Consider the following 71764-nt stretch of genomic DNA (forward strand, 5'->3'; position numbering starts at 1 on the left):
TTATGGACCTTTGGAAATCCCACGTTGTATGGGTTTCAACGTATTTCAATAATACATTTATGGCAAGACATCTATTTTTCAATGCAATGAAAGTATGAATAACTTGTTTAAGAAGTGGGTTGATGCATATACTCCATTACATCTGTTTGTATAAAAGTATGATGTTGCATTGGAAAGAGGTTGCCACAAAGAAAAGAATGGCTTTCGAATAATAGAAGATCTACCCATTCAAACATGTAGTAGAATGGAGTTTCAGTTGTGAACCGCCTTCACTCCAATAATATTTTTGAAAATCAATGATGAATATTTGATATCTATAAATTATTTTGCAAAGCTTGAAAGTGCAGTTGATGTTAAAACATATAAAATGACACAGGACATAAAAGATGAGATAAACTTTCATGTTATTGAAAAAGAGTACGTCGTTACATATAAGAAAAACACACAAGGATTAAGTTTGTCAATGCCGCTTATGGGAATCATCAGGCATTTTATGTTGTCACATGTTTTATATTTTTATTGTGAATGGTATTCGTGAACTACCTTTTAAGTACATCCACAAAAGATGAACAAAGAATGCAAAGCATAGTGTTGTACATTAATTAGGTTGTTCATAAGTATAAAAACATATATTTTTGTTAAAAGCAAACAAATGTGGCAATGATGCAATAAAGTGTGATGATGATTACAACTATTTCTTAGATCTCTTGAACAAGGCATCGAATAACTTGGCTCAACTTAAGATTCAGTTTCATGTTATTTATGAGAATGCTAGTGTTAATGATGAAAACACATGTAGCAAAGGTGAAAGCATGAAGGTGTTGAGCTCCACTCATGATTTCGTTGATAATGACATTATTTTGAGATATCGTGATCCAGTGTGTTCTAAAAGATGTGGTAAAAGAATTCCATCAGTAACCTATCAAAGTATGTATACTAAGAAATGTTTAACTTGTAGTTCACATGATTATAATGCACAAAAGTAAAACCTCAGCAAAAAAATTAGGGTAATTAATTGTTAATTTAAGTATTGTTATTTATTGATTTATATGATGATTTGTTGATATTATATGTGAATGCAAGTTAATTTTGGTTGAATTTTTATATTTTATAATATTCATTGATATAGTTTGTATATTTGTTTTTTTGTTGAAACACTTCTATGGATGTTGTTGGTGGTAAACCATGATTATGTCATATTTGTAAGGATACAGTGCATGGTAAAATGAATCGTTCAACATTTAAAAAACATGTCATAAATTATAATTTTTTAATAGTTCTCAACTTTAATTATGAACTTATGTTTTCTCTTGTTTGAATGACTTTTTTATGCTAAATACATCATATAAGAAAGATAGACATGCATGAAAGTGGGTAACCATAATGTACAATAGAAAAGGCATTGCATGATAGTGAGGTATATGTGATTAACTTTTGATTTTGTTATAAAGAAAATTTGTGTAATTATACAAGGTTTTTTGTATGATGCATTTGTACCTTTTATTTTTGCTTATTTTTATTTTTGACAGATAATGATGATGGTGGTAGTGATAATGATGACAATTTGGTGAGACTGGTGGTTGTAGCTCAGGTGGTCAAGATGTAGTTGTAGCTCAAGTGGCGGCTAATAAATTTGATATTGACTCTTTGAGTATGAAACTTTATCATTCTCTTAATTAGAACATGAAACTTGGTATTGATGCATATCCATGAATTAATATTCTGGCAGGTGAGAGCAATAAGCAAAAATGTTTTCTACATGATTATCATCGTTCTGATTTCACTTTTGTTGCACTAGTTGTCACACTAGTTGTACGTGGAGGTTTGAATTGATGTCTTGCTATGCTCTTTTATTGTCATGAGTTTTTGTTCTTGTTTTCTTTTATCTTTTTCTGTACTTTATCTTTTTCCTGCTTTGGATTGATGTCTTGTTATTTTGCATTGTGTTGAATGGATGTGATACACTCATTATTGTTTTGCCACACTCATTGCTATGCTCTTCCACTTGTATCGATGAGCATGTTCATTTTGAATAAATAAATAATTGATTGTATAAGCATGCTTATTTTTTAATGAATAAATGAATGTATGGATAGACAAGTTTATTTTAAATAAATGAATGAATGATTGCATGGATGGACATATTTATTTTAAATAAATGAATGAATGATTGCATGAATGAGCAAATTCATTTTGAATAAATGAATAAATTATTGTATGGATGAACAAATTTGTCTTGAATAAATGAATGAATGATTGTATGAGCATGTTTAATTTTTAATGAATAGAATGAATATATACATGTGCATGTTCATTTTTTAATGAATAAAAGAATATATGTACGAGCAAACCAATTTCTGAATGAATGAATAATATATGGATAAACAGATTCATTTTGAATAAGTGATTCTATGAACATGAAAAATATTGAATGAATGAATAAATGCATGTATGAGCATGTTCATTCATTTTTTTAATACATGAATGAATGTTTATATTAATAAGTTCATTCATTTTTTAATGAATGAATGAATATATGTATGAACAAGTTCATTTTTGAATGAATGAATGAACATGTAAAAGAATATATATACGAGCAAACTAATTTTGAATGAATGAATAATATATGGATAAGTAGATTCATTTTGAATAAATGAATGAATGATTGTATGAGCATAAAAAATATTGAATGAATGAATAAATGTATGTATGAGCAAGTTCATTCATTTTTTTAATACATGAATGAATGAATGTGTATGAGCAAGTTCAGTTTTTAATGAATGAATATATGTATAAGCAAATTCATTTTTTAATGAATGAATGAATGTATGGATAAACATGAAAAATTTTGAATGAAAAACTGAATGTATATATGAGGATGTTCATTTATTTTTGAATGAATGTATAAGTAGATATATTTTTTAATAAATGAATACATGATTGTATGAGCATGTTAATTTTGAATGAATAGATGTATATATTATTACATTGAAACAAACATTGGACGGAGTATAATTGTTACAAAATATACAAAAGGTGTATTATGTCTATTTTGTTCTATTGTTAGATTCAATCTTGGATGAGACATCAAACACACTTGCATTCAGGTTGTAGAAGGCAAGGCCCCTTTTGAGGTGCTGAGCTTTGCAAGCCTCATTGGTGATGCTCTTTAAATTAGTCAAGAATAAAATTCATCACCATGGTGTTTCTTAAGTTGTGTCATTTGAGAAAATAGGATATCATTCAGCAGTGTATAGATATTCGAATTGTTAAGTACTGAATTTCAAATATTTGTTGAGAGAGAGAAATAGAAGGTCATAAGAATTTTGTTGTCCATTTATCAAGGCTCGTCTTTACGATAGATTGATGAACAATTACTATTAGCAACTTCAGTGGGTGGCTTTATGATATGTTTAGATTCAAACATTCAACTCATGTTCATCATTTTATGATATGTTTGGATTGAAATAGTTGAATCTTCATCATGAGACAAGACAACACGCCTATCTTTGATCACCATCCAGCATGAGGCTTTGGCAGGTGGTCCAAAGTTTCACTCAATGTGAATTGGATTGAGGACATGATTAACTCGTGTTCATCATATATCTTTTTATGTGCTTGAGAAATGGGTATTCACACCCGAATTTTCAATGCCTAATGAGCATGGGGACCCTCTTATTTATAATTACAAAGTATTTCTTCTCATCATGGAGAACACCTCTTCAATGTAAAGGGATGCCTTAACCACCATGAATGGACACTAGCACTTTTGTGTAGAGACACTAGTGCCTCTACACAGTTATGAAAAATCACTAATACCAAAATTAAGGTGCAACCTTTAGATATGGATCTTGGATCCTTCATAAGCTCTATAAATATGGGCCATATATATCCAAGTACAACAGGTGCTACTAAACTAAAAGGTGTTAAAAAGTACTACTAGTGGCTAATATATGCTTCTGCAGATACCGTTGGTTCAGTATTGTCAACAACCTGCATCAACTCTTTCAAGCCATTATACTTGTTTTACCCAAGCTGCAGATGATTTGTTCTTGGCCTTATATTTGATGTTTCTTCTGCTATTGAAGCTCTTCTTACTGGAACATATCAACGCCTTGTTGAGGAACAAAGAAGCTCCACCTGCCCGATGCTAGAGAGAGAGAGGGCGTACCTGGTCTGATCATTGCAGGAAACAGAGAGAGAGAGGGAGATTGAAAATGTGGTCACGGCTCAAAGGAGGCTTGGGCCTCCGACGTGCTCGGCTCCACAGTTTTTTAATTTTTGTTAAAAGAACCTATGAATTTAAGAACACAAATAAGAAATGTTGTGAATATATGATGAATTGCAACCCGGCCCGAATTAGGCTCATGGGTCTAATGGGCGGACTGTGGGTTCTGTATTAGACCTAGATGCCCGACCCGGTTGGTCAATGGGTCGGGTTTGACCATGCCCCCGACGGGGCCGTCGTCCAGCCCTATGAACTTTCATTAATCTAAGAGTAAAATCGACTTTTTTTCCAAGGATAAAAATCAACAATTTGACCACAGGCATGCTTTTCTTTAACGAAAAAATAAATGAAGCGCGCATTTGAATGCCAATTTTTGGGGTATGATTCTAAACTATAAAATTTTCTGGGTCTATTTTTGTAAAAACCCCAAAAAGTTTCTCACTGAATCAATAAGAATTTCGGAGGCAAATTGTAATTTAATTTCACCGGCAAACTCGAATTCAAGAATTTCTAAGGTCTGGTAATCTAAATACGAGCCTCTTCAAGGGGTTACGCTGTAATATTCTGAAAACACCCGGCATAAAATCGACGGGCTGGTGATCCCAGATTCTCTCTCTCTCTCTCTCTCTCTCTCTCTGCCGAGCGGAGAGGAAGCCCGTGATCTGAGACCAATCGCCACCGTCGGTTCCATTCGTCAGCGAAGATGAACGACACGGATGTGTCCAAGCAGATCCAGCAGATGGTCCAATTCATCCGCCAAGAGGCGGAGGAGAAGGCCAGCGAGATCTCGATCTCCGCGGAAGAGGTTCGAAATTCCGATCTTGATCTCCTCTTTCTTCTTAACTAGGGTTTTCTCAATCGTCTTAGTCAATTGATTCCTTTCTTGGATAAATCGGAACCCTAAAATTGTTTTTCTATTCATCGATTGGTTTGTGCGGATCGATCTTCTTTCCTTTCTTATCCTTTTTTGTTTGTAATGATTCATATTTTGTGTTTAATCCAGAAATTTGGCTAAATTAATGGTTATAAAAAGACAGGAATTTATTTCAATTCTAGAAAGAATAAAGAATTCGTTCTGATTCTCACATGTCAAATTGAGCTAAGAACCAATGGAAGAATTTTTGTTTGATTTTTCCGGCAAGGATTATAATAATTTACGAATTTGATTTTGATCAACTATGAAATCAGCGACGATGGAATGTATCAAAGTACATAAATCGATAGCTAATCCAAAAATCTGTAGTTCTTGGTGTTAATCTACGTGTCGGAATGAACTGGCTGATACACTGAACTTCATATGAAGCACGGGGTGAGATAACATGGCCGGTAAGTAGTGCATAGGACGCGATATCTGAGAACGGAAGTCCATCTGCGCGATTGGGCTTGAATAGAACGAAACTGTGTGATGGAATTAGGAACCAATGGCCCTCGCTGCCCTTGTTGAGGCGATGGGGGAACCGACATAATGATCTTAAGAAGTATTTATGGACGATTATGAATTGGCTATCTTGATGGGGATGAATGTGATTGAGAAAGAGAGTTGGCACATTTTAAGCTATGTGGTTCAAATAAGAGTTATGCCACCTTCGTGCCCAAGGAATGCGTTCCCAACCTTAATGTACATCACCCACCTTGTTGTGCGAGAAGTGCGTTGCTTAACCGTATTCTATATCTCAAACCATCGAGCGAACAAATCTTTGGTGGCAGTTCATGGTAGTATTGTCTCGAATGATGCTTGAACTTTAAGCATCCGAGGAGCATATAATTACAGAATTACTTTAAACAAGTGAAAGACTAAAAATAGAAGCACTATAAAATTTTATGAACGATCTGTCCCAGGAGAGATATGGTGTTTGGACAAATGCAGTTGTGTATGGTAAATCTAAGTCCATCTAATGATGATAACTGAACGACATAAATTCTCAAATCAAACAGAACGCATTGTTTGTGCATGTCACATGTGAAAGCGTCTTTTGCTCCTCTCTATATACACATACATGGACGTGCATAGGTACACCTAAATATTGCTAGCTGTATTATAATATTACACACATATAAGATGTCAAAAGCCTAAAAATCTCCATACAAAGAAACCAAGCAAGTTAATATTTTACTTGTTTTCTTCTTATGCAACAAGGGATTCAGAAGTCCTTTCCTAATTGGCATTATGTATGTAATTGATGATGTAAAATTATTGGTCTTCCCCTATCTTCAATTTGTGCACATAATGCTCCTCTACTATTGAGTCTATTACGAGGCAAGTCGACAAGTTCTAAACCATGTTCTTGAAAACACACTTGTATTTTATTCTTCTGTATTTTATAGATATTTTGTCCTAACTATTGAATTTATTCCTGGACATTTATACTGATAGATGTGGGACTTTGGTTTTTATCGTTTTACATTGTTTCAGGAATTTAATATTGAGAAATTGCAATTAGTGGAAGCTGAGAAGCGGAAGATTAAGCAAGAATATGAAAGAAAGGAGAAGCAAGTTGAAATTCGCAAAAAAATGTTAGTGCCAAACATCTGTTTCGATGTTGGTTGATTTGAGTTTGATCGCTTTAATGTTGTTTAAATGTCAACCTTGATGGCTACTTTTGAAGTAGTATTTTTCTATTTTAACTTTTGGAAGGAAAGAGAATGGAGTAAAGGTTCATGGTGCAGACGATTGTATCTAAAGTGTGATGTTTAGGGTTGCACATGGGCCTACCTGATATTGAGCCTGGCATGTTTCAGCTTTGCTTTACAAGCTCGAGATCTGAGCCCTGCTCAGGCTTGTCTCGAGCTTTGTCCAAGCTTGACAATAGCTAGTCAAGCTCCATTTGGTATGTAACATCAAAGCGCGAGGCTTTTGGTAAAACTATGGTATTTGCATTAGCTAGAGTATTTTGTGGAGCATTCACTACTTTTATACTCTAATTGGTGTTAGGGAACTGGAACCTTTTGAATTGATTGGTTGACTTTTCATGTTGCCTATTGGGTGCTGAATAATTGGTTCATCTGCAATCATTTAGCATGTGAAGGTTTGATTGTTTGAGATGGGTTTTCTATGCAGTGAGTATTCCATGCAGCTGAATGCATCTCGTATCAAAGTTCTCCAGGCCCAGGATGATTTAGTTAATTCTATGAAGGATGCAGCAGCAAAGGAGCTCTTGCATGTAAGCCACAACCATGCTGCCTATGGGAAGCTTTTGAAAGAACTGATTGTTCAGGTAGAAATGATCAAAACTGATTCCTGTATACTTTTGGTCCAAGGTGAACAAGTTATTTATGCATAAACCTGTTATCCTTTTCAGAGCTTGCTGCGATTAAAAGAACCATCTGTCTTATTGCGCTGCCGGAAGGCTGATATGGAGCTGGTTGAATCAGTTTTGCCTTCAGCAAAGCAAGAATATGCTGAAAAATCCAAGGTTCATGCTCCTGATATTATAATTGACCATCAAGTCTATCTGCCTCCTGCTCCAAGTCACCATCATGCACATGGTCCTTCCTGGTAATCTCTCATTCATCATTTATCTCATCTTGGAGCATTAATATGATTTTCATGACATGCATTTTAAGGAGAGTTGAAATATTATGCTGTTAATCAAAATGGAAAATAAGGAACAAAGATTCCTGATATTCATTTTTTCTCGTTTTTTATCCCCGAAACTTCTAGAGGGGTATTCTTGGCTCAAAGGCATAGTTGGCAAACTTGTGACTCGTGCTCGGACCGCCAACCCTTGACTCGCGAGTCAGCGGGTTGACTCAGTGACTCAGACGAGTTAGGACTCTATATTTTATAGTGTAAGCACATGAATAAGACATGGAAATAAATAAACTTCAGGCTGTGATATGTCAACAATTAAGCTACAAAAACATATAACTATACATGATCATTAACATTTTTCAATGAACAGTATTAGATTCTTCATAACAAGTGCCTTTGTATAAGAATTGTGCATTAAAATCATAAATTGCATGATAAAAAGTTTATAATAGGCATTAAGCCCAGTAACCTGAATCGGTGATCCATTTGGGGTCCGATTAAGACTACTCTGGTGATTCCCAAGTCGACTCGCCGGGTTTGCCAATTATGCTCAAAGGTTGCAACTATCAAAGTGAGCAAAATGATGAAAAAGGAGAAATGTGAAGATATATCTTCTTGTGACTACTAATGTAATATAATAAAGTACACAATTTATGCAAACTAGCCTCCTTAAGTTCAAGACACTTAGGCACAAAATGTTTGCAACTGGGTTCTGAGCAATAAACAGAAGGTGGCCTCTGGTATGTGGAAATGGAGGATTAAAGTGTCAGGTAAATTTATAGAAAGAATGAGTATCAAATTGAAGGATGGAGAGATAACCAGATTCTAGGCTGATCCATAGACTGGCCTTTGTTCTCCTTTGCCAAGATTTGTTTCCATCTTTGCATGGTGAGTTTCAAGGAGACACCACAACTCAATTTTGGCTGGGCAATGAAGTGTGGGATGCCATTATTCAGTGTGGTCCAACCATAAGAGAATTAAGGAGTCGGGGGAACTAATCTAGAATTTGGGGGGATGGAGGCTTTTGGATAGGGAGGATGAATCTCTTGTATGAGCTCTTCTTCAGATATGTTTTTGGTAGAGTATTATTATTATTGTTTATTATTATTATTATTTGTTGGAAACTCAGAATTCTTTGTTCCTCTAGAAGGCGGTATGGACGACAATCAAAGACCAACATCTTTTTCATTGTTATATGTATGGAGTGACTTGCATCACAATTAAATTGAAGAAAAGGGTGTTCTCAATGGTGAGTTGCTGTTGTTTATGTTATGGGACAGGGGAGTTACTGTTTGATGTTTTTGGACTGGTTCATATTTAGAAAGCTCTAGCAGAAATGGTCTCAGACTGATTTAAATTGGATACGTTCTCCTAGGGTGGGGCAGATTTGAGAGATTGCAGTCTGTACTGTTATCTGCTTGCTCTTTATTTTTCTAATTTAAGGTGGCTTCCTGTTACCTTTAACCTTTTCTCTCTATGAAAGTCTTCCATGTCTTTCCAAAAAAACAGAAAACAAAAAAGAAAGAAGTCATATCCCATGCCCTGCTTCATCCCTGTATCATGTAGTGTCCCTGCCTTTTGCACTCCCACATGTATGATGATTGACCAAGAAAATATGATCTTTAGGTATAGTGTATCCACTACACAAGATCAAGGTTCAATACTGACAGATTTATGAGGCTGCCAACTGTCTGCTGTGTGTCTACTCCTAAAGCTAGTTTATTTAAAAAGATGAGTCTTGGATTTTTAATGTATACGTGTATTTGTGGGATAGGCAAGCTGGGGCTATGTAGGCCAGTACCAATGTTGCCTGGTAAGAGATTAAGGAGCTATCATCAATAGCCATTTTCATATGGAAATAGCCAGCAGAAACTATGTTATTAGCAAGGTTCAGCTATGACTTCTGAGTTTTAAATGATCTGCATGAGAAATGACACCTAACCTGGAAGAAGACTGCCGATTACAACACCTTCTACCTTGAATTGCCCATATGGCCCACCTAGATGAAACCGGCAAGTTATGACTTTGGGGTCTCTTGTATCCTTAATAATATGAACATGGTTACTTGATCTTCCCATCAAATAAGGGCTATGAAGTATGAATTCCTCCAGCAAAGGGTCCTAACTTTGAAGAACAAGCAGTATGCATTCTAAATTTTGGAATATTGGTTTCTGAAGATATTTAATCAGATGTTCATAGCATCCATGGTTGTTAAAAATACATATCGGGAGTGGTGTTTCGCACAAAAAAGATGAACTTTGAAGTAGGAAACAGGTAGTCCCACATTGAGAGATAAGGTGGGGGGGGGGGGGGATGGAGAAATATACGGGCTCATGATTACAAGTTTCAATCAGAATTATGGTTCTCTTTTAGGAGTATTTCAGTTTATTGCACACACACACACACCTTGATCAGCTGGCAAGACTCGATCCACAGGAACTTTTAGTCTAGCTTTAGTCAACTTACTCTTTTCAAATATCCTTTGATGCAAAACTGCACCCCCAGCCTAACCATCTTGAAATCTCATTCTTTTTTTTTTATCAAAAAATTACTAGATTCTTACAGTCAGCCCTCTTACCTTGACAGGAGCCATGTGCCCCTCACGATATCTCATTATGCTCTTTTTTGATTTTGAAAGACCATGAATTTTAGTAAAAGATTCAGACAATAATGTGATTGTAGCTTGCATCAGGTTATTGTTGGTAGAAAAAATGGTTGAAAAAGTGAATTGTTAAGAGTTACTGTTTAGCATTTCTAAATGTTGTTATGAGAAGCTTGAGTACATGACTCACTGCCCATTATCCGCTACTTTTATTTTGTGGTCTTGATCATGATTCATGTCATTGTTCAGTGCTGGTGGGGTGGTATTGGCTTCTCGTGATGGAAAGATTGTGTGTGAGAACACACTTGATGCAAGGCTGGATGTTGTGTTTCGACAAAAGCTACCAGAGGTATCTGTCCCTTTTCACTTGATGATTCTTTAGTCATATTGGTAACATTGTTTGAAATCAGTGCTCCTACTTTCTAATTCATAACATGAATAAGATACTTTTTGAATTTCAAAAAAAAAAAGAAGAATGTTGGTACTTGGTAGTATGTACTTGGGACCTTTTGCGAAATTAGTTTCTACACAGCGATTGATATGAAATTGTAATGCATGTGGAAATGTCCTTGTCATGGGCAAAATGGCATGAAACACCCTACTTTAAAAACATTGGGTGTTCATATGACTGTTGAATTGAGAATCATCTGGTGTTCAAGGAATGACTGTTGAATTGAGAATCATCTGGTGTCCAAGGAGTTGCATGTTCCATTTCCCAGGATTTTGGTTTATTTAGAGTGCCGGTATTTGATTTGTTCAGTGAAGAATCATTGACCTGATATTCTTGTATGCAAATGTAATACTGAATTAGATTGCAATTGGCCATACCCCTCGAGCTCTTATGGAGCTTCACATTGTGCATATATGTGTCTACCTTTGTTTTTCTCCTTTAGCCCATTGCTTATGAATTGTTATGTGTGTTAAATGTTTCAACTGTTTGTTGATTATGCTCATCTTGACTGTAGTTAATGTGAACTGAGCTTCACTCTGATGTATTTGTCATGATATGTTGGTTATGTAGTTTGGGAGATTTGCCTATTTTCATGTTATCTAGGCAGTGTCATTTTGTTTAGCTGAGTATATTCATCTTGAGCTGGTAATTGATTAACACAGATTCTGATGTTAGCAGTTTTAGGTAAAAGGGGAAAAAGGGGGAAAACAGTAGGTGATATAAGGCTTGATTTAGTGATTCACAGTTTATAGTGAAAGTTCCTTTTTTCATGTTCATCAGGGATGCAGCCAGTTTAAGACAGCTGAATTTTATTCTCAAAAATTGGGGTGTGATATTTGTCGGTTCAATTATCCTTATGGTTTTGATTTACTCTAATCAACTACAGTTGAGGACTTCTTGGTTCAACATAAAGGAACTATATTTGTATATATGCATGTATTATGTCTCTACATTTATATGAAATAAGGGATATTTTTGGTCACTCTCACGGAGACTATGTTTTTCCATCAAGCCTTCTGAAGTAATGTTTTTCTTATAATTGATTGCCTACTGTTCGGAATTTGTGAAAGCAGTGACTTGTTTCTTGTTGGATCATGCTATAATAAATAACCATACTAACTGTAGGAGCACATACAGGGATAAATAGAATTCTCAGATTGGAGGGGCACCGAAAGATGCTCCACTAAGTTGCAGTTTTGCTTTGTCATGAGATTACAGAAAACGGTTTAATTGAATGAGCTGAACCTCTGTGATGATTCATGCTTCACCTGTCCAATGTTCAACTGTCCTGCTTTTATCCTTAAATGATATGATGATGTGTGTAACCACAAGTTTGCTGTGCGAGGCTATTACTTATTGGTTCCGTTCTTTCTGATAGTGAGTTGTTATTACTATCATTTATCTGACGGGTGGCTATTGTTTTTTCACTGTTTTTGCAGATCCGCAAGCACCTTTTTGCAAAAATAGCTGCATGAGGACATGTTTCAGTTTAAGCCTTTGTACTGGTCTATTATATGGTAGTGTAAGTTAGCGGCACAAAACTGCTTCAGCTTTGTTGCCTGCTATTTATTTGTAGGTATTCCATTTGCGTTCATCTTTTTTTGTGGGACACAATTGTTCATTTTAAAGGCGAACTTCTACAATGTGAGTTATTTATGGACAAACTAATAAGAAAATAATGGAAGTTAAATGTGGCTCTAAGGCTGTAATTGGTATTTTTCATAGTAACTCAAGTTGATTGAGACCAACCCAAGTTGATTGATCTACTAAATTTGTTGTATTTACTTTGTTGATTCTTTTGAGCTATTCGTCACCCTTTTAGGCTACTTGCTTACGTTGAACCATCATAATTTGGAGTAAACCATGGTTCTTTCCTATGTTTGGGAAGTGGAAATTGCTGGAATAATCAGAACTTAGGCAGCTTCCAATGGGTTCCACTTGTCGAGTGAATTGGCAGTTGCCCTAACCTCTTGTTAGTTTTCAATTCTCTAGCTGGAATAGTTTCCTTCTGTTCTTGTTTCACCTTACTGTGGTTGGGCAATGCCATAAGTGTTCAATTCTTGGTGTCAAGCGGGAAATCTATCAGGTTAAAATTGGTACCTTTTGACACGTTTGGAAGTGAAAATATTTCATTGGTCTGGAAAGATGGTTCCCACGTGCATTTTTCCTATGAAAAATGTTCCTCCAAATGGTTTGTCCCATGTTTATTCATGGTGAAGACATGGGAAAAGCATTCGAGTGGATTATGTCAGGGTGTTAGTGTACTGGGGGTGAGGATGAGCGTGGTGGCGGCAGAGGAACACATTGGGTTGGAGCTAGTTCTCAGGTGTTGCAATTTTCCTAGGAAAAATTTCTCTATCTGGAGAGAAACTTTCCCAGTACATGCTGGGAAAAGCTGTATCAAATGGCATAGGTTTGCAGAGAAAAAGAGAAAAATGTCACTTTTGGGAACATCTGAGAAAATCGCATTTTCCGTACAAAGGTGGTACTTTCTTTTCTTAGCCATTTTCCCTCATTCAAAGCATGCCTTTGGTCTTGTGAATCGGGATGTAAACAGTACGGATTCAGGTTGGATGTGGCCAATACCAGATTCGACTAATCAAATATTGGCTAAACAGATTCTGATTCAGATTCAGACTTGGATGGCGTAAAGATCGTCAAATCCTGTTTTTTTTTTTTTACCTATAATCGGGTTTGGATATCTGCAAATCCGGATAGCCGTTGGTTTCGGTAACAAAAATCAAGGTCATATCTGCAGATGATTATAGTTGGATATGGTTTTGGCTTAACAAATTCAACTAAATGGAGTCGGATTCGCTTAGATATCAGATAAAGTCTGATCCATTGACATCCCATCCCTACTTGCAAAGCTGGAATTTATGGTTTCGGAGTTTATAATATCAAATTTTTTTATTTCTCAAATGCATCTTAATATTCTTTTGCAATGGGGCATTTGGTGACAAAGTGGTTCCTTTAGTTCCAAAGCATTTATTAGATTAATTGAGTACAAATTACAAAGTCTACTTGCCATAACCTACTGAATTCCATTTTGGCCATTTTGGCTGTGCATAACAAGAGGGCATCTCTAGAAAAAGAAAGGGTCAAAGCACCGAAATTTCTTGTTTACAGTTCTTACTCAGACTGGAATGTATCATAATTGAACTAGCATAAGAATGCTTCATAAATGTGTTTGTATTAGGGTTTTGGAGTTTAGTGGTGAGCTTCTTTTGGAGAACCATAGAGTTGCTTGGAAGCAAGGTTTTGTAGAAGTTGACTTGGACACGGAGGCGGACAGACGCGGCTGGATTTAGTGGCCTCTGACTCAGCTACGAGCGACCTAACTTGGTCTGTTCACGAACCATACTCGAGTTAACTGAGGCGCCTGCCCAAGTCCAATCAAGTGGCTGAAGTCTCATGAGGGGTGAATGGATAATTGGATTTATCACTATATCTGCTCAAATAACATTGTCTTTCTATTCTGGTCAAGGCTTCAACTGCCCATATGTTAACTTTACGAAGCTATCAAAGTTTGATATTTTGCCTCAAAAAGTAACACACACACACACACACATATATATATATATATATATATAATCATTCGAATGTTGAAATTAATCTAAACCTTATACTGAGTATAATTCAACAGCCTGGGCTCATGAGGGTGCCACCCTTCTGGTATGGGTGAATTGTGAACGTCACCAAGCTGAAGGGATGTCACAAGTACAAAAGCCATGATGAGCATCCCTTGCAACAAGGCCGAAACTGGGTGTACTCTCTGGTGGCCAGGGGCCATCTTAAGGGTTTTACCAACTGAAAGCCTACCAATGTGCTGTCGGTGATATGGGTTTAATGAGGTATGGTGGGTTTCCTTGGCTAGGCCCTGGGAACCCACCATACCTCATTAAACCCATATCACCGACAGCACATTGGTAGGCTTTCAGTTGGTAAAACCCTTAAGATCGCCCCTGGCCACCAGAGAGTACACCCAGCTTCGGCCTTGCTGCAAGGGATGCTCCTAAGGGCTTTTGTACTCGTGACATCCCTTCAGCTTGACTTTCACAATTCACCCATACCAAAAGAGTGGCACCCTCATGGGCCCAGGCTGTTGAATTATACTCAGTATAAGGCTTACAAGTTAACTATTATTTTGTAAGCTATTTTATGCATGGCAGTTCAGTGACAACCATCATTGTAATAAATCGTCTATGCGGTTAAAATATTAAAATTAATTCCACATCAATAGATTGAATCTAATCTAATGACCATGTTGTAGATGTAGCACATAAATTTCATGTGCCAACATTAACCCCTGTTGGGTCCTGCATCTTAACTTCCCTTTGGTCTTACCCAATGGAAAGACAAAAGGTCAGAAGAGTTCGCCACCATCACTAGTCACGAGCTGCCACTAGTAACAAAACTGTCCCCACTTTCCACACTTGATTGTCCATTAGCAACTAAATAATGCAAGATGGGGCCTCACAAGGGACAACACACCTTGCACAAGTACCACTTCAAGCTTTTATCTCCATTCATGGATGCTGGCCGTCTCAAAGGAAACCAGTAGGAATCTCTTGCTGCCATAGCACTTGAGATGGGTTATCTGGGTCCGGAAAACCTCGCCGGGTTCAGGCAGATGTTCATCGTGGTAGGCGTCATCCTGGTCATGCATTCAGCACTACACCACATTGATGCAAAATGCGAATTTGAAGCAATCTTCAACTTTGGTGACTCGAATTCCGACACCGGTGGGTTTTATGCAGCTTTTCCGGCTCAGTCGCACCCTTGGGGAATGACGTACTTCGGGAAGCCGACCGGCCGGGCCTCCGATGGGAGGTTGGTAATTGACTTTTTGGGTAAGCATGCTAGACTTTGTTTGAGGAACAACAACTATACAGACTCTGCAAACAGGTCGGGTTGGGTTTGTGCCAAACCCATGCCAAGCATGGCTGCTTAGCCAAATGAGCTTGAAAACTTGGCCTGGCTTGCATTATTGTGCATTGAGATTGGCATGGGATCATGTGAAATTTGCCCGAATTCATGAATTCGAGCATAGAGATCGTAGAGTTTCGTGAACTTGTTCACATTTCACATGATGCCCCAATGGAGAAGATGAGCATTGCAAATCTTCACATATAGAAGATGTATGAACTTGGAATGCACACGCTTTCCTAAAACTAAAATGTAGATAAATAAAAATTTCAATTGTGTCCCACAATAGAGGTTTGCAACTTGTCCCATTTTTTTTGGGATAAGTGGGTGCATCCAAACACTTTCCATGGGCACTCCCTCCTTGCTTAAGCCGATGCCCAACATAGGCCCTGGGGGTGAGGGTCCTAGCCTCAGAGTTTTATGCCACCGGGATGGTGATTATGTCTCCGCACCCAGGTGCAGTTTCTCGGGGTTATAAAAAAAAAGTTTAAAGGACTGAATGACCCCAAGGGGCAGCAGGCAAAGCTGGAGGCTCCCAGGGGGCAACCTTGGAGTCTGGGGCAGGTCTATCCAGTGCGGCCAAACCCGACCCGTTAATTACTGGGCCAGGTCATCCCCAAAACCCGACTAACCCAACCCAGTTTTCAAGCTATACTATAACTCATATTAACTGTGAGACTTGATTTACAGCACAAGCTCTTGGGTACCCATTCTTGAGCCCATACCTCCGAGCCCTGGGCTCGGACTTCACACATGGCGCCAACTACGCCACATTGGCATCAACAGTGCTTTTGCCCAACACCTCTGTGTTTGTGAGTGGGACCAGCCCTTTCTCTCTTGCAATTCAACTCAACCAGATGAATGATTTCAAGGCTCGAGTCATACAGCTTCATTTCCAAGGTAACTAGATTAACTTTTTGGATGACTTTAGAATTTGATTTGGATCCTAATGGGCCCAGTATCAGGTCCAGTTGTAGGTGGCACTTGCAAGGGTTCGATGCAGATGGATCCAGAATTGTTCTTTTTTTCAATTGAATGCCTGGTTCCAAACTATCTCGGTCCAACTGTCAGCCAGGTCCATTAGATATAGGCTACTTTGTGTCCTCATTTCTATTGCTTTTTATGTGAAAAAAATAGCTGGGCCTCGCTTATAGCAAGACTATCTATGGGTCTGATATCTGACCCAAATTTGGGTGCATCCGAATTAACATGTAGTCAGGTTTGGGTTATGCCGAATTTAAAAAGCCGGATCCCAACCCGACCCGGTAAATTTAAGGAGTGGTCCGAATATGCATTTTTTACTTAAAAATATATATAGCAAAAAAATGGCATAATGGAAATGTGCAACAGCATAATAAGTATCATGATCTTAAAAAAAGTGGCGTGCATCCAGATCAGATTCAAGACTTTTGTGGTGTTTTTTTTTTTTTTTGAAATGCAAGTTGGGGTTAGGCAGACCCCCACCAGATTCATTCATACTATAAAACTTTCAATACAGTAAAATTGTATACTTTCCTTGTCATCTTTCATGTCACCCAAACTACTATTTGGAAGGCCCTTTCCTATCTCCATTGTACTGTCTTCTCTTTAATTTTACTGCAAACCAATGAATGGATATCGTTTATCAGGTCTTCATTGCAAAAACCATGAATGTTGTTTTTTTATTCAGATCAATATTTCCTTTTTTGGATCCAATTTGACATTTTTTACATGTAAAACCCTTGTTTCCAACCTTTTCTACTAGAACCAATGCTACCAAAAAGAAAAAGAAAAAAGAAAAAAGACCCAGGTTCAACTTCACCACATTATATCTACTTCAGATCTGCACTTGGATTCAGACCTGCTGCATAAATTTCACCTGATGTACCATGTTGCGGCGGCTGTATCCTATGTAGGCGATATCCCTGTGAAAACAAATAGACAGAGAGCGTACCTTGATTCGCCATTGATCATGTAGGTGATTCGGCGTTCTCCTCAGCCGGTCGACGCCCACAATGAGCCCAGGCCTTATGTCGACGGTGAGCAGGACCCTTTCCGCAGCGTCTGAATGCGGAGCAGAATTTGGGCAGGGAAACAACTACAAGTCACTCATCATCCCAGTAGCCCCTAACCCCTTATTTGTAATGGGAGATTAGGCAGTTACGTGAATGTGGTCTCTCCACATTCACGTAACTCCCACCCACTATCTCCATTACTTGGCCATTTACATGACCCACTAATGGCTGTGTCAAACCGGGTCAGACTGCGGGTTGGACCCGTAAAACCCAAAATGTCCAACATTCTTCCACTTGACCCATTGACACCAAAAGTGTACTAAATCGAGGTGTATACCGTTATCTCGATTTAATTCTTCATGTGGGTTCACATGCCACCCTTTATCATAAGGATAAATCGTATAAGTCAAGGATATGAACACCCCTTTATGAAATGTCATATTTTCTTGTACTACACTACAATTCACCTTCAGTGCTTAGGCATGTAAAGTAATTACCTTTATGAATAGGTTGGTCTCTCACCTATTCTATTGGTCCTTTAATATTGTTATTCTGCTATTCTCTCTAACCCATATGAGAGATTCTTTATGCAAAATCAACAATAACACAAAACTTTAGAGAATCAAAACATAAACACAAATGTGATTACATAATGTATTGTCATACATCAGAAGGAATAAAAAAGACTCATCCCCTTTACATGTTGGGAATACAATCCTGGTGCTAGCCCTTTAGTAAGGGGATCCGCAGTCATTTCCTTCGTCCCAATTGTATCAATACATACCAGATGATTCTCAGTCCTTTCTTTAACAACAAAATATTTTAACTTCATGTGCCGACACGATGTTGAGCTCTTGTTGTTATTTGAAAAAGACACGGCTGCTTCATTATCACAAAAGATCTTTAGTGGTCTCTCAATAGAGTCCACTATACCAAGACCCATAATGAAGTTTCTTATCCAAATGGCCTGTGACGAAGTCTCGTATAGAGCAATAAATTCCGCCTCCATGGTATGAGCAGCAGTGGTAGACTGCTTTTCGCTTCTCCATGAGACAGCACCACCCGCTAGAAGGAAAATGTATCCAGTAGTGGATTTTCTACTGTCAATACACCCTCCTAAGTCCGCATCAGAGTATCCAACGACCTCTAGGTGGTCAGCTTTCCTGTAGATCAACATATAGTCTTTCGTTCCTTGTAAATAGCGCATGACCTTCTTCGCTGCCTTCCAGTGCGCAATGCCTGGATTTGACTGATATCTACCAAGCATTCCCACAGCAAATGCTATATCAGGTCGAGTGCAGGTCTGCGCGTACTGTAAACTCCCAACTGCTGAAGCATATGGGACAGCATCCATCTGAGCCTTCACAATATCATCCTGAGGACAGTCCTTCAAGCTCAATTTATCCCCTTTCACTATAGGTGCCGAACTAGGAGAACAATTCTCCATCCCATATCTTTTAAGAACCTTAAGGATATAGGATTTCTGAGATAGGCCAGGACACCTTTAGTTCTATTACGATGGATCTCAATTCCAAGGACATAAGTAGCCTCACCCATGTCTTTCATATCGAAATGAGAGGAAAGAAAATCTTTTGTTTCATGTAAAAGACTCAAATCATCAGTTGCAAGAAGAATATCGTCAACATATAAAACCAAAATTATGAACTTACTCCCACTAGTCTTAATGTAAATACACTGATCAACAATGTTTTCAGTGAATCCAAAGTTCATTATAACCTGATTGAACTTCTTATACCACTGGCGGGAGGCTTGTTTAAGTCCATAAATTGACTTATTCAATTTGCAAACTAAGTTATTTGAGTCATCTATACTGAAACCAGGAGGTTGTTGCATGTATACCTCCTCATCCAGATCCCCATTTAGGAAGGCGGTTTTCACATCCATCTGATGCAGCTCTAAATCAAAATGAGCTACAAGGGCCATGATTATTCTTAATGAATCTTTAGTTGAGACAGGAGAAAAAGTCTCATTATAATCAATGCCCTCTATCTGTGTGAAACCTTTTGCAACAAACCTAGCCTTGTACCTCTCCACATGACCTTTAGAGTCTGTTTTGGTTTTGTAAACCCATTTACAACCAACAGGTCTAACTCCATCAGGTCGAGGTACAAGATCCCACACTTGGTTCTTTGCCATAAAGTCAAGCTCTTCTTTCATGGCATTAATCCAATGTGTTGATCTTTCACTTTCAATGGCTTTTGCAAATGTGAAGGGATCTTCATCAATGTCTATGAAATCATTTGACTCTTGTAAATACACCACATAGTCCGGATGGATAGCAGATTTCCTAATTCTGGTGGACCTCCATACAGGTGCTACAGGTGGATCAAAATGAACCTCTGTATCCTGTTGTTGTTGTATATCCTCATCAACAACCGGATCTAGTTGGGATTGATGTTCATTGACTGTACTTTCTCTTACATTACTCGAAGGAACAATGATAGAGAAAGTCAGGTCATTATCCTTAGCAGGTGAGAAACCTGAATCCTGCATTTCCTCAAAATTAATATTTTGAGATGCATCTATCCCAACAGAACCATTTTCAAGAAATCTTGCTTTATCTGTTTCCACTATCTGTGGTGTATGAGATGGACAATAAAACCTAAAGCCTTTTGATCTTTCTGGATAACCAATGAAGAAACCACTAGTTGTCCTAGGATCAAAAGCTTTTATATGTGGGTTATACAATTTAGCTTCTGCTGAACATCCCCATATGTGCATATATGACAAAGAAGGTTTTCTACCTGTCCATAACTCATAAGGAGTCTTTTGAACAGCTTTCGTAGGAACCTTATTCAAAATATGCACTGCAGTCCTAAGAGCTTCACCCCACAAGGTTAAAGGAAGGTTTGAGTGATTCAACATCGCTCGAACCATTTCTTTAAGCGTACGGTTTCTTCTCTCAGCTACACCATTCTGATAAGCACTACCAGGCATGGTATACTGAGGTACAATGTCTTCCTCTTTTAGAAACCGTGCTAATAGACCTTCCTTTTGTCCCATCTCAGTGAAACGACCATAATATTCGCCACCTCTATCTGACCTGACAATCTTAATAACTTCACCGGTTTGTTTCTCTACTTCTTTCTTGAAGTCCTTAAAAACCTGAAAGACTTCTGATTTTTCAGATAATAAGTAGAGATACATATACCGTGAGTAATCGTCTATAAAGGTGACAAAATACTTTTCACCCGTATAACACGGTGAAAAAGGGCCGCAGACATCCGTATGCACTATTTCTAACTTTCCATTGCTGCGTTTGGCATCTTTCTTATATGTGTTAGACTGCTTAGCCTTTATGCAGTCAACACATGGCTCTATATTCGTAAAATCAAGGGATCCAAGGATTCCCTCTTTTACGAGTCTTTGGACTCTCTCTTTCGAGATATGTCCTAACCTCCGATGCCAAAGCAAATAGGATTGATCATCCTTTAGACCACGTTTATTGCCAATCATTGTGTTCTCAATGGAGTGAGATTCCTGAATTTGGAGTTTGGTTCTTAATCGATACAAACCATCACACATATATGCAGAACCTATATTCATTGAATTTTTCATAATAATAAGTTCAAATTTTTCAAATTTAAATATAAAATCAAACTTATCAAGTTTTGAAATTGAAATTAGGCTCCGACTATAAGATGGAACATAAAATGTATCGACCAAATCCAACATGAATCCCGACTCCAACACAATTCTGCAGGTCCCAACGCTCTTGACATGTGAACGCATCTTATTTCCTGAGAAGATGCTTCTTTCATGCTCCGTTGGTTCCCTTTTGTTCAGAAATGCCTGCAAAGAGTTGGCAATGTGCACCGTGGCACCAGAATCAATCCACCAACTATGCAATGGAACATGAATTAAATTGCACTCATGAGAAACAAATGACTTATTACCTTTATTTTCGAGCCACTTCTTGAACTTCAAACAGTCCACCTTCTTATGCCCTTTATTTTTGTAGAAGAAACACTTTATAGAAGGGCCACCAAACTGGGATTTGGCTTTCGCCTGAGAGTTTGAACTCTCCTTAGTGGCTCTCTTCTGATTCTTCTTTTTGAAAGAGTTTTTCTTTGGCCTCGACCTCTGTTTATCCTTATGAGAGGCCATATGTGCACTTGGCACCCTCTCACCCTTCAACCTCTCCTCTTCCTCAACACACTTACTCAAGAGGTCATTAAAAGACCACTCATCATTATGTGTGTTGTAGGAGATTTTAAAGGGTCCATACTCAGTAGGTAACGAGGTTAAGATCAAATGGACTAAAAATGAGTCAGAGATGGCGAACTTCATGTCATTCAGTTGAGTCGCAATATTCCTCATTTCCAAAATGTGCTGTCGGATGTGACTGTCACCAGCATATTTCATAGACACTAATTTGGACATAAGGGTACTGGCCCTTGCCTTATTAGAAGTGACGAATTGAGCCTCAATGGCTCCCAGAAATTCCTTCACAGTCCTACAATGAGGAATTGCACCTCGAATGTTCTTAGCCACCCGAGATTGCAAAAGCAACAGGCTAAGTCTGTTCGAGCGCTCCCACTTCTCAGAGGCAGCTTTCTGATCAGCTGTACTCTGCTCTGTAAGAGTGGGAGGTTCGTCAATTCTAAGGGCCAGATCTAAATCCATATAGCCCAAAGTGAACAACACAATTTCTTTCCAATCAGAAAAATTTGATCCGTCTAAGATAGGGATACTACTAGAACCGTCGATATGGAAGGAACCTGATAAAAGGAACGAAAAACGGAAAGATGTTACTATTATTGCTCAAACGAGACTCGTGTTGAAAAGGTAAAAGTGAGACCCTTTATTTTCACCTTTTCTGAGACAAGCATAGTTGAGCTATTATCGTTTCACTTTGGTGAAAATGATAATACTCATGATTGCTCCGTCTCTTCAATTCCCAAGGAATTGACTTCAGTTGGTGAAACTAGTAGATCATGAATCCAGAGGCAATTCAGTACTGTACCTTTGAGTACGAACATGCTTCATGGGCTGGAATTCATATCTACTATCACACCCTGTGTAAATTTGGAACACAACGACCTACCTTTGGGTAGAATCGATGTTTCATAAATTCACACACAATCATAATTACGAATCTTAATACGGTTCAAAGAATCCTCAATTAACACGACTCAGATCACTTTGGTGATTGATGAATCGGTTAATCAAAATCTTTTACCGAAAAAATTATTCGTATTATGGAGCACACCCATGCACACATTTTAATGCATGTATATTCATGACCTAATATCAGTTTATACTACAACAAAAATACATAAACTAATTGTCATAAATTTAGTCATAATTCATGCTTAAAATCATCATGCATAACTTAACCAACACTAAATACATGAATTAACATGCATAAGTCATGCATTATTCAAAATAAATACTTTATAAAGCATGAAAAATAACAAAAGCATGCTCATATGGGTAAAACCCAGGGTCCTCATGTAGGAACCGGTCTAAAAACACTCTGAACCGGTCTGAAACTGCCCCGAATCGGTCATCTAAGGGTCCGAACCGGTTCTGAACCTTATAAACCGATACATAATATGAACAAAAGTTCAAAAACCCTATAACTGTATGCCAAAATCCCTATATTTCTTTATATTTATGAAAATAGGGTCTCAGCATCCCGGAACCGGTGAAAAACTGGAAAGAACCGGTCAAAAATGGCTCTGAACCGGTTCCGGAAGGGGTCGGATCAGGTTCCTGATCCGATTCAGTCTCAATAGTGTTTGGATCCTGTTTTTTATGGATCCAACCTAGTTTCAAATGGGATCCGGGTCTGACCCAACCCATACTTAATACGGGTCGGACCCGATCCAAAACAGATACCGGGTTAGACTCGGTCTAAAATGGATACCGGGTTCGACCCGGTTCAGGCCGGATACCGGGTTCGACCCGGTCCATCATGGACCCGGGTACGACCCGGTTCAGACCGGATACCGGGTTCGACCCGATCCAACATGGACCCGGGTACGACCCGGTTCAAACCGAATACCGGGTTCGACCCGGTCCAACATAGACCCGGGTATGACCCGGTCCTATATGGACCTGGGTATGACCCGGTTCTTAATGGGTCCGGATCGGACCCGATCTAAAATGGATCCGGATTGGACCCGATCCTTTTCGGATCAGACCCAGACCCGGTACCTTTATGGGTCTGGGTCAGATCCAAAAGAAAAAAGCAGACCCCGATCCACCCAAAAGGGTTTGGATCGGGTCTGTCATCGGGTTTCCTCTCCGGACCCGATCCGGTCCAAATTTAAAACCTAAACAGAAACCCGATGGTTTCTGTTTCAGTTTTTAGGGAAACCGAAAAGGGGGTTATCGGTTTCCCCCTTTTTCGGTTTCACGGCGACCCACGTCGCCGTCACGGCGACCGGCGCAGCTGCCGGCGACCTGCGTCACTCCACAGTGACGCCGGTCCGGCGTCATCCGCCCCGACAAAAGACGTCGCCCCACGGCGACGATTTGCGGTGGTGCCGACCGATGGCTGAAAGGGCACGGCCGGAAATACAGTGCCGGCAAGATCGCCGGCGAACGACGGAAGATTCAGCCGGCATATCGCCCTACGGCGATGGTCCAATCCGGCGACAGCCCCTGCGAAAACCCACCCCCTCCCCGGCGACAGGTAAGGGTTTAAATAAAATTTTTTTTTTATTGTCGCCGGTTTACAGGTAACTCCGGCGATGAGGTGGGAAAACCAGGGCGCCGGCAAGACTGCAGTGGCAGTTCTGCTGTTTTCCGGCAAAAGCCCCTGACGCCGGCCATCCGGCGTTCAACCCCGGCAATATCTCCGGCAAATGAAACTCGGCGATGGCAAACCCTCTCTGCAGCCCAACGACCACAGGTATAAAACGATTTTTTTTTTTGCCTGAACCGGGAATATTAAGTCGCCTTTTTCCGGTGACATTTGCCGGTGATGACTGTCGCCTCACAGCGACAGTCTTTGGCTAATCGGTGGTTATCGCTCCACGGCAACTCCACCGACGCCAAAACGCCGTTTCAGCCTACACGGCCACGCGCAGCGGGAATGCGTGGTACCGTGGGCCCATAACCCATTGTAGGCGATATCCCTGTGAAAACAAATAGACAGAGAGCGTACCTTGATTCGCCATTGATCATGTAGGTGATTCGGCGTTCTCCTCAGCCGGTCGACGCCCACAATGAGCCCAAGCCTTATGTCGACGGTGAGCAGAACCCTTTCCGCAGCGTCTGAATGCGGAGCAGAATTTGGACAGGGAAACAGCTACAAGTCACTCATCATCCCAGTAGCCCCTAACCCCTTATTTGTAATGGGAGATTAGGCAGTTACGTGAATGTGGTCTCTCCACATTCACGTAACTCCCACCCACTATCTCCATTACTTGGCCAGTTACATGACCCACTAATGGCTGTGTCAAACCGGGTCAGACTGCGGGTTGGACCCGTAAAACCCAAAATGTCCAACATCCTACCCATTTGCATCCTTACTGTCATCTGCATTTGCTTTTCTATATTATGAAATTCAAAGGATAGCCCCAGTCAATGTAACCAATTATCTTCATTTTGCAGGAAATGACACCAAGGGCCTTCCACCACTGAATGTTTTTGGCAAATCATTATATACCTTTGATATTGGTCAGAACGATTTTACATCAAAGTTGGCAGCGATTGGAGTAGAAGGTGTAAAGCAGTACCTTCCACAAGTTGTTAGTCAGATCGCATGGACTATCAAAGTATGTAATCCCCAACTACACCCCTTTCAATCACTACTTTGGCATGCTTAAGTGTAGCAAAAGGTAGTAAAATCACCAGTGGTGCTATTCTTGATGTATGGTCAGGTGGGCTCAACTCAGGGGTGTCAACCGGTCAGGTTTGGTTCGGACTAAGGTGGAACCAGACTTGAACCAGATTTTCCGGTATGGTATCGGGTCCAGACCTGGGTCTAATCGGGTCCACTATAAAAAAAAACATACCTAGACCCTATAAGAACTACATGAACCAAACCCGGACCATACCCAGTAAAACCATATTTTTTTATCATTTTTACATTGAAAAATTACAGGTCTTAATCGGAACTCTCGTTGGGTCCAAGTCTGGTATCAAATTTCACAAACTATACCCGGGTCTATGTATTAATTAGACCTTCGAGTCCGGACCCAGGTCTTAATTGGGTCTTCTTATTTATCACCATACCCAGACCCTATAGGTTTGGTTCGGGTCGGGTCCAGGTAAGCCAGGCCCATTGACATGTCATCCAAATTGGCTTGAATCAGGCCGATTTGTAGGGTATCGGCCCAAAATCGATACAAAACAGGGCTGATTCGGCTTATTTTTTTTAAATGCTTAAAAATAATTAAATTTATTTTTTAATAATTTTAATATTTTTAGTAACACGTGTCATCCCTGGTTGAAAACTTGCCGATTTAGATGACTTAGGGCAGATACTAATACTAACAACATTTTTTTTTGGATAATCTAAGGGAACCCCCCCATCACAGATTGCACCTTGGCTGGCCTCCGGTTGGTAAAACCATAAAGCTACCCCCCGCTCACCAGAGAGTACTTCGTCCTTGCGGCAAGGGAGGCAAGGGATGCCACCCGTAGGTTTCGAACTTGTGATGTCCCGTCAACATGGTGACATTCACAAGCCACCCCTACCAGATGAGCGGAGCCCTTGTGGGGGCACTAATGCTGACAACATTGCCAGCACATGCTCATCTATCACAAATATCCTGTGATCTTATCATGAGGAATACGTAAAACAAGAAATTCCTGATAATTTCAAAATATCATGTTTATTAGATATAGTGAGATTAGGGATGGGCATCAGGCTGGGCGGCTTGGCAGGCCAAGTAAACCTCACCCTTCTTGGGCTGGGATATCTTAGCCGAGCTACAATATAGCCCGTTAATAAATGGGTCCGGTTTGGCCCTGAGTATGACACCCAAAAGAAACTACTAAACCAAATCTAAATGGGCTTAGGCTCGCTTTGTTGGCCCGTTGCTCACTCCTAATGTTCACAAAATCTGTTGCAGTTTTAATAGGCTTACTAGACTTTTTGCAACCTGGCCAAGTCAACTCGACTGGACTCGGCCAAGGTCAAAGTCTAGAGTCCACTTAAGCTTAGTTTGCAAGTGGAGTGTTGCTTGTGCAGGTAATTTATGATGAGGGTGGTAGGACGTTCTTGGTGCAGAACCTGGCACCCATTGGGTGCTACCCAGCATTCTTGGTGGAGCTGCCCCACAACCAGTCTGACCTTGATGCCTATGGGTGCATGACCTACTACAACGATGCTGTTTCCTACTACAACAGCTTGCTCAAGGCTAAGCTCGACGAACTCAGGCCACAACTCCCACAAGCCTCATTGATCTATGTGGACACACACACTGTCAAACTTGAGCTCTTCAGGAACCCAACCCATCATGGTGAGACTCTCTCTCTCTCTCTCTCTCTCTCTCTCTCTCTCTCTCTCTCTCTGAGTAGGGATCTGAGCCGGGTCAGATGCTATCTGACATCCAACCAAATTTGACTCCGATTAGTCAGATTCGGTAAAGAAAGCTAAATCCGGTTAATGATCAGATCCAGATTTCGTTTAACTGAATCCGATGGATACCTGAATCTGATTCATGTATTTAATTGTATTCTGTATTACCTTTTTTCAATCGGAATCTGAATTGGAGTCCAACACCAAATAGCCATTAATTAATTTAGAGGTCAATGGGTCGGGTATGACCCGATCACAACTGTATCATGTTCAATAGGATCTGGGTTTGGTACGAAAGAATAAGGCCCCAATTAAGAATTCAGGTCGGACCTATATGGTCCGATTATTATACAGATTGGGTATGGCTTATGAAATTTCGTACAAGATCCAGGTCTGACCCAAGTTCTGATTAAGATCCACAAATTTTCAATGTAAAAAACATGAAAAAATATTATTTTACTGCATATGGACTGGGTCTGGTTTAGCTAATCCTAATCAAACCCAGGTATGGGTTTTCCTTATGGCAGGTCCTGTCTGGCCCGGGTCTGGATCCAGTATCAATACCTCTAGTCGGATTTGGGTTTGAACCCACCAACTTCTGTCAGGGGTCTGACCCGTTGACACCCCTAATCTGATTAGTTAGATCTGGTATTGGTCATATCTGAACCGAATCCATACCATTTGCATCCCTATCTCAGAGGAACCCAACCTATCTACAGGTTGGACTGTATAGATGTATGATGGGGTTTATCATGGTTAAATTTTGTTTAAAAGAGAATAAAAGTAAATGATTCAGATTATACCAAAATGCAAATTTCACAGAAAGTTTGCATGTTAACCATGTTTTTATAGGATTGAAGTATGGAACAAAGGCATGCTGTGGGCATGGAGGTGACCCATATAATTTTGATCCAAAAGTTTACTGTGGAAACACAAAGCTCATCAATGGTAGCACGGTGACAGCATTAGCTTGCTCTGATCCCCAAAACTATGTGAGTTGGGACGGGATACACTTCTCAGAAGCAGCAAATAAGGCTATAGCTTATGCCATCCTTGATGGCGCTTATTTCTATCCTTCTCTCCCCCTTGGAAAGCTATGTGATCTGCACCCAATTGGCTAATTTGTTTTAACAAAAGTTTGTAATGAACATGAGCAATGATATATTTATGGGGTTCTCTTTGCTAATTTTGCTCCAGCTTGATGAATGCTTTGTACATAAAAGAATGCATGACATGACTGTTGACAAATCATCACATGCATAAGGATTTTCTCTATAAAATTGAATGAGCGGACAGCATTTTAGGCTCTGTTTGGGAGCCATGAATTGGAGGTGTGTTGCAGTTTCCCCGGTGCTCTCATGCTTTATGACCGTCGGAGATCAGCTGTGTTATCAAAACACTGCATAAACCCTCAAGTTGACGTTTTTGTATTAAAACTATTTTGGTTGAATTCCAGTTAGAGAGAGAGGGGGGAGGGTATTGGACATTAAATAATTGTTCATGAACAGTTTATTATTATTGCATGCAAATTTTTTTTTTACGACGAAGAAACCCTCGTCGAAGCGAGGAAAAACCTTGGGTGGGGCCCCACAACCACCTTATTATATGGCCCACCTCTGAAAGCTACGGACACACCCGTGCACCATTGGGGTTTGATCATGAACAATTTACTATTATTGCATGCAATTTTGACTCGTAAAAAATTATATTGTGGTACTCGCCAGTTATTTTGAGAGGAAATAAAGCATTTATTCATTGTAGAAGTTCGGTGATGAGAAGTCACTCAACAAATAGAAGAGAAAAAATAATTACAGCTTAGGACCGAAACACAGCGAGGCCACCCGTGAAGCAGATAGATCTACTTGTGGTGCCAATAGAGAAATCACCCAAGAATCCAGCCGAAAACATTCGATTAATAATCGAATCTGGATTCAGTTTAAGATTTCTTAAGTGCATCCAATGGATATCTGAATCCAATTACATGTACTGATTCAAAATCCATTTTATCTTTTCCCCACCCAAATCTAACTCCAATTAGCCATTATCCAATTAGTAGGATTCTATTAAAAAGTTTAATTAATAATCTGCTCCAGGTTCAGTTTAGGATTTCTTAACTGAATCCAATGGATATCTGAATCTAAATACATGCATTTAATCAGATTTTATATTACCTTTTCTCCATTGGAATCTGAATCCAAATCCAACTCTAATTAGCAATTATCTGGTTTCTAGTATTGGTCACATCTGAACTGAATCCAAAGAGTCTGCATCCCTATCTCCGAGGGACCCAACCCATCTATAGGATGTATGATGGGGTTTATCATGGTTAAAATTCATTTGAAAGAGAATAAAAAAAATGTTTCAGATTACACCAAAATGCAATTTCACAGAAAAATTGCATGCTAACCATGTTTTATAGGATTGAAGTATGGAACAAAGGCAGGCTGTGAGCACGGAGGAGATTCATATAAATTGTCCAATAGTTTACAGTGGAAACACAGCTCGTCAATGTTAGCATGGTGACAACATCCACTTGATCTAACCCCCAAAACTATGAGTTGGGACAGGATACACTTATCAAAAGCAGCAAACAAGGCTATAGATTATGCCATCCTTGATGGCGCTTATTTCTATCCTTCTTACCTCCTCTTGGAAAGAGATGTGATCTAAAACCAATTGGCTAATTTGTTATAACAAAAGGTTGGAATGAACAAGAGCAAACATATATTTGTGGAGTTCTGTTTGCAAATTTTGCTCCTGTTGGATGAATGAATCTGTACACAAAAGAATGCATGATACGAATGCTGAGAATTCATCACCATGCATAAGAATCTTCTCTACAGAAGTGGATGAGTTGACAGAGCATTTTAGGCGCTATTTGGGAGCCTTGAATTGGAGGGGAAAAAATGTCATGAGAGGTTATCAACTCATGAAAATTTTTGAAACTGTATAATGAATAAAGCCATAAACATGGATTGAAAAATTTCTTGATCAAAGTTTCATAATCAATAAAGACCTATACATGTACTAGATAAATTCTGTCCATAACATTGATTATGGTTGTTTCGGTCTTTTTCTTGTTAGCTTTAACTTAAAAATTACACTCGGTTGGATACTTGCAAAGACGCTACAGCATTGGCCAAATCCTAATTGACATATAACAAAAGCACAACATCAATCCCAAAAGAGAAGTGTGCGGTATTTACCCATAACCCAAGTGCACCAATCTTCATCAACATAACCCTCCCACAAAAGTAAAGGACGTATCATTTCTATTTGGGTGGACCACAGTAACAGGACCTAGGCTAGGTTCAGTTCAGCATTGCAGTAGCTTGGAGAGCCTGTGTGGGTGCTTTATCCTTCGTACTCTCATCAGCACCATACCATCTAGTAGAAAGTCAAGGTTGCATCCATTGCTTAGATCGAGTGGATGTGTTTTAGCATGCTATTTTAGCAAGAAACATTATTTGAATTTAACCGTTTTAATTAAAATTGACTTTTTGTTTTATTGTGAATCTTTGGTGCCTACGTCACACGGATACTCCATTTTGACTCCCGTTCTGTATCCCCTTGTATACCAGCTACATTGAAAACTTGATAAAAAAGGGCATCCCTGTATCTCTAGCCGTATCTATGTGACAGTTGGTGCATTGTGAGCATTGATTTTTACATTTTCTTAAAAACCAGCTACACAATAAAATCACTTAACATATTGCATGCCTTCATTAAAAGACCAGCGACATCACATTTATATGGTCATATCCACAAAATATTCAACATAACTATTAAAAGGAAAAACGGTGGGGCAGTATGGTACTACCAAGAGTACCAAAGATAAGCCACATGTCCACACATATCGCATGGTACATTACATAAACTTACATTTATTAAAAGAAAAAACATTTAAAGCCTTGAAGTAAAAACTTATTCCTTCCTATAAAAATTTACAAGACAAATTACTACCATGGGATTTGTAAATTTGTTGGCATCATAATATATTGGTAAACTTACTGGTTTCCAAAGTAAGCCAGCATATCAATATTACATGTGTATGTGTGTCTGTAACAGGTGCACATGGCAGAAAGCAATCCAATATACCAAATATACTAGACCACATGCACACACAGGATTCTCACACCAACCCAACTATACTTTGTCAAACTAAAGCAGGAGCTCTCTAGAGACGTTTTCAATTGTTTTGTCCGTTAAAGAGATTTCTAAATTGAGGCAGAAAAAATCAATAAAAAATATAAATTAAGCACATTCATTTTCAGTTCTTCAACCTATCAGCATTAGGTTGGTTTACATACATGGGCAGGCTCGATCACATAGATACGAGCTTAAGGTCCTCCAAGTATTGCATTCTCAATGTCTTCTCTACTTAATGCATAAGTGAACCTTCTCTCCACATCCTTTTCAATATCACCAGGCCCACTCTTAAGGTATCTGCATCATTAATATCACATTATGTTGAGAAACGTACAAGATCAGATCACAGTATTTCACCAACAACTTTAAAGAGAAAATAGACTCCAACACAACTTACGCTCCCACAACAATCTCACAGCAGGAAAAGTGCTGATATAAGACATAGCAAAGGCATGTTCAAGGTGTTTTGCGGTAAATATCAGCAAATTTGTCATAGAAAAACGCATATTCAAGATGGATTGTGGTAAACATCTGCAACACATCAAGTTGCAGTCTGAAGGATACATTCAGTTATCTTCATTGGCAGGATATGTTCAAGAAGCATGCAGAGCAGTAAACATAATTTTGCATAATAAGGACAAAGGCAAGGAACTGTCCTAACATCTTGGGAGATATTAACAGGATCGACAAATACTAATAAGAACTTAAAAACATGTAAAAGTGATGTTTTCCTAGGAATAAGCGCTGGAAAACATCAAGCATGACATTTTTAAGTTTAGAATGAGTTGAAGGGTATTCTTCAATAGAAGCAATAAATTGGAGTTTGTCATTTCCAATTCCACAAGCTTCCAGAAACTAATGGCATCTTTATAAAGTTGATCAGCATGGAGACTTTATAAAATTCACATGGCATGAAAGGAATTTCAAGGGGAACCATGATAGAAGGGCCAGGATGCAGGTTGTGGTGAAGGGAATCATTGGAGAATTGGAGGTAAACTACAGCTAGGGAACATGTAGCATAGGGAATAATCTCACCAGCTACAGTCTTAAGAACAATCTTACCCATAATGGAAACAAATTAACTGAAACGTTCTAACTACAAGCTACCAGGCTTACCTAGTCAGACCCACAAAGAGAATAACGTTAATAACAGCACCTGCGAACAAAAAGATCTTCATTATTGATTGTGGAGACTCTTGGAAGCATAAGCGCAATAAAAAAAAGGAAGGATGAGAAACAAGAAACTCACTGCACTTATAACTGCACTTATAGTGGGAAGAGGAGGGGAAGGAACAAGAAACTTTAGCACTGATGGTTCCTACAGATAGATACATGCTTGCCAAAAGCAATAGGTGTCATAAGAACATCAAAGTAACAGCTTCCCACAAATCACGTGGCTCATGAGATGTAATCGGTGGTGTTAATTGCTATCAACCACTTCTTAAGTTTGCCTATCCATACACCATTTGGTTTCACTCATTGTAGTTCCCATGAGCTTTGTTGCCTTTCATTATCACTAATTTGAAGTTTACCAATGTCAACATTATGATTCCATGCCATTTCAAAACCATCAAGTCTATCAGCTTATTTCCATTATTCCCCTTGTTTTCTTTTGATAAGGCTAACTACTCCGTTTCACCACACCTATCAATTTGAAATGCAAATTCACCTGCTTCCATTTCAGTTAAGGGAACATGCACATCCACAAACTTTTCAAGATCATAACACATATACCTGAACTCAAGGCAGAAAATATGGGAGAAACGCAGAGCTAATAGAGCGGGATCCACTTTTGGGGGGACATGAGTCCAAGCAATAACAAAACAACTCCCACGTAAAATCATCCTCTCAAAAGTCAAAATATTCCAATCACTAAATAGTGCAAACACGAACGATTCTGAAAAAAGGAAATTTTGGAACTGAAATAGGGTGCTAATGCTGTTTTCATCATCACCACCATCACAGATACAATCATACAGCAGCAGCAACAACAACAACAACAACAATTCACATGACAACTCATCATCTGGCAGTGCATTACTAGAATTCTTAAGAAATCCGATTCATCTCCCGTCACAACTAACAACATCCTACTGATCGGTTTGAAACAAAATGAATCGCACAAGAAGGAAAGCCTCATCGACAATTCATCAAAAAATTCACACGAAAAACATTGTCATTATTAACAATGACAACGAAATTTCAGGCGACAACACATCATCTCGTGGTACATCTCTAGAATTCTATTTACGACACTTCAAGCGTCAATTAGCAAAATCCACCGACCGGCAAGAAATCAAACGAATCTCTCAACAAGGAAAACCTCGCCGATCGAGAATTCTCGAAAAGAAACCTAAGCAACAGAATCAAACTCAAGGACTGAGGGAAAGTTTCGCGAAGAACAAGCGAGGGGAAAACGAACCTTACGCAGAGATCGGTGACGTCGAGCGAGAGCTGGGCGTGCCAGTCGGGCTTGCGGAAGAACCAGAGGGCGAGATCGTCCTTCGCCTGCTGGAACCCTAGCTGCGTCAGCCACGACTCCATGCACGGAGGCCTCTCGATCCACTCCTCGACCTCCGACGACGATGCTGATGCTGAGACTAGGGTTTCTCTTCTCCTCCGGCTCCTGGGTTTCCCCGGGAAATTGGTGCGGGAGAAGCGAGATTCCCTAAAAAACGAGGGGCGAGATGGGAGTGAAGGAAGATAAGGAGTGCGATTCGCAGAGGGGAAGGGAAGCGAGAGGGAGAAAAATGGCGCGCATTTCCCCCACTCCTTTTTTTAGAGAGAGAGAGAGAGAAGCGGAACCGGAACATGCGAAAGAGGAGGCTTAGCTCTATCTTGAACGGAGAGGTGTGAAGCGGTCCGGTTTTAGATCGGATATCGGGCAGAATCCAATCTTATTTATTCGGATTCGGTAGGAAAAAGAAATTCAGGTCAAGTGGTCGGCTTCGGTTTTAGTATTTTTCATATCTTATTCGGAGTCCAATTTAAAATTTTGACAAAAATATGACCTGCTTACATGAGAATGGATGTCAAATAAGGCTATATATCTTATTTGGATCCAGTATGGCCCACCATGAATCCGATTAACATAAATACAACTATACCGACCATGGTCCAACTTAAGACCTGGATGTAGGGTATGAATTTTGGCTGTTTCAACACAATCCGGAGCCAAACCGTTTGCATCCCTACCTGGATGTTTGCATCCTTAAGAAAACCCATTCTTTTTACTCAAGGGTACGTTTGAAAGCAGGAAAATGCTAGGAAAAATGCAGGTTGAATAATAAAATTGGCAACCTTTCCATTCATTCTAAAAAAAAATTAAAGGTTGAATTTTCTATTTTGGTCAAATCAACGGAAATTTTTTCTTTCCCGACAGATGAAAAAAATCCTTTAAAAAATTGGTTTTGAAAGAAGGCCTCACCAATTTTCAGTTTTGAGAGCAGTTCTCACCCTAATCAAAACACTTTTAATATTTTTTCAACTGGATTTTCTCATGTTACTCAACTTGTGGGTGCGAGAAGTGAGCAAACACCCAAGGGGTTGAAGAAGTGGGTGGGGCCTTGGCTGCTAGATGGCCAATCAGGGTACGTTTGATGCGTTGTTCTTAGCGTGATTCTGACAAAAATTATGCTAAGAACGGCAATTTTCGACAAACAATGGATGCGGCAGATGACGTTCCGCGCACCCACCACGTTCTTATAAGTATGATATTTTCGTTCCCCCCCCCTGTTACAAAAATAACAGGAACGAAAGGAATGAAAATTTCTCAATGGGCGCGCCTGCGAGCTCTTGGTTCCTATCGGATCCCGAGTTCTCCTTCGACTCCTCTTCCATCGCCCCACCACCACCGTCCATGATAGCCAGATGAGACGAAAGAGCTCCACCAGCCAAGTAGGAGGAGGAGGGCCTGCCGCGGCTTCTTCCTCACCTCGACGGCCCGCCGCCACTTTTTCCTCACCCCTGGCGCTAGGGGTGGCAATTTCTGACACGACCCGCCAACCCGCCTCTTAGGCGGGTTCGGGTTGGGCTTAAGCCAACCCGTTTAATAAATGGGTCGACCCGTGTAACCTGTTTATTAAACAGGTCGGGTTCGGGTTGGGGGTATGCCAACCCGCCAACCCAGCTGACCCGTTTAAAAAACGGGTTAGGCGGGTGGGTCAACCCGCCAACCCGACCCGTCAACCCGTCAACCCGACCCGCCAACCTGCCTACCCGATCCGTCAACCCGCCAACCCAACCCGCCAACCTAAAAACCCGTTTACCCAACCCAACCCATTTATTAAATGGGTTGGCGGGTCGTGTCGGGTTACCCGTTTATTAAACGGGTCGGGTTCGTGTTTGCCACAGCCGACCCGTTTAATAAACGGGTCGGGTTCGGGTTGAGGTATGCTGACACGCCAACCCGCCAACCCGCCAACCCGACCCGATTGCCACCCCTACCCGGCGCCCCATATATATATATATATATATATATATATATTGTGTTTCTTAGGCCAACGAAAACTTTTACCTTTTAAGTCAAAATTTTAGGCGAATCGATTAAATACAATAGTATTGGATTTTAATGCGAAAAATATTTCACTTATAAATATTCACTTCTCATAAATAGAGTATTGCAAAATACAAAATTATAAGTGCTCAAAATCTAGTTTTCAGAAAAAAAAATGATTTGCTCTTTGACGCCGCCTCAACTTTCTAACTAAATCATTATACACAAACAATAATTAACAATCATCAGTGCATAAACATGTTACCGAATAATTGCAACACACGATTCTAAATCATATGCATGATCATTTAACTTATGTATGACTTACAAGTGTTAAGTGAAAAATCCACCTTAAGTATGAGTAGCTTACAATTCTTTTATTTTTACATGTTTTTAGATGATGCATGAGGTGCTACACTACATGCAACACACTTTTATTTCTCTTTCACAATGCTACGTGAGTACAACACATACAATATATGGATTAGAAGTATGACCTGGGGTATATTCAATTAAATTGTATCTTATTACCTTAACCTTGCACATCTTCTCTGACTCTAATTGAGGAACAATCTCACAACAACCCGGTATATCAAAATTTTATTTTCAGCTGAAACATTGTCACTACCACCCTGCGGCATAGGTGGTAGCTATTCTCTATCTTTGGGACTGAGAACAACAAACCTTCATGCTTATTATAACCACACAGTGGCTAATGTACCTACTTACTCTCTCACTATGAGTTACAAGAGAACTAACATTCACATCATTTCTGAATTAGTTAATCCTCTTAATACATGTACTTAAACATCAATTAATCAATTATAATATCAATGGCTCCCACATGACACAAACACATATAATTTTAATTAACCAATCATTAGGTTATCAGTCACCCATTTTAAGGCACTAACATATATTAACTCAATTGACCACACAAGGTCACGAACACCATTTTGGGCTCAGGCCACAAGGTACATGTACCTAGTTTCAATCAACCTGTGCACGTATATATAAACAAACACTTTTGTACTCGGGCACTATTCAAGCTGCATAATCATACATATCCTTAAGCTACACATAACAACCACGCATTCATAGAGGCTCAAACACACAATCTACATATGTGCATAAGCAGCAAAAATACATGGGCGCGCAACCACTGTAATTCCACGGTTTTCGAATTGACACACACACTCGCGCGCACACACACATACACACACACACATATATATATATATATATATATATATATATATATATAATTCACAAAATGCAAGGTGATTGTTCTTTATCACAATAATTTCTCGGCGTCTTCAACTACGAGTGAAAAAAAATATATATCAAAACACAGGGTCTGAATGATTTACATAAGAACACGGGGACTGATCATATACAAAGCGCAGGATCTGAGTTGTGCGTGTACAACAGTATGTGTAGAGAAGTTATTTGTGCACAAAGAAATCCTATGTGCAGAAAACATACGAGGTGCTAGTATGGGCAGAAACCAACGCAGTTATGCAGTATTCGAAACAAAATATACATATAAAAACACATGTATCTGATCATGGGCAACCCACACATGCATCTGACCATGAGCAGAAAACACAGTCTGAATTTCAGGCAAAACACATTGACTAGGCATAAACAAAGATGCACAGTCTAATCAAGAAACAATACAAAGAGCAATCTCATGGGGAAAAAGGCATGGACTGAAATATGACAATAATACATGGAGATTAGATCAGATCAGGGCAAACACGTAGGATTGTGAATATAGTCAAAAAACCTAAAAATGTGAAAATAAAAATAAGTTTATGTAAAAATACAGAGAACTGAATGTATATATATAGATAACAACGCAAAGATCTGAATAATAAAGAAAATGCATAGCCAACAAGCATATCACATGCTGGGGCTGTTAAGCCTATGCACGAACCAACCAATCAATGCATTCAATGTATAAAAAATTTTCTGTATCATGAGCATCACACATACCATACACACAAAAAATTCTTTGAGCAAAATATAAACCAAAATACTGTATACAACAAATCTTTACCACTTGATCTACCTGATTTCCTATTGAAATCGAGTTCCATGCAAGATAACCATCAAAAACCCTTTTGAAAAGAAAGAACAGATTTTCAAAACCATTAAACATATACTAAAGACCCTCTGACATAGTTTTGGATTGACCACCATGTTATTAGACATAAAAAGAAGCTCCTAGCATGAAAGAACGTTGTTCATACAACCTGAAACTACACAGGAAGGATAAGCCATAGTACCCCTACCTCAATCATAAAATAAACCACCAATTTTCTTCTTTTCCTAGCAAGCTGCACCTCCAATCAGTCCAGCAACACCCTCCTCTTCAATGGAGGCTCTCACTAACAGGGAGGGGCGTGAGGGCTGAAGGAGTTTGAAAAGAAAGAGGAAGAGGAGGGTAGGCTGGTTGGGAGAGGAGATAAAGGGAGAGATAAGGAGTGGAGAGGGTGGGGCGTGAGAGAGGGTTTCAATGAGAAGAATTTAAGAGAGAAGTTATGAGAGAGTTTAATGAGGGAGGTGAAGGGGTGGTCATGGGCAAAAACGTGGGAGAGTGGGAGTGTGGGCTTTAAAGAGAAAAATGTGAGATAGTGGGTGTAACGAAAGGCCAAAGGGTCATCAGTGGGGTTAAATGAAAAAAATGTAGGGGAGTGGATTAAATGAGAGGGAACGTGAGTGGGGCCCTTATAATTTTTTTTTTTAAAAACAAATTTTAAAGTCTTTTAATATATAACTTTTAGAAACTTAAACTATTTTACTTGTACTTTACATATTACATAAAACCTTAAATTTATTTTAACTTGTCTCATTTATTTTACATACACCCACAGTATATATATATATATATATATATATATATATATATATATATATATATATATATATATATATATCAAAGAGGTGAAAACATCCCACCCTCTAGGGTCATATGTTAAATTTTAGATCCAAATGAATCTCATAAACTATATATCTGGATTCAATTGGTTATAATTGGATATGTAGATACATCAAATATCATCTGCACTGGATCCATTGCTAAATTATCAGGATCCTCACTGACACCACTAAATTTCTAACTTAAGGGTCCAAAATTAAATTTTATTTAAAATTCTATCATTATCCCTAAGTCATACACAAATACAATAAATTCCTCAGAGAATTTAACAGTTTACTTACAATAATTTACCAAAAAATCATAAATGTTACAGAACACAACACAGCATAAGCCCCGGGGCCAGGGGTCCTAGACTCAGAGTTTTACGCTGCCAGCACGATGACTGCAGGTATGGCAGGCTGAGCCAGCTTGACCAGGTCTTAATGCTGGGTGCAATTTCTTTGTGTTATAAGTTTAAGAAAAAAGAGTGTGTTTGAATACTCGGTTTTGTGATTTGAATAAATTGATATAGGATTAAGAGATTTCAAATCATTGATCTCTGGCCTAACCCTCCTCCACTGGAATGAAATCCTTGATATAAGTGAGTGTATTTGGGCCCCTGCTTGTGTAAGGTTCGGATTCGGTGCAGGCCGTGTGCAAGATTCTAGGGCTGGTAAACAAACCTAGCAGCTCGTGGCTAAGCTTTTCACCAACTCGTTTGAGATCGTATAGCTGCTGAGCCGAGCTGAGCCATGAGCAACTAGTTTAGCTTAAACGAGTCAAGCCCGGACATAGGGTGTTTGACTCAGCTCAGCTTGTGAGAACTGTATAGATAAAATAGATTATATATAATGTATCATATGCTTTTTAAGTGTAATATATAAAATGAAGGATGCATGAAAATTTATACATATTACTATTAAGTACAATATATAATATTTCTATTTTAAGTGTAATAAAAAAAATATGTTCGATATATAAATAACATGGAATGTTTTACATGAGCCAGCTCGTGTTCTGCTCTTCTCTTTCAGAGATGATCCGAGCTTCAACTTGGCTAAACATGAACACAAGCCGAGTCAGCTCAATCCACTCATAAACGAGCTAAGCTTGAGCATGTTCTGTTCATTCGGCTCATTTCCTATAAATCAAGCTTGAACTCATTGCTTGAGATCTTTTATGGGGGTATTTAAATGGAAAATTCTATGTTTTCATATGGTGCAAGACATTTGATGCGGTGCGGGCCCAACTTCAAGATTGAGATGGAATATAATGAAATATAGCTCCTTTGTGAGGCATGGAACAGAGCCAGTACCAAGATGTTATAGGAGTTATGATCATATTGGTCATAAGTGGAGAACGGTAGTTAAACTCAATGAGTTCTAATCTCCCATTGTTCCTCAGTAGCTCAGTGGTAGAGAGGTTGGCTGTTAATCAATTGGTCATAGGTTCGAATTCTACTTGGAAAGATTAACGAAAGGGCTCGCTTTGACCGTTAGCTTTACGCCGAATTATTCTGGATAATGTTTGCATCATCTGTCTTATCGAGGTTGCTGGTACATAGTTAACCGATGTTTATTTCTCAGATATTGTCATTGCTTATTCTCCCAAAGGCAGCAGTGAAAAACTTTCTGTAATGACCAGAATCCTAAGTGGATGCAGAAAGCCTATGCGTCGTGAACTTTTTTTTTCAGAGAATAAGCAATGATGGTATATGGAGAATAAACATCGGCTAACTTTGTGTCAACAACCACAATAAGACAGAAGATGCAAGCGTTATCGAGAATGATTGAGCGTAAAGCGCATGAACACTAGTCAAATGATGGATGTGAGAGACCCATGTTATAAAGGTGATAATCAGCATATACATAGATTCTAGAATTAAGGGGATGATAAGGGCTCAGCTCGTGAAGGGTGCACCCCTTCTCGGGCTTGGATTGTAAGCTGGTCATGAGTCAAGCCCGAGCTTGTTATGAGCTGATCACAAACTGACTTGTTTTATAAAGAAACATTTATTTTTAAGTGTTTTTAAAGCTAATAATATTATATATGTACGTATGTATGTGTATAATATTTATAATACATGCATAAAACATATATAATATACATATTATGTATATAAATATAATTATATATTTAAAATGAACCTATAGCAGCCAAGTCAAGATAAGCTTGCCATGTTCATACTCAGCTCATCTACCTAAACGAGCTGGTAGGGGTGCATGCACAAATGGCCGAGCTAGATCAAGCTTTGAAACTCGATTAAGCTCGATTACTGCAATCATATAACGAGGAGTTTTATCATATCTATACTTGTTGTTTCTTAAAAAGTGCAAAAGGTGGTTTCACCCAAGTGGTTAGGGCGTTATGCATTTATTGTGAGGGCGTTATATGCCATTTACACACCCATTTGATTTTTTTTTAAAACAAGTTTGTACGTTAGGTGTTAATGCTGGACCTCGAGCTGAGCTTGAACATACATTTTTTTGAAAGAGCCGAGCTTTTTGAACCTAAGCTCGGTTCGAGCCCGGCTGGTGTGCACCCCTATGAGCTGGCCCATAGCTTGCTTCACCCAGATCAATTTCTCAATGAAACTGATCTGAACTACAAGCTTCTCATCTTATTTCTCAGCCTTAAAGAAGGAGGTCTGCCTTCAAATCCTATATAAGATTTTCAAACACATGTTTGATAACATCTCAAAAAATTCAGGCTCTCATGCAAATGAAAGATTAAACAAACATCAAAGAACGAGTGAGCCCCAAGGGGTTTGGCACAATGGGAGGGGGCCTTGGCCGCTGGGTGGACTGTCGTGGTTCTATTTTTCACCAGCATCCCTTACATTATGTTGAAGCAAGGTGACTCATATAGGAGGCGAGGGGTGCACCACAAGTTTATACCACCGGGACAACAGCCATAACTATGACAGGCATAGCCAGTGGCGGAGCCACATTGTGGTCACTGACCAAAAAACTGCCTAATAGGGGGTTCGGGTCAGGTTCTGGCACTGACCCAATGAAAGAAGGTTCAGGGTGGCAGTGCTTTTATGTGTCCCCTCCCCCACCCGACTCAACCCCAAAATCCCCACAATGGATGGGTTTTTAGGGCTGGTAAATGAGCTGAGCTTGAAATGTTCAAGCTTAGCTCTTTAAGGCTACACACATGCTCTTTGTGAGAGCCAATCATGAGCTGACTTGCCTAATAAAAAAATATATTTTTAAATATTGATAATATATAAAAAAATATGTTTAATCCATATACAAAACATTTATATATATATATATATATATATATATATATATATATATATATATATATATATATAATATGCATAAGTATATAACATACAAGTATATATAAATATATAGTATGTAAAATGACCTGTACGGGTCAAACCAATAGAGCTTGCCATGTTGGTGCTTGGCTCATTTACATAAATGAGCTAGCTAATAGCTTGACTGGCTAAACTCAATTTCTAAGTCAAGCCAAGCCGAGCCAAACGGCAATCTGTTCATCTCGTTTCCCATCTCTATAGTTTGTGCCCACCCTAGTTCAGATTCCTGGCATAGGCAGTGGGGCTAGGTCTTTGTTTTGAGGTAGTTTCCCTGTTCCTCATGAAAAAAACTCATAGAATCAGTGGTGAGAAATTGACTCTCTTGCCTTTTCTAATGAGAGTGATTTTGTCATTTAGGTAAGAATCATAATCATAAAAGGCCTCTGGTGATTCCTTGAAAAAGAGACGAGTTTTTTTTTACTGAAATTTTGAAAAAAAGGTTATTTTTTTTCACGGTTTTGAAATATTTTTTTTGGAAAAAGTATGCTTTAAATGGTTTTAATATAGGGTGATCCAATTTAGTAATTTCCTACATCCGAACCTGGTCAGACCCGGAAACGAATCCACTCAACTCCTTAGTCATAAAGATCAAGCGGAAAGCCGAAACTACCCTTAAATATAAGAAAATTCCGACTCCAACAGTGTCATATACAAAAAATACATGACTAAATGAGTAATTTAAGCAATCCAATTGAAGCGCGGGAAATCTGTCTCTTCCCGAGTCCACGCTCTCTTTTTGAATTCCCATTTTAGAGAGAGAACACATCTCTCTCTCTCTCTCTCTCTCTCTCTAGATGGATCTTCTCTCTCTAGACCTCCCGCAGACGCAGAGGGTCGTCTTCCTCATCGACCTCCAACCACTCTCCCATCCCCAAGATTGCGATCTGTACGTCTCTGCGATCCTCAAATCAGCGGAACGCTTCCTCTCCCACCCTCCTCTTTCCGACTCCCTCTTCGCCTTCAGGCTCTTCCTCTCCTCCCTCAACCCTCTCCTCCCCACCACCCAAGTCGAACGCCTCCTCGGCGGCTCCCTTTCACCCACCATCTCCTTCGAACGGCCTTCCGACGTCGCGCGATCGCTGCAATCTGCGCTCGGATCCATCGCTTCCGGGCCTTCTTCTCCGAGCCGTGCAGCGTTCGTTGCTGGATCGCTACAGCAGCTCCTCCTTGATTATGCCTGGGAGCCCATGGTCTCTGATCCACAAGGTGCGGCTGATTCTGTCGAACCCTGTTTTGGTTTTCCCCCAAATTTGATAATTTTGTTCACCTCGGTCCCTCGGATTAGAAAATCGGTTTGCGGATTCTTGGGTGTTGAACTTGACTATGAAAATGAGAGTGATGATTGGATTTTTAACAAATTTGTTGAAGTTTTCGGCAATGTTCGTGAGAAATTTAGGACCGTGGGTGTGAATATCTGTTGGATGGACGTCGGTTTGAGCGGTGAAGGCGAGGATGGAGGAGTAAGAGACGGAAAAATGCCGGGAAGTGTAGAGAAGGGGGTTAAGGGTTTAGGTTGGGGTTTTATTTCCTGTGATGCTATTATTTTGGGGTCCCTGGTCGTTCCATTTGGTTTGATTTGGCCCATCATTGCTTGCCCAATTGGGTCTCATGGTCACCATTCTAGGACTGCAGAATTGAACCTAGAGATTGCTGATGCTAATGGTAAGCCATTGAATTGCAAGCTATGTGATCTTGAAATTGTTGATTTGAAGTTTCTTACTGGTCATGGTGGTCTTTCTCCGATTAAACGATCTCCCGGAGAAGAGCTTGAGTGCCATGACCTGCAGGATTTCTGGAAAAGAGTTGGGAAGGTGGGTGTCAAGATTCATGTCGATGAAGTTAGGGCAAGAGATCAGCTTGCTGCGATGAGGAGAAGGGTGGGGAAGTTTGTTTTGCTTCGTGGGCTTTCTGGGAAGGCCGAGGATTCATGCATGGGAAAGAGATCACGGCTTAATTCTAGTTCAATGGAGTCCATAGCAAATGAGTTTCTCGGGAGGCTAAGATGGAAGGAGGGTGAATTTATGGCAGGGAAACCTGCATGGCAACTGCTGCTAACTTTTCTTCATAGGCAATCTAGTGTGGCTATAGTCTCCATTTCTGATGAGAATGGGTGTTCTCTCACTGGGATTCTGGAGCCCTTTACTGTTCACATGGCAATTCTTCGGGTTCTGAATGATGAGCGGGCATTGGCTGGTAGTTCGCAAGAATGGATTGGTGGAATTTCACTCACTTCACGCAAAACAGGTGGAGTTTATGCACCGATCAGTTCAGATATTTGTCCAATTTATCAATCTGGTTTCTCACTTTCTGATAAAGGAAGCAGGGGGAGCAAGGAGAGAGGAAAATGGAAAGATGGGTGTTCCAATCTTGTTACCGATCTTACATGGGATGTGCTTTATATGTCTGCCCTTCACAATTGCTCTGGAGCAGAAAATGGTATGGTCTGTGCCATGGATTTGCAATCACTCTACTTTCACAACGGGTGCAACATGTCAAAAAGATTGATATTTTTGAAGTGCTGGATGAAGCAGATGAAGAAAACAAAAAGTGACCATGCAGTTGAATTGGGCAAAGAAGAACTGAAGATGAACATGGAAGATAAAATGGAAGATGCGCTTTTAAGTTCACAACAATCTTTCCAGTCGGTCACTAACTTTGTTCAAGAAAGCCAACAACATTATTCTCCTTGCCAATCAGTTGGAGAGAATTCAATCGATGGGTTCGTGAATCATGATCCTCCTGCATCCTGTCTTGAAGATTCAGAAGCATTCTTTTCTAGTATTTGCCAGAAAATTGACCACGGTCTACTTAACATTGAGGTGGATTTGGCATCTTTGGCTGAGCGCTTAGTCGACTTGTCAATCAAACAGGTCGAAGCTAAACATGATGGCTTTGGCACTTTTGAGAAAATCACCTCATCAAACTGCAACTCTCAGGGTTCAGAGAATGCTTTCAGTGCACTGGTTATTGATGTGGCAAAGCTGTTATTAAGAAAGCCAAAAGAATTAGCAGCAAAATACAAAGGCTCACATATTATTTCATCAGTGACTGAACCATCCGATTCCAGCTTAATCCCTGATCCTGCCTCTGTAGCAAGTGCCCCAGAAATTAAAGTTAGAGAGTATCCTTTCAGATCTATATCTTTTCGTTCAAGTTGCAGCAATCCACTTGTAATTCAGCATTTTATGTATCGTGTGTTTCCTTAATGTGCACAAGGCATGAATTGCAGGTATTATTTCGCATGGAGATACTCGGGGCAACAGTTAAAGGTGGCATGAATGAAATTGTAGACAAATGGGTAAAAGAGATATGCTTAATGCTTCATAACATTGAGTTTGACCTGCAAGGAGGAATATTTGGTGGTGTCACACTCCTCGACTTTACTGACAGGGCCATAAAATCCAGGTAGATATCTACATCCCAATTTTCCAACAAATCTTAAGAATAGGTATTCCACAAGTTGGTAATCTTGGAAAAAACTATTATGGTACTGATAACGTAAGTGTATCGAAACGACTAACAGCACCAAGTGCAGGTTGCATATTTAAGTCAAACTGCAGTCACTAGGTTCTTCTATCTTGTTCATCCTCAGGCTTTCTATTCATGCTTTGGCACAATCCCAAATAATGTTCTCAAAACTAATAAATAAATACTTAAACGTCTGATTCATGAAGATACTGGTCTCAACAAACTCTAGAACAGACTTTTTCCTGTAGCAAGAATCACTATATAGATATCTGCATAAACTTATATGTTTGCACAAGGGTGAACATCCTATAAATGCATGCAGATCTCAATGTAAGCTGTAGAAGTTAATACATATAGAGATATCATAGCTATATTCAATAACAAGCATGTATACATAAACCAGTCTGGACATGCTTGCATGTGTGTGTGTTTCTTTGTTTATTTATGTTTATATGTGCACAGTAGGCATTCATGTATGCATGTATGGCTTGGTGGTGTTCCTTGAGTTTGTAGCAAATCATGTATGATAAATTTTACATGGTTCACTGGGGAAATGTTTGAGCAATGGTGACCTTTTCTCATGGATGTTCTTTAGCCTTTAGGTGAATCTTAACTTTTAGGTGTCTGCCTCCATGCTCCTGCTCCTGATCTTGGTGATTGTGAGTCAAAGAACATTCACTCCTTTATTATTGACAATGAAATTGATGCAGCTACGTGTGGAGGTAATCATGACATCTCCCATAAGGGTGATAACCTTGATTCCACATAATTGTATTTTATAGTATATGGCTATTATTGTGTTACTTGTTGCATTTAGGGGTGCTCTTCTTGTGAAATATAGTTCACATATAATTTCTATAGAATGCAATATCATTTTGAATTATTAATAATTAGAAATACTAGTTTCTCACCATTTCTATTTTTTGGATATATGTAGGAGTCATATGTTGAACCAATCACCTGAAGTTGTCTCAGGCTGGTTCTTCTATTGTGCTACTCTTCCCACTTATAAAACCAGAATAACATAGTGAACATTATATTCTCATCATCTAAGAAATTGGACAAATCTTTACTTAAATACAATGCATTTTTGAAGATTATTCTCAGAGTATTTGTCATACATGAAAATCATGAATTTTTAACAAATTTGAATGTGAAAATCATAACTTAAATGCAAGTAAGTTACTGTTTGGACGTATTTTTTTATTTTTAAAATTAGTACAATTGGGTAGAAAAAAGTACTTTGAGCTTGGAGTTTAAAGTTGAGAACTATTGACCCTCCTATTCTCTACACCATTAATTCTCTCCTCTTTAAATCACATGCAATATAGTTATCCAAGAGTCAAATACGTCTATGAATATTTTGAGGGTGTTGAGACTCGTACTTGGGAATAGTTTCTCTGGTGCAATTAAGTGCCAAATTTATTAGGAAATGGTAGAGTATCACGGACTGTCACAGTTAAGTCTTTTTGGAAATGAAGTCTTTTTATGATAGGATCCATGGCCGAAATGAGATTTCAAGAATACGGAGTTATATCTGAAAATCGACCTATCTTGTATGCACATCTATTTAGGTCAAGGGCTTACGGTATTGCATAATCTAGAAGTTGCACAAGAAAAAAGATGTTAAGTACGTGAAAGGCTAATTCAAATAAAGAGAACAATTTCACACACACACACACATGTATGTGTACGATATATCTAATTGAATCTTCATTTTCACTATCGTGCTCCCACGCTCCTGTTTTAGCATCATTCAGACACGCACACACACATGCACATGTATGCATATGATATTATCTAATTGACTCCTCATTTTCACCATTGTGCTCCCACGCTCCTGTTTTAGCCGCATTCAGACACACACACACATGCACATGTATGTGTATGATATTATCTAATTGACTCTTCATTTTCACCATTGTGCTCCCACGCTCCTGTTTCAGCCTCATTCAGGCACACACACACACACATGCATGTGGGCCCTTATCAGGCTTCCTAGAAGAGTCCTGTCTTCCTCCTGCTTGCCATACATTGTCTAGCCTAGAAGTAAATCTGTCAATTGTTAGGTTTGTATTGGGTACCCGATTCGAATTGAACCTGAATTTTTGGGTGTGAGGCTATGAGCATAAAACGTGCTGACCTGAATAATATTCGAGACGACCTGAGCCCAAACCGAGAAATATGCAGGTCAAGTTTGGGTTATAATTTTTGCCGGGCACCTGACTCAACCGTGCTTTTCTGTTGGATATCCTACTTGACCCGAGTGCTTTATCTGTATTTTTAGTAAAGTTAAACTTCTGAAATTATAAGGATCTAGGTTTGGGATTTCATTTTTGTACCCCGACAAAACCTGAACCCAAGCTTGACAATTTGTTATTTGGGTGGCATCTGGTACACCACATTGACAGCCCTACCTAGAAGTGACCTGCCATATTGATTTTGGGATTTGCTAGTACCTGTAGACTTGGAAACTGCTATATTTCTGAAGCATAGAATTCACTCGTATCTAATCAATCACCATATGTAAATTCATGCATATATATGTGTACAAATATATGAATATGCATCTTGAGGGGCTTGGCTGGGCCATCGCTTGGGTTGCCTGGACAATTGACTAGGTTGCCTTTGAGAACGATTTTGGTTACGTTGGCTCTTTGTGAGAAATTTAGTCTCTTTAGTATCAAATTGTATATGTTATCAGTGAAAGCAATGAGTTCTCTATCTCCTAAGGTCCACTTCAATTTACTCTTTTTTAACAGCATTTGTTACAAAATTGGTTTACCGTACACATTATTTCTACATTGCTTAGAGCCTATACCTTCTGAGTGGGATCCATGCCAGACCTTGCCATACTGAGCATGCATTTCACTTGCAGGTATGCTAACTCCCTGGGAGATGTCATACACAAGATCTACACAGAAATGGAGTTTTTATCATTTGATAAGGCTGCCAGTCGTTCGGATGACAGTGACTCGAATCAGGCCAATGAGATTGGCAACCCTCGAACTCAAATTTCTCAAGTGAGGCATGCTGGTGAAAACATGGAAGCAATGTACGAGAACCACTGCAATTCTCATTCCCAACGTCATTTGGAAGAAGAAAGGACCATTGCAGAAAAATGTAGGAATGAAACATATGAACGCCAATTAAAGAAAGCCCTGAAGAGCAGAGAACAAGCTCAGAAGTGTTCATTCTTCAACAAGCGGTTGCCAGACTTGCAGAGAGTGTGGGCACCCAAGCATCTGGGGAAGGTGACTGCAAGGGTAAGCGCAAAGCACGATAGGAAGAAGTGCACAAAGAGAACCACTGACATAGTGTATGAGACCCCTGCTATGACAACTAAGAGAAGTAGAGGGATAGATGGGAGCAACAGTGGTGAAGGTGGAACAGGTTCAAGTTGTAGACCTGTTTCAAAGGTCTTATTTCCCAGCTAGGAAAGCACAGAAATTTCCAATGATGCTGTTTCAGCGGGCACAAATGCTCCACCAGGCTCAGAAAAAATGAGGTCCTGGCAGGCATAACTGCAAGGAGAGAATGCATGAGCATGGTAATGTTTGTAGAGACCAAAACAAAAGCAGGATTAAAAGTAGAGGAGCACACAATCATTTATGTGCCAGCATCTGCTCTGTGCCTTATAAAGCCAAATTCAATCAATATAGCCTGCTGCTTGCCAGACAATAAGATCTGAGACCGCCGCAATATCAGGCATTTTTACATCTGCAAACAACTCATATGCGGCTAGTACTGCATGCTTGTGCAGCATCTCGATTGAATGGCTAGAGCTTGTTGATCTTGAGCATACCTTAACATATTAGTGAAAGCAGGATAGCATGCCAGATTGGTGATATCAGAAGTGGTAGATGGCTGTTTGGAGAGAGCATTCAGTACCAGAAGAGGTAGATGGCTGTTAGGAGAGAGCATTCAGGACGGATAAAACCAGTGCTTCATGAATAGATCAGTTTTATCAGTGGCTACATCTTTCACATTGTGGGCACCTAATGATTTTCTGTAAGGGCTGTCTATCGTGCTTCACTTTAATGAAGTCACTGGGAACATGACGCTGTACCTTAGAATTTAATGGTGCTTGACTCTCCGTGCTCTAAGGAAGGAAAACTGAAATTTGGCTATTCGCTTTGTTCTTTTAACCGCCGACCCCAATTGTTTTGGGATGAAGGCGTAGTTGTTGCTTTGTTCTTTTAACATGCCCTACAGGCTCACCTAATTTTTTTTCGAAAGAAGCTTGTTAAAAATTCCCTGATCAACCTGATTTTCTTCCATTCCCCTTATTCGTATCTAGAAAGCACAGAAAAGAATAGGATCTTTCAAATATGATCCAGTTGTTTCTTTCTTGTAGCACACGTCCATTTATTTTTAAAGACAATCTTGGAAGACCACCGTATCGGCTCCATGCCTCATGACGTGACAGACATTACAACCACCCTTCATTCCCACCGCATTCCAGCATATCAAGTGACGACCCGCAGTAATTATAGGGTAACAGAATGGACTATCTAAAAAAAACTATGGTACAGAAGGAACATAAATAAAGAAAGATGAAAAAAAAGCTAGGGCACTCGAAAGATCAGCAATTTACCGTCCAGTTCCATTAGAACTGGAACCGATATTTGAAGCAAGTTTTCTTCTACAACCAAAATAAACCAAGTGTGTCAAGGCTCGAAGTCAGTAAAAGCGCACCAGCAATTCTGTACACAAGACAAGAAAAGATAGTGAAGCAGACACACCAACCGCCACCAGTGTGTTACTGCTGTTGTTTGACGGTGAGCTCTGCCCTGAGGTGCAGGGTTCCGTTGATAAAGTAGGGGCTGTCATCTGCCATGAACGACCTCCATGGGATACCGAACAGGTTCCGGTAGCCGACCGCCTTACCCCCAGTGAACGTATAGTTCCCCCTGTACTTGCTTCCAAAATCGCAGAGAGGCTTCGCTCTAGCAGCAAACTCATAGTCAACCGCAATGCTAACAGAGCCCTTCTCTTGCATGCCGAGAAAGAGACCAAAGCAGTGGAAGGAGCTCTGCTGGTCCATGTTGCAGTGGGCAGAAAGGAAAAAGCCATGGCCACCTAGATGGAATGCCTGGGAGTAGACCCGGCCTGTAGGGAAGAGAAGTTCACACTCTTCGTGCTTGAGGTCGAGGTAGACCACACACTGCTGGTGTGGGATGTCGAACTCGATGACCTTTACAGGGCGGTACTTGTAAGCTCGCTCAGTGAAGCGCTTGTTCACGCACTCCTCAGAGGCCAAAAGCCGCTGACGGTGGGGCGTCTCCGCCTTGAAGAAAAGGGCATCCAGGACGACCTTGGAGGCCAGCTCTTGGTCCAGGTCATTGCAGGTCAGGACTTTCTTCAGCTTTCGGCTGGTCATGTTGGGGAAACGTATGAGGCGCCCAAGGCGTGAGCCCAGAATCTCTCGGCGCTCCTCAATCTTCGGGTACTGCAGCCGAACCCACTTCAGGATGAAGTCGAAGACTGCATCCTCTGATGCGACTTGGAGATCGTCACTTGACAGGATTGCCTCTATGCCAGCCAAGGGCAAATTCATGATCTCTTCCTGGTACCTGTGTATAAAGTTTCCAAAAGATGAACTTCTATGACCGTTCCGTTAATCTCTCTCTCTCAAGTCTCAAAGGATGGCAAATGAAGTTTGTTTTGCAAGTGACTTACTTGGACAAGTCCTTGTAGCGCTTGGCAAGGAATTGCTTGGCAGCATCCGTCAAAGGTTGGACTGCATCTGCCATTAACACACTTGAAGGAAGTTCTAGATATAGAAGAGCCGATTCTGGAGTCATGGGGAGGTTCCGCAGCAATGTACTGCAATGGCGCATGCATGAAGCAACCTCAAACTTGTCTGCAGACATAAGTATATCTAGCAGTGCGGGAGGTGAGTTCGTCGTTATTTTCTCACTGTACATATAGTTCAGAAGTTCCATAACAGCATCTTCCTCTGCTCCGATTTATTTTCAAGGAAAAAAAAAAGATCAGCATCCACTAAATCAAGGAAACACCATGTGCCGGAGGGTGCATCTTTTCAGAAGATGCAAAATTCAACCAGGCCAAGGAAGCCATACAATAACCAGAGGAGAGGGATCAAATGAGGCAGCAGGGCCAGTTAGAATTGCAGCATCTTAAATGAGGATCTTGGGTTTGAATGCATAATGGGCACCCCCCAAGTTGACTATCCAAAAAACGAAGGGGGGGAGGGGATGAAACATGATGTCCAAAAGCCTTTAGTGGTATTTAATAGTCATATACAACAATATCTCCTTGTTCTGAGGAAATCATAGAGAAAATCTGCAACGTGGAGGCCCAAATCATATGAAGCCTGAGTTCCCAGTGACATTTCAGAGCAGGTGAAAACATGGAGGCATCCATCCAATATTCAAGATAACACCAGTGGTTAGTTTGCAGCCCCACTGTCACTGAAATCACAAAGGAATCAGCCTCACAACACAAGAAATGCACTAGAAAGCGAGGCTTCACATGATGGGCAGTCCCACACAATTTCCCCAAATCATGTGCTTTTGAGAGACGGTAATGGTATGTGAAGAACGTGCTAGAAATCCTGGTTGAGAGATTGAGGTGCAGAAGAAAATTGAACCAGAGTTCTAGTTGATAACCCCAAAGGATATGGGACTTGGAGTCATTAGCTATTTAAGTATGAACCAAGAAACTCAACACTAGTCGAGTAAAATCCTTCCAAGATATGGCTTTCTAATTCCATATAAGCCTTGCAGATAAATTTGGGAATTAAAACATGCTGATGTCAGCTTCGATGATGAAACAATGGACAAAATAACAGTAGAATTCTTGCAACTCAACTAACACTTCAACCAAAATTGGCTCAGGAAAATCCTAATAATGATGAATGTTTATATCACCAAAATCATACATATATTATTTAAATGTATGATATGACATACAGTTACCTGATGCATTGATTCGTAGTGTTACATCTCGCTGTTCAGATTCTTTCATACCATTTGAGAAAAGCTTAACAAAAAAACCAAGATGGTTCAGGCTCGAGTTACTTTAACTAAAAGGAGGAAAAGGAGAAACAAGGGAATAAGGTAAATGCACAAGCACACTCACTTTGTAAAAAAATGGACTCTTCTGGGCCAAAATTGCAGAGCTAATGTGTATTTCTTTTACTCTTGACACGGTTGAACAATCCATGCTCCATGACGAGTCGTTGCTCAGCAAAACTTCCTCACCTTCAAAAAAATTAACATAATTGCAAATGAGAACATATTCATCTTTGGAAATGACCATGAGCTGACAATTCAAAACTTAGGGATTCCAATTGTGTCCCCTCATAATAAACGATTCTCAACCCCTTGTAACAAATGACAAAGTCAGCACCAAGTATAGAAGGAACAACATAAATTTTAAATGTTAGTTTCATATGAAGCAGGAGGAAAGAGAGGCAAGAAACAAGGAAAACAAATAGGAAGTGGAACGGGGAAACAAATTGGGAAGATTTGGGAATGAAAATGGTTTTTATTTTAAAATTTTAAATGGTAAAAAACTTAAAACAATAATATCTAATTGATATACCTTCATAGAAATAGGTTTACATAAATAGTATAAATATCAGAAAAAGTGCATTATGATTGTAAGATTATAATCACACACAAATTATTTGCTCACAGCATCATAACGGCTCACAAGTAAGAACGAATAAATATTGTGCCATTAAATATGTTAAGACAATGATTTAATATGATTTTCACTGCTCTTTCAATGTCTTGAAAATGATGCAAATGACAGTCTGGAAATAGTTTCCCTGGAAAAATGCTTCCGGTGTGTAACTAGCATTTCAAGTAACCCTAGCTACAATTCTGGCAGATGAATCTACAAACTTACAGAAGTTGTATACCCACAGAGAAGAAAAACAAATAAAAATGAATTAAAAAGAATCACACTTGAACGCAGAAATAGTTTGTCCATCTTAATAGTGGAACCAGAAATGTTTATACCTACTGATGGGGACTCTTCAATCATTGCCACAGCTTCTTCATCTTGATTTTCAAATCCCACTGCATCCTCAATATCTGGTTGGTTGATTAAAGCTGAATCCTCACGGCGTATGGTTAATTCTGTCATTCAACCAATAAAGGAACTCACAACATGATCTAACATAAAGCATCAACAACACAAAAGGCAAAGCACTAAACATGTAAAAGATAATAATAGGATGACTATCAAAGGATTCCCTCTGTCTATGACACCAACAGAAAATAATAGGATGACTATCAAAGGATGGGATACATTCCAACAGCTTGATTTTCTCATTCAGCATGACATATTCATTTCTGAAATCTTCCTTGGGCATTCTGGCTGCATCAATCTTATTTTCAGAAAGTGACCTATTTGCTATTATCACCAGCACACCCATTCTTTAGCGAGAAAAGCCTCTGCCAATTCAAGTTACTGGTCGAAAGGTTGTCCATACAAATCAACCTATACACCGGTACCTTCAAACCATCATCAATTTCGCTCAATAAAACTCAATGTCCACATAAGCCCAAAGAAGGTGTCTATAGGCTTAGAAAATATTAAATGGTTATGCTCCAAATAAATAACCAATGAGCCATATAGAATCACCTTAAGAATGTCACCACAATGCTTTTCCATCAAACTCAGTAAGATTATCACTTGCCTTAAATTTTTATGACTTAAATAAATCAAGACCAGTTCAAGGCTTCATAGTCTCCTACCTATCTCGCGCTTGATCTCCTCCCTCCGCCGCTTGCGGTTCCTGGCCCACTCGGTGATGCTGAGGCAGCCCTCCCCGTCCGCCTTGTTCTCCGGCGTCCCGCCACCGACGATCTCGAGCCTGAGCACGCGATCGGAGAAATTCGGATCGTTGAACGCGAAGGCGAAGTTCGAGGCCGACGCGGCAGCGGAGACCAGACCGTCAGCCACCGTCTCGGAGTCCATCAGGGCCCGGGGATCGAAGAGATCGACGCCCGCGAGTTCCTTCATATCCCTCTCTCTCCTTCTTCCCCTATGAGCCGAGAAGAAACCCTAGGGTATCGAGAAGAGTCCCCCTGCCCCCTCTATCCCTCTCTGCAAAACCCTAACCCTAATTTTCCTGAGCGAAGCGCGAAGATCAGACGACCCGCGGAAAACGCTATAATAAACGGAGGAAGCGCAGGAAAGGAAGCGACGGAAAACGCTCGGGGGTGGGAAAAGCGTCCGTCACCCATTAAATATCCGGATTTTTTCCTTTCCGACAGAAATGCCCCTGAATCCTCTAGCGTCGGACGATCTTGGATTTTTCTTCGCCACGTGGGAGGATCTAAGATGACAGCAGAGTCGGCGGATTGGCAGTTAGTCAAATAGGTCAAGAACGATGCGCTGGCGGTCGAAACCTGGCAGGAGTTCCAAAGAAGAGGATCGATCAATCACATTGAAAGACGTTTATTTTGGTTACAAGTGGGACGAACAATTGTGTCCAATAAAGTTGAAGCTGTGATTGTTGGTCACAAGGTCAGTCTTGAAACAGGCTTAACAAGATTCAGGACAAAGACAACAACAATATTACATGAAAAGTTTGTGTTTATCTGGACTTGTAGGTTAGGTATGTAAACGGGTCGGATTTGGTTATTATTGAGTTTGACCTAATCGGTTTTCAAGATGGTTAGGATCAGATAAAACCGGATCTAGATCTGACTAGCTTAAAATCTTATATTTATGAATAATCTGATTCAAATGCAAAACTCAATACCAAATCTAGACCCAATTATTAATCAGATCTGAATTTGACTACCGAATCCGTCTTATCGGATTCAGATTTGGGTAGGATGTTGGATTACATTGGATCCGTTGACATAGTTATGCATAACCTACTCTGTCTAGGTGGAGTCTTTGAGTTGTGTTAGCGAGCCCATCTAGACTACTACTTATGTCAAGTGTCAACCTTGTCAAGTTCATTGATTGATCAGGTTACCAATTGGTCCACTTACGTTTGAACTTACCTACACGTTGGTCACTCTTTATTTACTCCCAACCTCACCTTTCTCAAAAATCTTAAACACATAGTAAACACCAAAATGCAACATTATTAATTAAAGATAAGAAGTCATTTAATATTCATGACTTGCATTATAAATCCTAAATCCTATCCTAATCTTAATCCTAAATCTAATAAGGGATTACTTTATAAGAGAGAGATTTACCTTTCTTTGTTGCCAATGAGAGAGAAACAAAGAGAGTTGATGCACAAGAGAAAAAGCCAAAACAAATAAACCAGAAGAGAAAAGATCAGACAAATAAAACAAGCTCACGCCAGAGCCGCTTGCCCAAATTGCGGCAAAAGAGAGGTAGCGTCAGCAGGAGGGAGGGAGCGGAAGATCACTAAATGGAACAATGAGAGAGAGAGAGAGAGATTTACCTTTATTTCTTGCCCATGAGAGAGATAAAGAGAGTGGCAATGCATGAACAACGAGAGAATGCAAAAGATGACATGAGAGAGAGAGAGAGAGAGAGAGAGAGAGAGGCTAGTTTAGAAGGAGAAAAAGAGCAAAACAAGGAGCCTTCTTTTTTTATACGGAAATGCTTGCAAACTGCAAGAAGACTACGTCTGTATTAGGGTGACCAAACATGTTGAAAAGGGCTTAAACGCATACTTTACTTGAGAGGTATTGTATTAAGCTGACCAAACATAGAATGGTTTTGTGGGTGAATGGATCGACTTAGAGGGCATTGAATCTTTTTGAGGGCGACTTGATTCGAGGGCCGATTCGATTTAACATCACTGGCCCCCACCACCTCTATAATTCAAACCAACCCCAATGTTCCGTGTGGTCCATGTGAGAGATGGCTGGCTGGTACACGTCAGAATCAATGCTGCATCTGTAGCCAATGGCGTAGAGGGAAGATAAGGTGCAATGTGATTGCAGACTTGCACCTGCCATCTGCTGTTTGAAAAAAGATCAGCCTCATCACCTTTCATTAGAGATGGCAGTGGATCGGGGAAATGGGCCCCCGCCTCGCCTTGTCCCGTTTGGAGCAGGGATGGAAGACATGAAACGGGGATGGAGGTTAAAATCAAAACCCATGCAGGGATGGACTTACGCTTTTCCCTGCCCCACCCGTCCTCATTCCGATCCCTGCTCTGTCCCCAATCCTTTTTTAAAGATGACAATGGACCCAGGGAAAATGGGGCCCCACCTCGCCTAGTTTGGATTGGGGATGGAGGACATGAAATGGGGATGGAGGTTAAAATCAAAACCCATGAGAGAATGAAGACTGAGATAGAAGGCATGATCCCCCGCCCCCCTACTGGCCATCCCTAGATAGGGTCTGTCAGTGGTGGGGTCAATCGGGTGCAGCGAAAGAATAAAAGTGTGCAATCACATTGCGCTTGATCCTGTCTCTGTTTGGCAAAACAGCTGAGGGTGATCAGGTTCAGGAGCACACTAAAAGTGTACAATCACATTGCACCTGATCCTCCCTCAAATACCATCCGTCTTTGCATTTGCAATCATTGAACGTTATCTATCATCTTTTCTTTTCTTTTTTTATTTATAACACAAATAAATTACACCCAACAAGGATACATGCTTGCACTGGCTCAGCTTGCCATACCTACAGTCATCGGTAGCATCCATGGGAATCGAACCTTGACTGTCTGTCTAGCATCTAAGACCCCTCGAACCTTCCGCCAACCCCCCTTGGGGCTTCTACTATCCATTCAGTACTTTAATTTGATCAAATCTAATGGTAAGATCTAATACTTAATTATCACATATTCCTGTACTTTTGGCTCATGTAAACCCTTTTAGGAGTAGGGTTTCAAATGGATTGGCTGTAGTTGGATATCTAATCCAAATCTGACATGTTATTTTGGATTTTGTACCAATAAGATATCTGGTTTTCCATTGAGGTCAAATTTGGATTTGCTTTCATAGATTAATTTCAGATAACAATTAGATTATAATCTCTAATTTTAGGTCAGATATAATTATGACTCATATCAAAATCCGGATACTATTGCACTTTTTTTAATACATGTAAAGAGCTTGTTTTAGTCTTTTTTACTGGATCCAATATCACCACTCAATTTCGGATCAGGATTCAAGCATACCTCATCAGATATGATTAGGATCTGTTGTTTTACATTTCATATTTAGATTTGGACCTGTCATGACCCGAACTGTATTCGATTCATCAGCGGGCTAAAGTTACGAGTTAACAAATTGAAAACGTTTTCCTCTAAAAGACACAAATCATGCGTTTGATTTGCTTGCAAGTGGCCGATACCGCATACAATTTTCTTTGGGTAGGTGGGTCAGCTTAAGTCTTTCAAGTTGAATTAGTCGATAGTTCAATACCAGAGGTATACGTCCTTCGCCACAAGGCCTAAGCCAATGAAAAACTATCCTTAGTGGGCAAAGGGAAAGTACAGTAGAGTTTACACTGCAAATGCAAATAGGGGTGTCAACAAATCGCCCAGGTGGAATCAGAACTGATCCCGATTTTCAGGTATGATATCGAGTCCAGACCCAAGTCTAATCAGATCCATCATAAGAGAAACCATACTCGGATCCAGTAAAAACTAAATGAACCAGACCTGGGCCATACCCAGTAAAATAATAAATTTTTTTGTCATTTTTACATTAAAAAATTGCGGGTCTTAATAGGAATAATTGGGGTCGGGCCGTGTCTGGTATAAAATTTCACAAACTATACCTGGCTCTAGGGTGGCAATCGGGTCGGGTTGGCGGTTGGCGTGTCAGCATACCTCAACCCGAACCCGACCCGTTTATTAAACGGGTCGGCTGTGGCAAACACGAACCCGACCCGTTTAATAAACGGGTAACCCGACACGACCCGCCAACCCATTTAATAAATGGGTTGGGTCGGGTAAACAAGTTTTCAGGTTCGCGGGTCAGGTTGGCGGGTTGACGGATCGGGTAGGCATGTTGGCGGGTCGGGTTGACGGGTTAGGTTGGCGGTCGGGTTGGCGGGTCGGGCAGACGGGTTGGCGGGTCGACCCACCCGCCTAACCCGTTTATTAAACGGGTAAGCCGGGTTGGCGGGTTGGCATACCCCCAACCCGAACCCGACCTGTTTAATAAACGGGTTACACGGGTCGACCCGTTTATTAAACGGGTTGGCTTAAGCCCAACCCGAACCCGCCTAAGAGGCGGGTTGGCGGGTCGTGTCAGAAATTGCCACCCCTACCTGGCTCCATGTATTAATCGGACTTTGGTCTTCTTATTTATCACCATACCCAGACCCAATAGGGTTTGGATCTGGGTAAACCCGACCCATTGACAACCTTAAGTGCAAACACTGACAAGGTCCATGGTCAACATGACAACTATTGTTTGGTAACGGGACTTCCAAACCATAACGGTGGTTTCTCTATGCTAAATCATAAAATAATTATACCAATTAATCCCCTCCTTACAAAAAACACAACTTTTCAATTACTGAAATCAACGGTTTTTTCGTTAAACAGTCGGGCACTAAATAAATAAATAAATGTTAAGGATTTTCCATATTTTATTTGACTAAAACGCCAGCCAACTGATTGATTTAGAATCAAGCCCGCGTTTATTGGAAATGAAAAATCCAATATTTTTTTTTTATATTTGCACAGAGAAACCACCCCATGATCAGACACCTAGCCGCACACTTGCGATTAGGGATGACATTGGACCGGGGATGAAGGACATGAGACGGGGATGGAGGAAGGGATGAAAGTTAAAATCAAAACCAGTGCGGGGATGGACTTACGCTTTCCCCCACTCCGCCCCATCCCCGTCCCGATCCCTGCCTTGCCCTGCCCCATCCCGTCCTGTCCCGTCCCCAATCCTTCTAAAGGATGGCAATAGACCGAGGAAAAACAGGGCCCCACCCTGCCTCGCCCCCGTTTGGATTGGGGATGGAGGTGGGGTGGATGTTAAAATACAAATTCGTGCGGGGATGGAGGTTCAGATTTTGAGACGGGGTGGGGGTGGAGACCTTGTCCCCCGCCCCGGTCCATTGCCATCCCTACTTACGATTATTGTTCTAGTAGCGTAAAAATTATAATTTTTTGTTTCTTTTGTGAAAAGCTGGTTAGGCAGTCTCCTAAAAGTAATTCAACTATATACCTGTTGGTTTCAAAGCCGTAACGCCCGGTTACTTGGGGACGTGCACAAGTCTCCTACCAGATGATCCGAGTCAGCTTTTCACAAATAAGTGACATGTTGTCCATTTTGGCCGAAACGTGTACAAATTGGCACATCTACATTTAGAGGTATTTGTGTGCCACACAAACATCCTTATTCCGTCAGCCTCACCTGTTCTATTAAAACACGGGTGCTGCTTTCCGTGAGGGAATGGAAAAGTTTTCAATCCAAACATAAGTCACTTGTTTGATTTGGCTGCAAGCGGCAGGCAAACCATGAATATTCCTTCACATAAATTACCAAAAACAACTTATTCCCCATTTACAAAAAGAACTTATATGTGTGTGTACGCAATTTGGATGCATAGATGAGATTTTTTTAAGGCTTTAAATATCGTAAGATAAATATCTGCTAAAACGGTAAATATAAATAAAACACATTTAAAAATGAAAATCTTGCGATAAATATCTGCTAAAACGGTAAATATCACGATATTTGTTACAGTTTGAAAATCTTACGAGAAATTACAGTTTTAAACTTTCAGGCAATTTCTCACAATATTATCGCGAGATTTTTTTTATAAATCTCGCGACCATAAGTACAGCAGGCAAAGCCAGCGCAGCTAGATATTATGATCCTAGGGTGGTTTCTTCGTGTAAATATAAAAAAAGTGCCTTTCTTACATATACATTGCTTTGTATGAGCCCTCGTATGAACCATAGCCTTTGAAAATGACAAGTGAAGTAGCATAAATCTGGTCCACAAACAAGTGATGCATAAGGACCATGTATGGTTTTGGATAACTTATGGTTCAATTGATTGGCTCAAAGAACTGAAGTCCCTCATCCAACCATCATTCTCTTTCGGTATGATCGATTCAGGTCTTAATGAATTCAAGTTTCAGCTCGGATTTTTATATGATTGGTATATTCTAGACCTAATTACTAACCAATAAAAGAATATGTAAATTAATGGAATCAACGAAGATTATATGCTAAGAGGTACAGGTTCCATATCAGGGACGGGTACTTGTCAGTTCGGGTACATATTGGGTTCATGTACAAAATGGGTTCAGCTATATATCCGGTTCGAGTTTGGATTGGTTTGGGTTTATATTGCATAAACCCTTTTGCCTCGGGTCTAAATGGGGTTTGGGTCTACAATTATCATACCCAAGAACCAACCCATTTTCTGAATGAATCCATATTTTGGACCTGACCCAAACCCATAAGTCTACTAAGATCAGATTGGGTCGGGTCTAATCATTTCAGGATGCCGCAGTTACACCCCTAGTCTTTACATAAAGATTGCCCATAAAAGTTAGGGACGTAAACGGGTCAGTTTCAAGTTGGATTTAGGCTTACTGATTGCAACCTCATCGGATTTAGCCCAATCAGATACAGATTTGGATTCAGTATGTAATACTGATTCTGAATCAGATATATCTCAGCCCAACTTTTGAATGTGTGACCCACGTTCAGAAACAGACGCCTCCAATCAAGTGATATGGCAAATCACCGAGAATCAGCGTCTTTGGAATCATCATCATCATCTATTATCCGTCGTGTAAAACAGTGGGGATCACTTTACTGGATCTCCATGACGTCATCATGAACTTTCACTGATTCTTCCAACGGACAGTCGATTATATGTGATTTGGCATATCATATCACCTGATTTGCTCCATTTTCTGCAGCAGGCAAACGCCCACAAAATTGAGGATAATGTGCAATGTAATTGCACAACTTTTAGTGTGCAGCTACGCTTCATGTTCTATGAGCCCCACTGATGGAGGGTGATCAAGTGCAGCAGCACACTAAAAGAGTGCAATCACATTGCACTTGATCATGGCTCCCCAAGATACCTCCATCAATCAGCATCAAGAAGCAGCCTAAAAAAGAAAGCCAAACTAAGCCTACAAGACGGATGAAAAGGATAAACTCATTAACCGCTGCCTTCTCCTTTCTGGTTTGAAAGCCAAGCAAAGGCGATGATCCAATCTACTGGCTCCAGATCAACACATCCTCATTCCATCAGCCCTGTTCGGTGTAAGCCCATTCTGAAGCTTTAACTAAGGTCGATGACTGCATCCGGGTCTGGTGCAACTCGAACCAGCTTGATCTCTAGGGGCCCCCAAGTTCAAATTTCAAAGTGTCGCTACTACATGTATATGTATTCTTGCTTTCACTCCTACGCATGTGTTGTGAGTTTCTTGTGTGCTTAAAAGGTCTGCTTTCGGTGTTTGTGATTACCCGAAGCTACGTCGTGGGGCCTTCGCTTCTAAGCCCATGACAGCTACATCGACTTGCCATTTGAGCAGTCGTGCTACTGTTTTGTGGAAGTCTGAGATGTGTAGTGTCACCGGGGATGACTTTGCTATTGAGCGGCAGTTGAGTCGCATTCCAAGCTTTGTAAATAGGCTAATGAGGAGATCAGGAGAGCATCATGATGATAATTTGTGTGTGCATACAAGCGCTGACAATGACATACTAACTGGTAGATTAGCTTGAAGTGTTCAAGCTTGCACTACAACAAAGCAGTAGATTAGCGACGACCACATTCCGTCGCTAATCCGTCGCTAACCATGTTAGCGACGGATTAGCGACAACGCGGCGACAGTATGCTTACGTCGCGAATATTTCGACGCTAACTGGCGACGGAATAATTCCGTCGCCAAGTCCGTCACTAATTGCGACGGAATAACGAGCGCTATATTCCGTCGCCAATCCGCCGGTACTAAACGGCGACCACGGCGTGGCAACGGATTTAATTCCGTCGCTAAGCCGTCGCTAGATTAATATGAATAGCGACGGAATCATCCGTCGCTAATCCATCGCAAAAACGAAAAAAAAATCAAAAAAAATTTATTTAAAAATTAATTACCGAGAACTGTACAATTTATATTTCCTGTACAATTTATATTTCCTGTAAATAAAAAACAAACCACACAAAAAAAATCATATAACAAGTATCTATAATAATTAATCGTTTCACCTTAAAACTAAGAAGTTTAATTATTTACAATTCAACAATTACAATTAGGAAAAATAAAAAAAATAGAACTTCTTCAACACAGTCCTCTAATCATCGCCAAGATTTTGTGCGTCTTCTTGTTCATTGTCTTTATCTGTCCCTTCAGCTCCACTACCCTGATTATCGTTAGCAGCCTACACAAGAAAAGAACAGTCAGTATTGATAAACAAAATATAATGAAATAAATTACACACTATATGTGATTCTATCATGTGCTCATGTGTGATCTAAGGCAATAAAAAAACTCTATATGTGATTCTATCATGCTCATATGTGTGCTAAGGCAGTCAAAAAATTGAATATGTGATTATAGCATGTTCATATGTGTTCTAAGGCATATAAAAAAACTCTATATGTGATTCTACCATGCTCAGATGTGCTTTAAGGCAGGCAAAAAACTATATATGTGATTCGATCATGCTCGTATGTGTGCTAAGGCAGTAAAAAAATTGAATATGTGAATATAGCATGCTCATATGTGCTCTAAGGCAAGCAAAGCCAAAAATTTTATATGTGATTCTATCATAAATGATATATAACATGTTCATATGTGTTCTAAGGCAGTTAAAAAACTCTATATGTTATTATAGCATGTTCATATGTGTGCTAAGGCAGTCAAAAAACAGAATATGTGATTATAATATGCTCATATGTGTTCTTAGGCAGTAAAAAAACTGAATATGTGATTATAGCATGCTTATGTGTTCTAATGCAATAAAAAAAACTTTATATGTGATTCTATCATGCTCATATGTGCTCTAAGACAGACAAAAAGTTAAATATATATATATATATATATATATATATATATATATATATGTGATTCTATCATACTCATATGTGTGCTAAGGCAGTCAAAAAATTGAATATGTGATTATAGCATGTTCATATGTGTTCTAAGGCATATAAAAAAACTCTATATGTGATTCTACCATGCTCAGATGTGCTTTAAGGCAGGCAAAAAACTATATATGTGATTCGATCATGCTCGTATGTGTGCTAAGGCAGTAAAAAAATTGAATATGTGAATATAGCATGCTCATATGTGCTCTAAGGCAGGCAAAGCCAAAAATTTTATATGTGATTCTATCATAAATGATATATAACATGTTCATATGTGTTCTAAGGTAGTTAAAAAACTCTATATGTTATTATAGCATGTTCATATGTGTGCTAAGGCAGTCAAAAAACAGAATATGTGATTATAATATGCTCATATGTGTTCTTAGGCAGTAAAAAAACTGAATATGTGATTATAGCATGCGTATGTGTTCTAATGCAATCAAAAAAACTTTATATGTGATTCTATCATGCTCATATGTGCTCTAAGACAGACAAAAAGTTAAATATATATATATATATATATATATATATATATATATATATGTGTGATTCTATCATGCTCATATGTGTGCTAAGGCAGTAAAAAAATTGAATATGTGATTATAGCATGTTCATATGTGTTCTAAGGCATCTAGAAAAACTCTATATGTGATTCTACCATGCTCAGATGTGCTTTAAGACAGTCAAAAAACTATATATGTGATTATACCTGAGAGGGACCTGGAATCGAAGATCCCCTATCCTGAACAGCGGCCTTGATCTCATTTCGGAGAAAGGGGGCGACGGTGTATTGGAAGTAGTTATTCAGTGATTCATTAATGATCTCGCGTACATCATCACCGGAAAGAATAGTCGGCTGCTTGGAGCTTATGTCGGCGCAAGAAGTTGGTGAGCCGTAACTGGAAGAACCAATAACTGGTGAAGTGTTCATATTACTCCCAAACCCGAACACGCGACCTTTTTTGGGTTCACCTGCTGCAGTCACCCATGCTGTAGGATCAAATGATGGATGCTGAGTAGCGTCTTCGCCATATCGCTCTACCATTTGTTGCTCATATGCCTCCTACAAAATAATGTTTAAAGTATTCATTAATAATTAATGATAACATTATGATGACTTGCATATATATTGCAATGATTATTAATAGAATTAATACATACCGTTGTCGTTCTCGCCTTCTCTGATACAAAGACTCCCGTGGTCTTCCGTTTATGTGTTTCTACAAACACATCCTTATATGGTACACTGCCTCCTTTTTCTGCTTCCTGCGAAGTTAAATGACAAAAGATTTAGTACACAAATTTGCAACAATACTTATAAAATTAATATTATATATTGATGAGTTACCATTTTCTTTAGATGGCTCCCAAATGTCTTAGATCCACCTGTGTGTAGATGGGCTTCGGGCATCTTCGATCGATTTTGTGAAGCGTTCGCAGAGCGATTTTTAAATGCATCTCCCGCCCACATATCGCACATTTCATCCCAGTAATCTCTCCTGATAGTAATAGGACCATGACCCTTCCACAGTAAAGGATCATCTACTACGCCAGATGCTTTTTTTGCTGCAGTCTTCATAGTGTGCAGCATGTCTGCAAATCGATTGGCAGCCACCTTCTACCACACCTTCCTTGCATCATTTTCTTCCACCGTAGTTGCAAAGCGATTCGAAGCCTACAAATATTTTCAGAAAGTTAGTAGACATTGCTTAAATAAATTAAATATGAAACACATTAACTATGAGGAACAACTGTATACCATGAATGAGGACCACAATCTGTCTAATACCTCCTTTGGGTACTCTTTCCATTGAGCAACTGGTCCTGGTAGATGTTGAAGAAGTGAATTCCTAATCTCCCGTACTACTTCTTGTGGCTCAAACCTCGTGCTGCACATGAATTGTTACACAGTAAATATCAATATAAAATATTTAAAAGATATGCAATAATTGAAAACAAAATACTTACGGTCGATTATCGATATACACTATTCGAATGAGTCTTCTTGTGCCAGCCTGAGAAGACCCTGTTTCCTGTGTTGGCTGTTGACTTGTGCGATCAACTGGTGTAGGTGGGTCGTGTACATGCGCAACATCATCTGTAAAAAAATACACACCAAGTTCTCAGAATGTGCATTTGAACTAATCAAGCATCTAATTAGTTATATGATATACCTATCACAGGAGCCCGTGAAGATGAAGGTTGAGCCTGGCTACTACTGGATGAGCGACCACTATAACCTCCACGAACCATATTCTAACAAATAACATATGTCATACAATACATTCAAATAATTCACATCAAGTATTACAATGCATTCAAGTCATTCACGTCAAGCATTGCAATGCATTCAAATAATTCAAATCATTGACATCAAGTATTGCACTAATTCAAATCATTCGTTAATTGCATAAATTATAATACATTCAGATAATTGAAATCATTCACATCAAGTATTACAATGCATTCGAATCATTCGTATCAAGTATTACAATACATTGAAATAAAATTTTTAATCATTCACACCAAGTATTGCAATACAACTCACATCAAGTATTACAATGCATTTAAATAGAGGTTTGTAGTATAAGATTTTGCTCACTAGCTTGAGAATTCTTCCTCGTCACTAGTTTGACTTTCTTCTTCTTCTTCTTCTTCTTCTTCATTGTTTGCCCATCCACTTGGTACATCATTTGGATCACATTCTTCTATGAATGTTTCATCAGCCAATGGAGATATGACATGCATATCATGCGCAACATCGTGACCATAAGCGAAGTCACAGACATCATCTGATTGATAGTAATCACTGTCTTCAGCTAACTCATCTTCTTGTAACTGATCATACTCGGGGTATAGTTTGGATTTCACCTTGCAAACTGCCCACCATTCATTTCTATCTGACTTTTTTATACTCGGATATGAAGTATAATAAACTTGTTGAGCTTGCGAGGCTAATATGAATGGTTCATATGTTCCAAACCTGGATTTATGATTCACCTCCACAATGCCTGAAGCTTTGTCGAGTCTTGTTGCAGTTGGATCAAACCAATGACACTTGAATACCGTAACCCTGTTATTCATGCCTAAGTAAGTCAACTCCATTATTTCCTCTATAACACCGTAGTAATCATGTTCATTTTCACCGTAGCTGCTACCCTTGACACACACGCCACTATTTATCGTTGATTTGTTTATACCGTAGTCTTTTGTATGGAATCGATAACCATTTACGATATACCCGTTGTAGCATTGCACAACTTTGGTCGGACCATTTTCTAAATCACATATTCCTTGATCTTTAACATCACCATGGCGAACCTACGCACAGACATAAACAATTATTGTGATCACGATCAATTAAGTAACTTAGTGTTGTTTATAAGTACAAAATTTATGTTAGCTTCTTTACCAACTGTTTCAACCACTCCACAAACTTAGTTTCACGTTCTTTTTGTACTTCTGCATTAGTGAGATGTGAAACTTTGCTTTGCAACTCCAGATCAAATCGTCTGCAAACCACAAATACTTATATTACCGAGCCATGTATCCACATATAGAACATAAAAGGATTTATAATTGAGTTGCATATACATATACTTACTCGATGTATGGGTCGATCGCTGAACAATTAAAAAGAATATAGATGTGTGCTGCATCTTGCTCTCGATCTGTCAATAGCCTTGATCGGCAACTACCAAATGCATGCTCAAGTCGTTGAAATATCGACAGCTTGTCAGCTACAGTTACTTGTTCTCCATCATCGTTACGGGGCGGGCATGTGTAACGTGTTGAAATATGAGGTTCGAAGTACATAGATGAGAAATTTGAAATCTCTTCTAAAGTGTACGCCTCACAAATAGAGCCTTCTACTCTTGCTTTATTACGAACCTTTTTTTTTAGGTCGAACATGCATCTGACAAGAATATACATTTCAAATTTTAAATATCTGTCATTAAAGAGACAAATATAAAAAAACATATACCTTTCAAATGGGTACATCCATCGATATTGCACAGGGCCACCAACCCTTAGTTCATATGGCAAATGTATGATCAAATGTTCCATAACATCGAAAAATGCTGGCGTAAATATCTTTTCTAACAGACAAACAGTGGTGATGACAGAGTCCTCGAGATTCTTTACATCTGATACAATGACCTCCGATGCGCACAATGTTCTGAAAAATCCGCTCAACTCAGACAATACCCCCCATATAGGTTTGTCTAACATATCATGGAATGCTAGGGGTATCAATCGTTGCATAAAGATATGACAATCATGGCTCTTCAACCCATATAACTGCCCATCGTCAATCTTCACAGCCCGAGCAATGTTAGAGACATATCCATCTGGAAATCTCAGTTGTCTCAACCATTGACATACATGTTTTATTTGATCAGGTTCGAGCACGTACTTCGCCTTTGGTTTCAGTACTTTGCCATTATACTCTTTGAGTTCCAATTCTGGTCTTTTACATATTGATTTTAAATCCATATGGGCCTTCGGATTATCCTTCATTTTTCCTTTAATATTCATTACTGTATTGAACACATTATCAAACACATTTTTCTCTACATGCATCACATCCAAATTATGTCGTATCAATAGGGTCGGCCAATACGGTAGTTCCCAAAAAATAGATTTTTTCGTCCAATTGTGTTCCTTCCCAAATCCACGGAAGGGTGTAGGACTGCGGGCATCTGTTAATACATCTGGAAAGTATCGCAATCTTCTTAAAATCTCTATGCCAGACAATCTTGAGGATGGACCTTCCATTTCAGTTGTGTCTGCTGTAAATGCATTCTTTTGACGTCGGAACGGATGATCGCTGGGTAGAAATCGACGATGGCAATCAAACCAGCAAGGCTTCCTTCCATGCCTCAATCTAAAAGCTTTGGAATCCTCCATGCAGTACGGACAAGCCAACCTCCCATGTGTGCTCCAACCAGATAACATACCATATGCAGGGAAGTCACTGATTGTCCATAGAACAGCGGCCTTCATGTTGAAATTTTGTTTTTTGTGGGCATCATACGTGGTAACACCGTCATCCCACAGTACTTTTAATTCATCAATCAATGGCCTTAGATATACATCAAGATTTTGGCCAGGTGAGGTCGGACCAGGGATCAACAGAGACAAGAAAAGATTTGGACGTTTCATACACAAGCTTGGTGGAAGGTTGTATGGAGTTACAAATACTGGCCAGCATGAGTATGGAGTTGATCTACCCCCAAATGGATTAAATCCATCTGTACATAGACCGAGTCTAACATTTCGCACTTCCATTGCGAAGTTCTGATGAGTACGATCAAAGTGCTTCCAAGCTTCAGCGTCAACAGGATGCGTGATCTTGTTTTCATCGTGTCGAACTTTATTTGCATGTCATCTCATGTGTTTAGCTGTCTTTGAAGACATATACAATCGCTGCAATCTAGGAGTGATAGGAAAGTAACGGAGCGACTTGTATGAAACTTCCTTTGATCTCGTGCTACCATTGCCTCTTGTCTTTGGCTTGAACCGAGGATGCCCACATGACGGGCATGATATGTCGTTTTCCTGCTCCTTGAAATACAATATGCAGTGATTTGGACAAGCATCAATCTTTTTGTAACCCATACCTAGAGCGTTGACCATAACTTTCGCACGATAGAAATTTTGTGGCAATTTCTCATCTTTAGGCAACATACTCTTCACAATCATGCACAAACGGTCAAAACATGATTGACTCAAATTATACTCGGACTTCAAATTCATTAGTTGAAGAACTGCAGACAAGATAGTGTGACTCTCACAACCGTTCCAAAGTGGCTCATCAGCATCTTTAAGTAAATCATAAAATCTACTAGCTGCATCGTTTGGTGATTCTTCATCTACGACAGTTCTTACATCACTAGAACTCATAGCAGAACCCAGTTCTGTTCCTGCAGCATCAAATATCAAATTCGTATATGGATTATCGTGCACCACATTCACCCGTGCATCAAAATCGTTTCTAAATTCTTCTCCATGAAACGCCCAGTTCTGATAATCACTCACAAAACCCTTCCTGTATAGGTGATGTCTAACGTCATGAGGTTCTACAAATCGATTATTCTTACAAATCTTGCAGGGACACCTAATCCGACCTGTGGGATCTACCGTACTGACACTCGCCGTTGCAAATTCAATAAAACTATCGACACCATCCATATATTCATGCGATAACTCATTGTCCACTATCCTACGGTACATCCATTCACGGTTTGCAGTCATTCTGTCGTATGATGTTACGAATAGTATCCTAACGAATTAAGAAAAAAACAATCAGAATGCGACGATGAAGAAAATATCAAATTTATCATGCAATATACTATGTCAAACAATAACAAGAATTTTGATGCATGCATTGATAACTTAATATTTTCATGTGCAAACTATTAATGACATGATACAATCATTTGAAGCATGCTTTTATTATAAAATTTCACATGGAAGTCAAAATCAAATTGAAAGTAACTACATGCAAGCATGGATACAATTACATCAAACATTGCAATACATCATAATCATTCATATCAAATAAATGGCAAACATGTACCTGCAGCAAACACACTTCAATATCTCACTAACTACTACCATGCTTAGCATGGACTCCGTACTCCAAAAATAAGAACACTTCCATATTTCTACATTAAAATCATGCTCAGCATGATCTCCGAACTCCAACAAAGCAGTCCTAGATATCAACAACTAAGTGAGTGTGTGAACAATAAAGTGTTGCATTCAATAAATTAAATAACATGTGATACATTTGCATCACTTACTCACCACGGGTATTTACCCGATTTGCATTGTTTTTGTCATTTACTTACCACAGGTGGCCGAGCACGAGTTGGTTCCGTTGAAAAATCTGCACAAAAACAAAACAAATTACGTAACAAACTAACTAATCATGAAACAAGATGAAACACTAACTAAAAAAATTAAAACAACTCTAACAAACTAACTAATCATGAAACAACTCTAACTCTAACTAACTGATTGTGAGAACATTAAATACCAATCTATCTAAGAAAAATATAATTATAAAAGACTAATAGATTGAAATACTCTAACTAACCAGATTTCAAGAAAACAAATTGAAGTAAAACTAACTACCAGTAGACATTAACAAACTAACAAATTGAACAACATGGACAACTTGTATATATACATTACAAAAAAAATTTCAACTTAAAATCCATATGGACAACATATATGCAAACTACACTTAAAACCATATGAACATCTTATATACACATATTACAAATTTTTTTTCAAGCTAATCACATAGACAACAAAGGGATCACATAATAACTTTTTTTTTTTAAAAAAGAGATCACATGGGCAGCATAGGTATCCATAACAAAAATTCTTTTCAAAACAAATCACATAGGCAACGTAGGTATCTCATAACAAATTTTTTTTCTTCAAACAAACACATAGGCAACATAGTATTCCTACTAAAGATTTTTTTTTTCAAACTGATTTACATAGGCAACATATGTATTAAAAAACAGATTTTTTTGAAACCAATTCACATAGACAACATAATATATCTCATAACAGATTGTTTTTTTCAAAAGCAATACACATCGGCAGCATGTTATTCCTACTATAGATTTTATTTTTCAAACGATTCATATAGGCAACATAGGCATTCAAAAACAGAAAACTTTTTTTTTTTTGACAAGTCACTTAGGCAGCATAACGCAGGGGGTCGACCCCCCCTGCCGGAAAGCACGGCAGGGGGTTAAACCCCCTGCCTTTCCGGCAGGGAAGGGGGTTAAACCCCCTGCCGGAAAAGCAGTTCCGGCATGGGGGGTTGACCCCCTGCCGTGCCTTTCCGGCAGGGGGGGTCGACCCCCTGCGTTTCCGGCAGGGGGTCGACCCCCCCTGCCGGAAACGCAGGGGGTCGACCCCCCCTGCCGGAAACGCAGGGGGTCGACCCCCCCTGCCGGAAACGCAGGGGGTCGACCCCCCCTGCCGGAAAGCACGGCAGGGGGTTAAACCCCCTGCGTTTCGGCAGGGAAGGGGCGTACCCCCTGCGTTTAGAAGAAGAAGAAGAAGAAGAAGAAGAAGAAGAAGAAGAAGAAGAAGAAGAAGAAGAAGAAGA

At 39.7% G+C, this 71764-nt stretch overlaps 6 protein-coding genes across 8 annotated transcripts; 3 read left to right on the plus strand and 3 right to left on the minus strand.

Annotated features, from left to right (window-relative positions):
- Nucleotides 1-4851: 4851 nt before the first annotated feature.
- Nucleotides 4852-12503, plus strand: LOC149814323 (V-type proton ATPase subunit E-like). Its single transcript, XM_089988524.1, has 6 exons — nt 4852-5033; nt 6642-6742; nt 7287-7443; nt 7528-7724; nt 10612-10711; nt 12253-12503. Exons 1-6 carry the CDS (start codon nt 4932-4934, stop codon nt 12286-12288), a joined length of 693 nt encoding a protein of 230 aa, XP_089844650.1. The 5' UTR covers nt 4852-4931; the 3' UTR covers nt 12289-12503.
- A 2901-nt stretch (nt 12504-15404) lies between these two features.
- Nucleotides 15405-28422, plus strand: LOC149814324 (GDSL esterase/lipase At4g01130-like). The gene is made up of 7 exons (XM_089989932.1): nt 15405-15666; nt 16433-16642; nt 19805-19813; nt 24489-24505; nt 25338-25487; nt 26909-27179; nt 28091-28422. Exons 1-7 carry the CDS (start codon nt 15405-15407, stop codon nt 28357-28359), a joined length of 1188 nt encoding a protein of 395 aa, XP_089846058.1. The 3' UTR covers nt 28360-28422.
- A 3038-nt stretch (nt 28423-31460) lies between these two features.
- On the minus strand, nt 31461-34180 carry LOC149814325 (uncharacterized). 2 transcript variants are annotated; one of them, XR_016427846.1, is made up of 3 exons: nt 33810-33947; nt 32504-32543; nt 31589-31684 (listed from the first exon to the last, which is right to left on the minus strand). XR_016427846.1 is itself a non-coding variant. In XM_089988525.1 (2 exons), the coding sequence occupies exons 1-2, from the start codon at nt 33929-33931 to the stop codon at nt 31579-31581; spliced, it is 228 nt and encodes a 75-aa protein (XP_089844651.1). In that variant the 5' UTR covers nt 33932-34180; the 3' UTR covers nt 31461-31578. The 2 variants fall into 2 exon arrangements, 1 of the variants encoding a protein (XP_089844651.1); XM_089988525.1 differs by lacking the exon at nt 32504-32543 and having other exon boundaries at nt 31461-31684; nt 33810-34180.
- An 8750-nt stretch (nt 34181-42930) lies between these two features.
- LOC149814326 (uncharacterized) lies at nt 42931-45107 on the plus strand. Its single transcript, XM_089989933.1, has 2 exons — nt 42931-45031; nt 45073-45107. Exons 1-2 carry the CDS (start codon nt 42931-42933, stop codon nt 45105-45107), a joined length of 2136 nt encoding a protein of 711 aa, XP_089846059.1.
- Nucleotides 45108-50196: 5089 nt separating this feature from the next.
- Nucleotides 50197-54808, minus strand: LOC149814327 (BTB/POZ domain-containing protein POB1-like). The gene is made up of 6 exons (XM_089990329.1): nt 54340-54808; nt 53599-53718; nt 52712-52833; nt 52549-52612; nt 51287-51566; nt 50197-51180 (listed from the first exon to the last, which is right to left on the minus strand). The coding sequence occupies exons 1-6, from the start codon at nt 54605-54607 to the stop codon at nt 50367-50369; spliced, it is 1668 nt and encodes a 555-aa protein (XP_089846455.1). The 5' UTR covers nt 54608-54808; the 3' UTR covers nt 50197-50366.
- A 7795-nt stretch (nt 54809-62603) lies between these two features.
- Nucleotides 62604-70522, minus strand: LOC149814328 (uncharacterized). Of its 2 annotated transcripts, none has more exons than XM_089990294.1 (2): nt 64334-64580; nt 62604-62915 (listed from the first exon to the last, which is right to left on the minus strand). In XM_089990294.1, the coding sequence occupies exons 1-2, from the start codon at nt 64553-64555 to the stop codon at nt 62829-62831; spliced, it is 309 nt and encodes a 102-aa protein (XP_089846420.1). In that variant the 5' UTR covers nt 64556-64580; the 3' UTR covers nt 62604-62828. The 2 variants fall into 2 exon arrangements, 1 of the variants encoding a protein (XP_089846420.1); XR_016428106.1 differs by lacking the exon at nt 64334-64580 and adding an exon at nt 70482-70522 and having other exon boundaries at nt 62761-62915.
- Nucleotides 70523-71764: the final 1242 nt, after the last annotated feature.

This window comes from Nuphar pumila, chromosome 15 (assembly GCF_984573655.1).
Source record: "Nuphar pumila chromosome 15, dmNupPumi1.hap1.1, whole genome shotgun sequence".
Lineage (NCBI taxonomy): Eukaryota > Viridiplantae > Streptophyta > Magnoliopsida > Nymphaeales > Nymphaeaceae > Nuphar > Nuphar pumila.

Excerpts from the sequence above, each read along its gene's own strand:
- LOC149814323 (XM_089988524.1), top strand. The coding sequence starts at position 4,932 with ATGAACGACACGGATGTGTCCAAGCAGATCCAGCAGATGGTCCAATTC. Across the intron at positions 5,034-6,641 it reads TCTCGATCTCCGCGGAAGAG|GAATTTAATATTGAGAAATT; the intron begins GTTCGAAATTCC and ends ACATTGTTTCAG. Across the intron at positions 7,725-10,611 it reads CATGCACATGGTCCTTCCTG|TGCTGGTGGGGTGGTATTGG; the intron begins GTAATCTCTCAT and ends GTCATTGTTCAG.
- LOC149814324 (XM_089989932.1), top strand. The coding sequence starts at position 15,405 with ATGGGTTATCTGGGTCCGGAAAACCTCGCCGGGTTCAGGCAGATGTTC. Across the intron at positions 15,667-16,432 it reads GTTGGTAATTGACTTTTTGG|CACAAGCTCTTGGGTACCCA; the intron begins GTAAGCATGCTA and ends CTTGATTTACAG. Across the intron at positions 25,488-26,908 it reads AGATCGCATGGACTATCAAA|GTAATTTATGATGAGGGTGG; the intron begins GTATGTAATCCC and ends TTGCTTGTGCAG.
- LOC149814325 (XM_089988525.1), bottom strand. The coding sequence starts at position 33,931 with ATGGAGTCGTGGCTGACGCAGCTAGGGTTCCAGCAGGCGAAGGACGAT. Across the intron at positions 31,685-33,809 it reads GTCACCGATCTCTGCGTAAG|ATACCTTAAGAGTGGGCCTG; the intron begins GTTCGTTTTCCC and ends TTAATGATGCAG.
- LOC149814326 (XM_089989933.1), top strand. The coding sequence starts at position 42,931 with ATGGATCTTCTCTCTCTAGACCTCCCGCAGACGCAGAGGGTCGTCTTC. Across the intron at positions 45,032-45,072 it reads AGCTAAACATGATGGCTTTG|GGTTCAGAGAATGCTTTCAG; the intron begins GCACTTTTGAGA and ends TGCAACTCTCAG.
- LOC149814327 (XM_089990329.1), bottom strand. The coding sequence starts at position 54,607 with ATGAAGGAACTCGCGGGCGTCGATCTCTTCGATCCCCGGGCCCTGATG. Across the intron at positions 52,613-52,711 it reads AGAGTCCATTTTTTTACAAA|CTTTTCTCAAATGGTATGAA; the intron begins GTGAGTGTGCTT and ends TTTTTTGTTAAG. Across the intron at positions 51,181-51,286 it reads CGCTACAAGGACTTGTCCAA|GTACCAGGAAGAGATCATGA; the intron begins GTAAGTCACTTG and ends CTTTATACACAG.
- LOC149814328 (XM_089990294.1), bottom strand. The coding sequence starts at position 64,555 with ATGAACACTTCACCAGTTATTGGTTCTTCCAGTTACGGCTCACCAACT. Across the intron at positions 62,916-64,333 it reads CGATTCCAGGTCCCTCTCAG|GCTGCTAACGATAATCAGGG; the intron begins GTATAATCACAT and ends TTTCTTGTGTAG.